Source organism: Arachis ipaensis, chromosome B3, assembly GCF_059453495.1.
Source record: "Arachis ipaensis isolate K30076 ecotype BB chromosome B3, ASM5945349v1, whole genome shotgun sequence".
Lineage (NCBI taxonomy): Eukaryota > Viridiplantae > Streptophyta > Magnoliopsida > Fabales > Fabaceae > Arachis > Arachis ipaensis.
In genome coordinates, this window is record NC_142438.1 from 117,387,940 (window position 1) to 117,459,287 (window position 71,348).

The 71,348-nt window shown below is 36.7% G+C and overlaps 4 protein-coding genes and 1 long non-coding RNA gene across 8 annotated transcripts; 4 read left to right on the plus strand and 1 right to left on the minus strand.

Moving 5' to 3' along the window:
- Positions 1-33,164: 33,164 nt before the first annotated feature.
- LOC107630815 (uncharacterized) lies at positions 33,165-34,309 on the plus strand. The gene has a single exon (XM_016334062.3). The coding sequence runs from the start codon at positions 33,399-33,401 to the stop codon at positions 34,137-34,139; it is 741 nt and encodes a 246-aa protein (XP_016189548.1). The 5' UTR covers positions 33,165-33,398; the 3' UTR covers positions 34,140-34,309.
- A 6,251-nt stretch (positions 34,310-40,560) lies between these two features.
- On the plus strand, positions 40,561-44,255 carry LOC110270273 (uncharacterized). Of its 3 annotated transcripts, XR_002359624.2 has the most exons (16): positions 40,561-40,762; positions 40,832-40,897; positions 40,984-41,049; positions 41,122-41,190; positions 41,273-41,482; positions 41,567-41,656; positions 41,846-41,973; positions 42,055-42,165; positions 42,342-42,408; positions 42,487-42,981; positions 43,070-43,156; positions 43,246-43,374; positions 43,486-43,595; positions 43,729-43,833; positions 43,903-43,996; positions 44,082-44,255. It is a non-coding gene; the product is annotated as an uncharacterized LOC110270273 (long non-coding RNA). The 3 variants fall into 3 exon arrangements; XR_015907609.1 differs by lacking the exon at positions 43,903-43,996; XR_015907608.1 differs by lacking the exon at positions 42,342-42,408.
- A 971-nt stretch (positions 44,256-45,226) lies between these two features.
- Positions 45,227-48,165, minus strand: LOC148572191 (protein FAR-RED IMPAIRED RESPONSE 1-like). Its single transcript, XM_088507400.1, has 5 exons — positions 48,090-48,165; positions 47,615-47,805; positions 46,452-46,533; positions 46,049-46,368; positions 45,227-45,343 (listed from the first exon to the last, which is right to left on the minus strand). Exons 1-5 carry the CDS (start codon positions 48,163-48,165, stop codon positions 45,227-45,229), a joined length of 786 nt encoding a protein of 261 aa, XP_088363526.1.
- A 595-nt stretch (positions 48,166-48,760) lies between these two features.
- Positions 48,761-53,020, plus strand: LOC107630816 (Nucleic acid-binding, OB-fold-like protein). Its single transcript, XM_016334063.3, has 14 exons — positions 48,761-49,204; positions 49,357-50,019; positions 50,097-50,218; positions 50,292-50,409; positions 50,491-50,589; positions 50,684-50,983; positions 51,094-51,201; positions 51,307-51,378; positions 51,513-51,599; positions 51,798-51,869; positions 51,958-52,047; positions 52,194-52,301; positions 52,534-52,602; positions 52,703-53,020. Exons 1-14 carry the CDS (start codon positions 48,947-48,949, stop codon positions 52,775-52,777), a joined length of 2,241 nt encoding a protein of 746 aa, XP_016189549.1. The 5' UTR covers positions 48,761-48,946; the 3' UTR covers positions 52,778-53,020.
- On the plus strand, positions 52,703-56,282 carry LOC107634582 (tetraspanin-10-like). 2 transcript variants are annotated; one of them, XM_016338012.3, is made up of 12 exons: positions 52,703-52,815; positions 53,559-53,729; positions 53,921-54,033; positions 54,143-54,197; positions 54,317-54,372; positions 54,727-54,774; positions 54,865-54,913; positions 54,998-55,081; positions 55,184-55,251; positions 55,345-55,470; positions 55,556-55,631; positions 55,711-56,282. In XM_016338012.3, the coding sequence occupies exons 2-12, from the start codon at positions 53,676-53,678 to the stop codon at positions 55,774-55,776; spliced, it is 795 nt and encodes a 264-aa protein (XP_016193498.1). In that variant the 5' UTR covers positions 52,703-52,815; positions 53,559-53,675; the 3' UTR covers positions 55,777-56,282. The 2 variants fall into 2 exon arrangements, 1 of the variants encoding a protein (XP_016193498.1); XR_001618997.3 differs by lacking the exon at positions 52,703-52,815 and having other exon boundaries at positions 53,550-53,729; positions 55,345-55,484; positions 55,711-55,763.
- Positions 56,283-71,348: the final 15,066 nt, after the last annotated feature.

Consider the following 71,348-nt stretch of genomic DNA (forward strand, 5'->3'; position numbering starts at 1 on the left):
TGAGGAAGACCTCAATGGACGTCCACTGGCCTCCAAGGAGTTCCCTAATGAGGAACCACAGGAATCTGAGGCTCATATAGAGACCATAGAAACTCCACTAAACTTACTGTTGCCATTCATGAGCTCTGATGAGTATTCTTCCTCTGAAGAAGATGAAGATATTATTGAAGAGCAAGTTGCTCAATATCTAGGAGCAATCATGAAGCTGAATGCCAAGCTATTTGGTAATGAGACTTGGGAGGATGAACCTCCACTGCTCATCAAGGAACTGAATGATCTGGTTCAACTGAAATTACCTCAGAAGAAACAGGATCCTGGAAAGTTCTTAATACCTTGTACCATAGGCACCATGGCCTTTAAAAAGGCTCTGTGTGACCTTGGTTCAAGTATAAACCTCATGCCCCTCTCTGTAATAGAGAAACTAGGGATCTTTGAGGTGCAAGCTGCAAGAATTTCACTAGAGATGGCAGACAATTCAAGGAAATAGGCTTATGGACTTGTAGAGGATGTCTTGGTGAAGGTTGAAGGCCTGTGCATCCCTGCTGATTTCATAATCCTAGACACTGGAAAGGAAGAGGATGAATCCATCATTCTAGGAAGATCCTTCCTAGCCACAGCAAGAGCTGTGATTGATGTGGACAGAGGAGAGCTAGTCCTTCAATTGAATAAGGACTACCTTGTGTTTAAGGCTCAAGGATATTCTTTTGTAACCATGGAGAGGAAGCATGAAAAGCTTCTCTTAACAAAGAGTCAAATAGAGCTCCCACACTCAACTTCTAAGTTTGGTGTTGGGAGGCCACCACTAAGCTCTGAATCTCTGTGAAGCTCTCTAAGAGCTTATTGTCAAGCTATTGACATTAAAGAAGCGCTTGTTGGGAGACAACCCAATTTTATTTAATTATATTTATTTATTTTCTATTGCTATTTTATGTTTTCTTTAGGTTGATGATCATGTGAAGTCACAAAAATAACTGAAAAATCAAAAACAACATCAAAAACAGCATCAAAAATAGCACACCCTGGAGGACAGGCTTACTGGCGTTTAAACGCCAGTAAGGATAGCAGAATGGGCGTTTAACGCCCAGCCTGGCAGCATTCTGGGTGTTAAACGCCAGAATGGGCAGCACTCTGGCCGTTTAACGCCAGAAAGGGCTATCTGGCATCTGGTTGGCGTTAAACGCCAGAAATGGGCATCTGGTTGGTGTTTAACGCCAGAAATGGGCAGCAGAGTAGCGTTTAACGCTAGAAATGGGCAGCAGAGTGGCGTTTAATGCCAGGAAAGGTAGCAGAGCTAGCGTTAAACGCCAGATTTGGCACAGAATGGGCGTTTAAACGCTAGAATGGTGCAGGGACTCAGATTCCTTGACACCTTAGGATTTGTGGATCCCACAGGATTCCCACCTACCCCACCTCCTCTTCTCTCCTCTTCACACCTTTCCATAACTCTCTTCCCCATACACCCTTGACCAATCACCTCAATACCTCTTCCCCAAACACCCCTCACTTATCAAATCATACCCTATTCCCCACAACCTCTTCACCACTCACATCCATCCATCATTAAACCCCACCTACCTAACCATTCAAATTCGAACCATTTCCCTCCCAAACCTACCCACACATGGCCAAATACCCTCTCTCCCTTACCCTATAAATACCCCTCCTTACTAGCTTCATTTTCACACAACATACACACTACTACCCCCCTTGGCCGAAACCAACACTACCCTCCATCTCCTCCATTTCTTCTTCTTCTACTCCTTTCTTTCTTCTTTTGCTCGAGGACGAGCAAACCTTTTAAGTTTGGTGTGGGAAAAGCTAAGCTTTTTTATTTTCCATAACCACTAATGGCACCAAAGGCCGGAGAAACCTCTAGAAAGAGGAAAGGGAAGATAATTGCTTCCACCTCCGAGTCATGGGAGATGGAGAGATTCATCTCAAAGGTCCATCAAGACTACTCCTATGAAGTTGTGGCCAAGAAAAAGGTGATCCCTGAAGTCCCTTTAAAGCTCAAAAAGAGTAAATATCCGAAGATCCGACATGAGATTCGAAGAAGAGGTTAGGAAATTCTCACTAACCCTATTCAACAAGTCGGAATCTTAATGGTTCAAGAGTTATATGCTAATGCATGGATCACTAGAAACCATGATCAAAGTATGAACCCGAACCCAAAGAATTGGCTCACAATGGTTTGGGGAAATTAGTTGGATTTCAGTCCGAAAAATGTGAGGTTGGCATTCAACTTGCCAATGATGCAAGGAGATCCTCACCCTTTCACTAGAAGGGTCAACTTTGATCAAAGGTTGGACTAAGTCCTTAGGGACATTTGTGTGGAAGGAGCTCAATGGAAGAGAGACTTAAGAGGCAAGTCGGTTCAATTGAGAAGGCTTGACCTCAAACCCGTGGCTAGGGGATGGCTAGAGTTCATCCAACGCTCTATCATTCCTACTAGCAACCGGTCTGAAGTTACTGTAGACCGGGCTATCATGATCCATAGTATCATGAATGGAGAGGAAGTAGAAGTTCATGAGATCATATCCCTAGAACTCTACAAGGTGGCAGACAAGTCCTTTACTTTGGCAAGGCTAGCCTTCCCTCATCTCATCTATAACCTATGCAATTCAGCTAGAATTGTCATAGAGGAAGACATCCTCATTGAAGAGGACAAGCCCATCACTAAGAAAAGGATGGAGCAAACAAGAGAGCCCACTCATGGACCTCAACAAGAGCATGAGGAAGTTCCTCATCATGAAATCCTTGAGATGCCTCAAGGGATGCACTTTCCTCTACAAAACTATTGGGAGCAAATCAACACCTCCTTAGGAGAATTGAGTTCCAACATAGGACAACTAAGGATGGAGCACCAAGAGCACTCCATCCTCCTCCATGAAATTAGAGAAGACCAAAGAGCCATAAGGGATGAGCAACAAAGGCAAGGAAGAGATATTGAGGAGCTAAAGCACTCCATAAGATCTTCAAGAGGAAGAACTAGCCACCATCACTAAGGTGGATCCGTTCTTTAATTTTCTTGTTCTTTATTTTTCTGTTTTTTGTTCCCTATACTTTATATTTTATCTATGTTTGTGTCTTTATTACATGATCATTAGTGTCTAGTGTTGATGAGCGGATAATTTATACGCTTTTTGGCATTATTTTTAGTATGTTTTTAGTATATTTTAATTAGTTTTTATTATATTTTTATTAGTTTTTAAATAAAAATTACATTTCTGGACTTTACTATGAGTTTGTGTGTTTTTTTGTGATTTCAGGCATTTTCTGGCAGAAATTGAGGGACCTGAGCAAAAATCTGATTCAGAGGCTGAAAAAGGACTGCAGATGCTGTTGGATTCTGACCTCCCTGCACTCGAAGTGGATTTTCTGGAGCTACAGAAGCCTAATTGGTGCGCTCTCAATTGCGTTGGAAAATAGACATCCTGGGCTTTCCAGCAATATATAATAGTCTATACTTTGCTCAAGATTTGATGGCCCAAACCGGCGTTCAAAGTAAGCATAGAAATTCTGGCGTCAAAACACCAGAACTGGCACAAAAGCTGGCGTTTAACTCCAAGAAAAGCCTCTACACTTGAAAGCTTCAATACTCAACCCAAGCACACACCAAGTGGGCCCAGAAGTGAATTCTGCATCATTTACTCATTTCTGTAAACCCTAGGTTACTAGTTTTCTATAAATAGGACCTTTTGCTATTGTATTTTCATCTTTAGATCATCTTTTAATCATGCTTTGATGATTGAACCCTCTTTGGGAGGCTGGCCATTTGGCCATGCCTAGACCTTTTGTTCTTACGTATTTTCAATGGTAGAGTTTCTACACACCATAGATTAAGGTGTGGAGCTCTGCTGTTCTTCACGAATTAATGCAAAGTACTACTGTTTTTCTATTCAATTCACACCTACTTCTTCTCTAAGATATACACTCGTTCTTCAACTTGATGAATGTGATGATCCGTGACACTCATCATCATTCTCACCTATGAACATGTGCCTGACAACCACCTCTGTTCTACTTGCAATAGCTTGAATGTGAATCTCTTGGGTTTCTAATCTAAGATTAAAACCTTCGTGGTATAGGCTAGAATTATTGGTGGCCATTCCTGAGATTCGGAAAGTCTAAATCTTGTCTGTGGTATTCTGAGTAGGATCTGGGAAGGGATGACTGTGACGAGCTTCAAACTCGCGAGTGTTGAGCGTGTGACAGACGCAAAAGGATCAATGGATCCTATTCCAACATGATCGAGAACCAACAGCTGATTAGCCGTGCGGTGACAGCGCATTTGGAAAATTTTCACTGAGAGGACGGGAAGTAGCCATTAACAACGGTGATGCCCAACATAAAGCTTGCCATGGAAAGGAGTATGAATGATTGGAAGAAGGCAATAGGAAAGCAGAGGTTCAGAAGGAACAAAGCATCTTCATACGCTTATCTGAAATTCTCACCAATGAATTACATAAGTATCTCTATCCTATTTTATGTTTTATTTATATTTTACATATCAATTCTCCATAACCATTTGAATCCTCCTGACTGAGATTTACAAGATGACCATAGATTGCTTCAAGCTGACAGTCTCCGTGGGATCGACCCTTACTCACGTAAGGTTTATTACTTGGACGACCTAGTGCACTTGCTGGTTAGTTGTGCGGAGTTGTGATAAAGAGTTGAGATTGCAATTGTGCGTACCAAGTTGTTGGCGCCATTGATGATCACAATTTCGTGCACCAAGTTTTTGGCGCCGTTGCCGGGGATTGTTCGAGTTTGGACAACTGACGGTTCATCTTGTTGCTTAGATTAGGTAATTTTATTTTATGTTTAAGCTTTTTACTTCTTATTTTCGAAAAAAAATTTCAAAAATACAAAAAAAAAATTCTATTATGTTCTTTAGAGTTTTTAAGAATGAATTCTAGAGTTTCATGATGATTTGTTGAAGTCTGGCTGGCTGTGAAGCCATGTCTAATCTTTTGGACCAAGGTTTCAACTTATCATCACAAGAGCTTGATGATTTCTATCAATTTTGCTGTTGAAAGTAATGATCTGCTAAAGCTTGGCTGGCCATTGGCCATGTCTAGTGTTTTGGACCAAAGCTTTCACTGAAAGCTTGGCTGGCTAGTAAGCCATGTCTAATTCCTGGACCGGAGTTTTAGACTAACATTGCAATGATTCCTGGAATTCTTATTAAAAATTTTGAATCCCTTTATTTTCCTTTCCATATAATTTTCGAAAAATCACAAAATTTTTTATAAAATCATAAAAATAAAAAATATTTTATGTATCTTAGTGTCAATTTTTAAGTTTGGTGTCAATTGCATAGTCTTCTTGCATTTTTCGAATATATGCATTATGTTCTTCATTGATCTTCAAGCTGTTCTTGATGATTTCATTGCTCTGATCTTTAATTTCTCTTATTTTGTGTCTTTTGCATTTTCAATTTGTTATAGTCCTTAGTATACAAACTTCTAAGTTTAGTGTCTTGCATGCATTGTTTATTTGATCTTAGTTGCATCCTTTTTATTATTGTGTCTCATCATTAAAATTTCAAAAAAAAAATTTCAAAACTATGTCTTTTCAAGTCAATAACACAGAGAATTGAAGATTCAGAACATTCAGCAGAGGAATTACACAGAAAAAGCTGGGCGTTTAAAACGCCCAGTGCAGAAGGAAAACTGGCGTTTAAACGCCAGCCAGGGTACCTGGCTGGGCGTTAAACGCCCAAAAAGGTAGCATTTTGGGTGTTAAACGCCAGAATGAATGCCATTCTGGGCGTTTAACGCCAGGAGGACACTAGAGGGAAGATTTTGTTTTTAATCCAAATCTTTTTCAAGTTTTCATGATTTTTCAAAATCAAATCTTTTTCAAATCATATATTTTCAATCATATCTTTTCAAAATCAATTTCTTTTCAGTTTTTTTTATTTATTACTATTTTCGAAAATCCTTGCTACAATTAATGATTTAATTCAAAATTTTCTAGTTGTTATTTGCCTATGAAGAAAGGATCATATTTTAAATTCTAGAATCATATCTTTTAATTTCTTGTTAGTCAAGTAATCAACTTTAATTTTAAAACTTTCTCTTTTTAATTTGATTCTCAATCATATCTCCTCAATCATATCTTTTCAATCACATCTTTTTCAAAATTAAGTTTCAATCATATCTTTTTTATTTCTAATTCCAAAATCTTTTTCAAAAATCACTTAATTTCTTTTCCAATCTTAGTTTTCGAAAATCATCAATCGAATTTTCAAAATTTCTCTTAATTATTTCAGAATCTTTTTAATTTATTTTCGAAAATTCTTCCCCTCTTCTCACATCCTTCTATTTAAGGACTAACACCTCTCCATTATCAACAATTCGAACTCTATCCTTCTTGATAAGTTCGAATTCTCTCTTCTCTACCTCATCCTTCTATTTTTATTTTCCTCTGACACCTTAAGGAATCTCTATACTGTGACATAGAGGATTCCATCTTTTCTTCTCCTCCCTTTTCATATGAGCAGGAGCAAGGACAAAGGCATTCTTGTTGAAGCTGATCCTGAACCTGAAAGGACCTTGAAGAGAAAACTAAGAGAAGCTAAAGTACAACTCTCTATAGAGGACCTAACAAAACTTTTCAAACAAGAAGAAGCCATGGCGGCCGAAAACAACAACAATGCCAACTATACAAGGAAGGTGCTTGGTGACTTTACTGCACCTACTCCTGACTGCTATGGGAGAAGCATCTCAATCCCTGCCATTGGAGCAAACAACTTTGAGCTTAAGCCTCAATTAGTTTCTCTAATGCAACAGAATTGCAAGTTTCATGGACTTCCATTAGAAGATCCTTATCAGTTCTTAGCTGAATTCTTGCAAATCTGTGATACTGTCAAGACCAATGGGGTTGATCCCGAGGTCTACAAGCTTATGCTCTTCCCCTTTGCTGTAAGAGACAGAGCTAGGACATGGTTGGATTCACAACCTAAAGAAAACCTGAACTCTTGGGAAAAGCTAGTCAATGCCTTCTTGGCAAAGTTCTTTCCACCTCAAAAATTGAGCAAGCTTAGAGTGGAAGTCCAAACCTTCAGACAGAAGGAAGGTGAATCCCTCTATGAAGCTTGGAAAAGATACAAATAATTGATCAGAAGGTGTCCTTCTGACATGCTTTCAGAATGGAGCATCATAGGTATCTTTGATGAGCGGATAATTTATACGCTTTTTGGCATTATTTTTAGTATGTTTTTAGTAGGATCTAGTTACTTTTAGGGATGTTTTCATTAGTTTTATGTTAAATTCACATTTCTGGACTTTACTATGAGTTTGTGTGTTTTTCTGTGATTTCAGGTATTTTCTGGCTGAAATTGAGGGACTTGAGCAAAAATCATATTCAGAGGTTGAAGAAGGACTGCTGATGCTGTTGGATTCTGACCTCCCTGCACTCAAAATGAATTTTCTGGAGCTACAGAACTCGAAATGGCACGCTTCCAATTGCGTTGGAAAGTAGACATCCAGGACTTTCCATCAATGTATAATAGTCCATACTTTGCTCAAGTTTAGATGACACAAACTGGCGTTCAACGCCAGCTCTCTGCCCAATTCTAGAGTTCAGCGCCAAAAAGGGATCAAAAACCAGAGTTGAACGCCAGAAATGGATCAAAACCTGGCGTTCAACTCCACAAATGGCCTCTGCACGTGGAAACTTAAAGCTCAGCCCAAGCACACACCAAGTGGGCCCCGGAAGTGGATTTATGCATCAATTACTTACTTCTGTAAACCCTAGTGACTAGTTTATTATAAATAGGACTTTTTACTATTGTATTAGTCATCTTTGGACGCCTGGTTCTTAGATCAGAGGGGCTGGCCATTCAGCCATGCCTGGACCTTTCACTTATGTAATTTTAACGGTAGAGTTTCTACACTCCATAGATTAAGGTGTGGAGCTCTGCTGTTCCTCAAAGATTAATGCAAAGTACTACTGTTTTCTATTCAATTCATCTTATTTCGCTTCTAAGATATTCATTCGCACTTCAACCTGAATGTGATGAACGTGACAATCATCATCATTCCCTATGAACGCGTGCCTGACAACCACTTCCGTTCTACATTAGATTGAATGAGAATCTCTTAGATCTCTTAATCGGAATCTTCGTGGTGTAAGCTAGAATGATGGCAGCATTCAAGAGAATCCGGAAGGTCTAAACCTTGTCTGTGGTATTTCGAGTAGGATTCAATGATTGAATGACTGTGACGAGCTTCAAACTCGCGATTTCCAGGCGTAGTGACAAACGCAAAAGGATAGTAAATCCTATTCCAGCAGGATCGAGAACCGACAGATGAATAGCCGTGCCGTGACAGGGTGCGTTGACCATTTTCACTGAGAGGATAAGATGAAACCATTGACAAGGGTGATGCCTCCAGACGATTAGCCGTGCCGTGACAGGGCATTTGGATCATTTTCCCGAGAGAAGACCGAAAGTAACCATTGACAGTGGTGATGTATCACATAAAGCCAGCCATGGAAAGGAGTAAGGCTGATTGGATGAAGATAGCAGGAAAGCAGAGGTTCAGAGGAACGAAAGCATCTCTATTCGCTTATCTAAAATTCTCACCAATGATTTACATAAGTATTTCTATCCCTGTTTTATTAATTGTTTTCGAAAACACCATTATCAATTTATATCTGCCTGACTGAGATTTACAAGGTGACCATAACTTGCTTCATACCAACAATCTCCGTGGGATTTGACCCTTACTCACGTAAGGTATTACTTGGACGACCCAGTGCACTTGCTGGTTAGTTGTGCGAAGTTGTGAACCATGGTATTGGCATCATGTTTTTGGCGCCATTACCATGGAAAGAAAGAGCGATGAATTTTACATAATTAAAGTGTAATCACAATTTTCGCGCACCAAGTTTTTGGCGCCGTTGCCGGGGATTGTTCGAGTTTGGACAACTGACAGTTCATCTTGTTGCTCAGATTAGGTAACTTTCTTTTCGTTTTCTTTTCAAAAAGTTTTCAAAAATTTTTTTAAAAAATCTTTTAAAAATTTTCTCCTTTGTTTTCGAAAAAAAAAATGTTTTCAAAAATCTATTTTTCTTCATAATTTTTAAGAATGAATTCTAGTGTTTCATGAAGCATGGCTGGCTGTAAAGCCATGCTTAATACGACTGTAGGGCATGTTAGACGTGTCATGTCTGAGTTACATACTAAAGCTTGGCTGGCTATTAAGCCAAGCCTGACCCTTTGATTGGAGCTTTAGAGCATAAGATTCCTGGAATTCATATTAAAAATTTTGGAATCCTTATTTTTCTTTTTTTAAAATAATTTTCAAAAAAAATTAAAGGAAAATACAAAAAAATTAGAAAATCATAAAAATCAAAAATATTTTTGTGTTTCTTGTTTGAGTCATGTGTCATGTTATAAGTTTGGTGTCAATTGCATGTGCATCTTGCATTTTTTTCGAAAATTCTCATGCATTCATAGTGTTCTTCCTGATCTTCAAGTTGTTCTTGGTAAGTCTTCTTGTTTGATCTTTGCATTTGCATGTTTTGTGTCTTTTCTTATTTTTCATATGCATTCTTGAATTCTTAGTGCCTAAGCATTAAAGAATTCTAAGTTTGGTGTCTTGCATGTTTTCCTTGCATTAAAAATTTTCAAAAATATGTTCTTGATGTTCATCATGATCATCATAGTGTTCTTGGTGTTCATCTTGACATTCATAGCATTCTTGCATGCATTCATTGTTTTGATCTAAAAATCTTCATGCATTGCATAATTTTCATGTTTTTCTCTCTCATCATAAAAATTCAAAAAATCAAAAAAATATCTTTCCCTTTTTCTCTCATCAAATTCGAAAATTTGGATTGACTTTTTCAAAAATTTTTAAAACCAAGTTGTTTCTTATGAGTCAAATCAAATTTTCAATTTGAAAATCTTATCTTTTTCAAAATCTTTTTCAAAAATCAAATCTTTTTCAAATTTCTTAGTTATTTTCGAAAATTCCAAAAATATTTTTCAAAAATCTTTTTCTTATTTTCATATCAAAATTTTTGAAAATAACAATGACAATTAATGTTTTGATTCAAAAATTTCAAGTTTGTTACTTGCTTGTTAAGAAAGATTCAAACTTTAAGTTCTAGAATCATATCTTGTGACTTCTTGTGAATCAAGTCATTAATTGTGATTTTAAAAATCAAATCTTTTTCAAAAACTAATTTCTATCATATCTTTTAAAAAATATCTTCTTATCTTACCTTTTTCAAAAATTTGATTTCAAAATATCTTTTCTAACTTCCTAACTTCTTATCTTTTCAAAATTGATTTTCAAAAATTGTTTCAACTAACTAACTAACTTTTTGTTTGTTTCTTATCTTTTTCAAAACTACCTAACTAACTCTCTATCTCTCTAATTTTCGAAAAAATATCTCCCCCTCTGTTTTGGCTGAGCTTACGGCAGTGCTCAGCCCTGATCTGAGCTCCCTATCTCCCTCATCTGAAATGATGAATCTCTGTTGTTCATGGTTTTTTTTAAGTAATTTCTTGCTTATCTGTTTTGAGTTTTCTTAGGTTTCTTGCTTATCTGTTTTTAGTTTTCTTAGGTTTTTTTCTTAGTAATGATTTTTTTAGGTTTTTCTGTTATGAGCAATTTAGATTATTTTATTTTACAGTAATTATGGAACTGTTTTTGTTGTTCAGATGTATTTTTATTTAATTGTTCAGTGTTGTGTTTATTGTTGTTGCTGATTGTTGCTGTTTGTTCTTGATGGTTTTGATTGGTGATGTTTGTTCACTGCTATATTTATTCTTATTGTTCTTGATTGTTGCTATTTTTTTCTTGTGCTATTTGTGGTCTGAGTTGCTATTTTTCATGTTTTTGCTATTTTTCATGTTATTTTTTAATGACTATTTGGTTTCTGGTATCTTTGAAGATGTTGATTGCTGGCATCCTGAAATCTTGAAGCAAGAAGTAATGTTTCCAGAACCTGATAGTTATGAGCCAACCATAGAAGGAGCTTTACCAACAAATAATATCTGTTCAATTTTTATTAATGGAACCTGCAGACTTGAGTCTATGGATATCTCTGATTTAGCATAAATCATATCTTTTCTTTTCACATACCAGAACTCTATTGGAAACAACAATAATCATATTGTACCCTTAAAAATTGCTATTACAATCTGTTGATTGCTTACATGAAGTATCTGTCTCTGGTTGCACATTTACTTTGTTCTTAGGTCTTGTTCAAAATACCTCGTGTTCAAGAAATGAGTTCAAACAATTGGTAGCTCAGATGCTAATGGTCATATCTAACTTGGTGAGAGAAAACAATGTTTATTTAATTTAGTGTCATCACTGTCTTGCTAATGCTTATGCTTGGTTCCTGTTTTGAACTTTTGATATGTTGTATAATGTACTGATTTTGTTGTTTTTAGTGTTTAATTTAGTGTCATCACTTCCTTGCTAATGGTCTGGTTAATTTAGTGTCATCACTGCCTTGCTAATTCTAATGCTTGGTTACTGAATGCTCTATTTTAAACCTTTGATATATTGTATAATGTACTGATTTTGCTGTTTTTAGTGTTTAATTTAGTGTCATCACTCATCACTGCCTTAGTAATGCTCTGTTTAATTTAGTGTCATCACTTCCTTGCTAATGCTAATGCTTGGTTACTGAATGCTCTGTTCTAAACTTTTGATATGTAGTATAATGTACTGATTTTGCTGTTTTTAGTTTTTAGTTTAGTGTCATCACTGCCTTGCTGAATGATGTTGCTAATGTACTGGTGTTGCTGTTTTAGTGTTTTGATAATGTACTGGTATTGCTGTTTTAGTGTTTTATAATGTGTTGCTATTTCATTGTTGCTGTTTGATAATATACTGGTGTTGCTGTTTTAGGGTTGCTGATGTATTTTTTGATCTTTTAAGATTTATATTAGACTATAATTATATTTTAGGGTGATTAATTATAATTTATTTATTATTTTATTCTAAAACAGTTTTTTCGGTTGAACCATCGGTTAGACCGGTTAGACCAGTGAACTAGTGAACCAGTGACTAAAGTGGTTCGATGATCGGTCCGGTTCTTAGAACCTTGACTATGAACTCTCACCCCTTTGGCTATAAGTCTGGTTACAATTATGTTGCAGGAAGAAGAAATTACAATGAGAACAGGCATCAAGGTTGGAACAATCAAAGATAGGAGGAGCCACAAAGATTTAATAAACCCTCATGGCAACAACCACCTCCAATGGACTATCAACAACCACCACCATATGCCTATGAACCCTTTCCTCAACATGACTTTGGACCATCATACTCACAAGCCTCTTTCCGCCAATCACCTCCATATGACCCTAACCCGTATCCACCATACCAACCACCTTATGAGCCAAATGAACCATACACAGAACCACCACCTTTCCAACACAACTACTCTCATGAACCACCTTCCTATTATGAACCCTCTCTCCCAACCAATGAATCCTCATATCCACCCCAACCTCCAATGGATGACAGACTTCGTGTTATTCTTCAAGGGCAAGAAAGGATGAATAAGAGTGTGCAAAATTTTGCGGCTGCCTTCGGCGAGTTAGTAAATATAATAGCTTCCCAATATCTGAGTACTCAAAGAACTCCCATGGCTACATGTGGAGAATCAAAAGAAGAGCAAGGCATGAAGGAGACACTAGAAACTTCGATGGACAATGAGGAACATGGCTTTGTATTGGAACAAGTGGAGGAAGCCATAATAGTTGCAGAGGAAGAAGTGGTTGAAGACTTAGGAGATGCTGAACCTCCATGGGAAAGTCAAGACATAGAACCTCCTTCCAAGACGGTTGCATTTGATGTTAAGGAGGGTGTACAACCTCCAGGGCATATCATAGTTGAAGACTTGGAAGAGGTTGGTCAAGAGATGGAGAGTAAAGAAGAAAAAGCACAGCCTCCCATGCCCTTGGTAAGTAATGAAGAAGAGATTGAATTGGAAGAAAGCTACCAAGAGGAAGAGGTTGAAATTGAAGAAGCTTGCAAAGAGGTGGAAGTTGTCAAAGAGCACAAAGGAGTGGAGCTTGAAATTACCTTGCCAATGTTATTGGAGACCCCTCCCCCTAAGTTGCCATCATCCTTCACAACATTCAAGTGGGTAAAATTCATATCCCTTAGCTTTCTAATCCCACTTGAATATGGGCTACTGGAGATGGATGGTCAACTTAGAGCTCTTTGTGGCATTAAGAGTAAGAGGAAGATGGCCAGTGGTAAGAATTATCCTGCAGGGTTCATTATGGTTGGAAGCTTTAAGTTTAAACGCAAATGTTGGTATAGAGCTCAATTGAATGGGTCTAGGAAGTTGTTTGGACGCTTCAGTGAGAATTCTAAAGCTGAATCACCCGGATGGAATCATGATAATCAACTTGAAGACGGGTGCAAAAGCAAGATTTGGGACCCCGGAATTCATTCTGGCAATCAACACTCTTGGGTCCTTGTAACTTGTTTTAACCTACTTGAAGGCTTGCTGCGCCTAGTTTGGGACCCCGGAGGTTACTGGAATCACAAACATTGGTGGAGATTCCTGGATGAGTTCAAGCATAAGCCACCATAACAGGAAGCTCATCCAATGTCCAACTTAAGGACTTTAACTAAAAGTGCTAGGTGGGAGACAACCCACCATGGTATGATCGTTCTTTTTTTCATTTTTATTTAGTTTTATTTGTTTTTTAGTTTCATTTTATTTTATTATATTAAACCTGGATTTTTGCATCACATTCATATTAACACTGCATTCTATATTTTTTTTAGATTATAAAAAAAAGGGGATTTTCGCATGCGACGCGACAGCGTCGCCGACGCATCCGCGTCGTATGTGTGTTGTGAAGAAAAGAAAGTAAACAGAAAGTCACGCGAAAGTGTGGCTGGAGGCGCGCTAATGGAACAAATTGATCCATACGACCGCGTCGCCGATGCGGCCGTGTCATTTGAAAAATAGCTTCCCCACGCGTTCGCGTCACCCACACGAATACGTGGCTCCGTGGAATCGACATAAATGGGTGTATGGCAGAAAGTTGAGTTGGAGTTGGGCTGGACTCGTGCTGGAAGCCCAAGCCTAACCACGCGAACGCGTGCCCCACGCGTCCGCGTCGTTTTCAAAAGATGGCCATTCACGCGGTCGCATGCCCCACGCGATCGCGTCACCCAGATTTTTGGCAAAAGAGTTTCGAACAGAGAGTTGCGCGACCGCGAGGCTGCACTCGCGCCAATCGCACAAAACAGGCCACGTGATCGCGTGACCTACGCGTCCGCGTCACCTGACCTTATCACGCACCACGTGACCGCGTCACTCACGCGTCCGCGTCACAAGCGGCGCACAGAATATCCAGATCAGCCAATTTTCTTATCTTCTCTAATCCTTATTTTTCTTATCTTTTCTTATTTCTTTCTTCTTCCTTTCTTATTTTCTTTCACCTCCATTCTATTTTATTTAATTTATTTACATATTTTCATTCATTGCATTTTAAATTTGTGCATATTTTTATTTTCTTTTCTGAATTTTTTATTTTTCTATTGGTGTTAAAAAAAATTTTTATTCAACTGTTGCATCTTTTCTTGAATTTATTTTGGTAACTTGTTTTACACTGTGGGATGATATTAATTATCTGCCAATGCCAATCTTTTATGATACTTGCACTCCATTTGCATTGACATGAACTTGTATTGATACTTCCATTACCCACAATCCTCCCCTATGTTACAAATTTTATACCACTGGCATGCCATGGCTTCTATTATTTTCTCACGTACATGTTGAAGCTTCCATGTAAATGAGACCATTATCATTTGGCATTAACCCACCCATACTTCATTTATTTTCATATCTTTATTACTAGGTTACTTTTCTTCCCTTTTTCTTTCAGGATTGCCACCCGGAAGGGAACCGAAAGACGTTTACATAGGGAGACAGACAAGTCCATCTGCAAAATCTTGAAGAAAAGCATCAGTTGGAGAAACCCGTCCACCTGCACATCTCAGCATGCACCGAGGACGGTGCAATCTTTAAGTGTGGGGAGGTCGATACCGATCTCCATGGTTTAGTTATTTCCTAACTCGACACCAAAATTTTTATTTTATTTGTTTGTTCATTGTTGCATTTGCATGTTTGATTGCATATTTGTTTAATTTTGTGCATATTTTACTAATTGGTTGAAGTAATATTTTCTTTTTCAAGAAACTTTTTAGAGCATTTCACTAATTTGAATAAAATTTAATGTTACACTTGTTTGAAGAGATATTATACTGGAACATGGTTTAGAGCTCGAACACACAAAACCTGTGAGATTTTTGAGCCTATTTGAATTGGTTGCATTTTACCAACCAATATTTTATTTTTAGTGTGTGTTTTTCTCTCTAAAATTGTGATCTTTGTCTTGCTTAATTCTATATTTCCATTATTTGATGTATGCATACACTTACATGATTGAGGCCTTTGTTTCACTGAGCTTACATACCCATATGACCTTACCTTTCATTATCCTTTGCAAACCAATTTGAGCCTATTTTACCCCTTTGTTCTTTACTTTAGCACATCATTAACTCTAAGCAGAAAATAATATTGTCCTTAATTTGAATCCTTGGTTAGCTTAGACTAGTGAGAGTGCTCATGAATTAAGTGTGGGGAAATTGGGATTGAAAACATTTGGTTTGAAAATTGAGTATGTTAGAATTTTCTGAAAATGTGAAAGAAATGTTTAGGACATAATTCATGCATTCAATAATCTAATCATATGCATTAAAAAAAAGAAAGAAAAAAAAATATATATATATATAATAATAAAAAAAAAGAGAGAAAAAAGAAGAGCAATTAAGCAAAAATGGGACAAAATGCCCCAAAGTAAATGGTGAAAGCAATGCATATGTACTGTACTTGAAATTAGAATGCATGAATATGTGAAAAACATGGTTAATGGATAGTTAGATGTGGTATTATAATTACATGGATTGTCTAAAGTTAGGTGGAAAGTTTAAGTTAATTAAGGATTCAGATTTTAGTCCACTTGACCAAATACAATCCTACCTTGACCCTAACCCCATTACAACCCTTAAAAGACCTCTTGATATGTGTATCTGTGCATTAAATTTATGTTGATTGTTAGATGAAGAGCAAGCCTTAGAAAGCAAGGTTAGTGGAGAATTGAGAGAATCGAATCTAAAACACTTGAGTGATTAGAGTGTATACACTACCAGTGAGGGTTCGATGCTCAATTCCTTGTTCCCTGCTTTCATGAGCTATTTTCTTCTTGCAAGTTTATTTGTACTTCATTTTCATAATTTGAATTAGTGAAATCCAGTTCATATTTCTTCTTGAAGGATTTGTTTACTCTTAACCAAGTAGGTAGAAACATTTTGCATGTAGTTGCATTCATAGGTTGCATTTCATACATTCTATCATTCCTCTTCATTCTTTATAGCTTCTCTTGAGCTTAGCATGAGGACATGCTATTGTTTAAGTGTGGGGAGGTTCATAAACCACTATTTTATGGTTTATCTTGTGCTCAATTGAGTGGATTTTATTAACTCTTTACCCATTTATTCATACTATTTGCATGGTTTTACATTTGCCTTCCTAATTATGTGCATTAATTGAAATCATGCTTCTTTGGCCTTTATATTGCTAATATTAATCCTCTCTTATTACCATTAGATGCCTTGATATGTGTGTTAAGTGATTTTAGAGATTACAGGACAGGAATGGCTCAGAGGATAGAAAGGAAGCATGCAAAAGTGGAAGGAATACAAGAAACTGGAGAAACTGCTAAGCTGTCCAGCCTGACCTCTTCGCACTCAAAAGGCTATAACTTTAGCTACAAAGGTCCAACCGATACGGTTCTAGTTGCGTTGGAAAGCTAACTTCCGGGGCTTCGATTTGATATATAATATGCCATAGTTGCCCTGACGCTAGATGACTCGACCGCGTGCTCCATGCGGCCGCGTCGCAGTGACAAAAAACCAGCGTGGCAGAATTCGCAACCAGCGAATTCTGGGCTGTCTCTGACCCAGTTTGCGGCCCAGAAAATACAGATTAGAGGCTATAAAGTGAGGGAATGCATCCATTCATAAGGAAGCATTCATATTCACAATTTTAGGAGTAGATGTAATTTTTAGAGAGAGAGAGGTTCTCTCCTCTCTCTTAGGATTAGGATTTAGGATTTCTCTTAGTTTTAGGAGTGCCTCTAAATCCCAGGTTCAATGTTCTTTTACTTTATATTTATCTCTTATTTTCAGATACTTTAATGCTTATATTAGTTATGTTGCCTATTTGGCTTATGCTACATTCATGTTATGATTTTCTTTGAAATAATATTATTTGAGGTATTTCAGTTATTATTGCTTTCTTTTTACATGATTATTGCTTTCCATCTGAAGACATTTTTATTCCAGTAGATTTACTTTTTCCCTTTTGGTTTTGCTTAAGAAATCAGTAACTCATGAGTTATCCAATTCAACAGCATAATTGATAATTGTTATCTTGCCAATTGAATTGAACTTCAATAATCCTAATCTTATTCTTAGGAAATAAATAGGATTCGAAGGTCAAACTAATTAATCACTTGACTTTCCTTTGCTTTAGTAAAGTTGACTAAGTGGAATTAAGATTCAACTTTCATTATTGTTGATAAGGATAACTAAATCTGGACTTCCAATTTTTCATACCTTGCCAAGAGATTTTATTATTATTATTTTATTTTACTTGTCATATAACATATTCCCTCCTTACTTCTGAAACCCCAAATTTACAATCTCCATAACCAATAATAAGAACATACTTCCCTGCAATTCCTTGAGAAGATGACCCGAGGTTTAAATACTCGGTTATCAATTTTAAAGGGGTTTGTTACTTGTGACAACCAAAACGTTTGTATGAAAGGACTTTTGAAGGTTTAGAAACTATACTTGCAACGAGGATTTATCCGCAAATTTCTAGACCACGCAAAAGTTCTCTCATCACTCGTCAAAGCCAAGGACGACTTCACTCTTTTGTCCGACATCTCCGAAGTATTCTCCATAATAAGAAATCATAGGATGAGATTAAATCCTTTAAAATAAACCTTCGCAGTGGAGGTTGAAAAATTCTTAGGCTTCACGCTCACCTAACAGGGCATAAAGGTCAACCCAGACAAATGCACAACAATACTAGAGATGAAGAGTATGAATTGTCTTAAAGAAGTCCAACAACTAAATGGAAGGTTGACAGCATTATCTAGGTTTCTAGTAGGATCAGTGATGAGCGGATAATTTATACACTTTTTGCATTGTTATTAGGTAGTTTTTAGTATGTTTTAGTTACTTTTTATTATATTTTTATTAGTTTTTGTGCAAAAATCATATTTCTGGACTTTACTATGAGTTTGTGTGTTTTTCTGTAATTTCAGGTATTTTCTGGCTGAAATTGAGGGACCTGAGCAAAAATCTGATTCAGAGGTTGAGAAAGGACTGCAGATGCTGTTGGATTCTGACCTCCCTACACTCAAACGCGTTTTTCTGGAGCTACAGAAGTCCAATTGGCGCATTCTTAATTGTGCTGGAAAGCTAACATCTTGGGTTTCCAGCAATGTATAATAGTCCATACTTTGTCCGAGATTTGATGGCCCAAACTGGCGTTAAATGCCAGCCAGAGACCCTTTTTTGGCGTAAAACACCGGAACTGGCACCAAAATTGGAGTTGAACGCCCAAACTGGCACCCAAGCTGGCGTTTGACTCCAATAATGGCCTATGCACATAAAAGCTTCAAAGCGCAACCCAAACACTCACCAAGTGGGCCCCGGAAGTGAATTTCTGCACTATCTGCACTTAGTTACTCATTTTCTGTAAATCTAAGTTACAAGTTTAGTATCAAAACTACTTTTAGAGATTCATTTAGGGACGGATGACATTTTATATCTCATATTGTATCTTCTACGACATGAGTCTCTAAACCCCATAGGTGGGGGTGAGGAGCTCTGCTGTGTCTCAATGGATTAATGCAATTACTATTGTTTTCTATTCGATCACGCTTGATTCTGTTCTAAGATACTCACTCATACTTCAATATAAAGAATATGATGATCCGTGACACTCATCATCATTCTCAAATTTATGAATGCGTACTTGACAACCACTCCCGTTCTTTCTGAGCTTAACGTAGTCATTGGGCGACAGCTTTAGTGTGTATATCTTGGGTTTCTAATCCACGAGTTTGACTTGCATCTCCTGACAACAGAGCATTCAAACGAGCTTAACGTAGTCATTGGGCGACAGCTTTAGTGTGTATATCTTGGGTTTCTAATCCACGAGTTTGACTTGCATCTCCTGACAACAGAGCATTCAAACCCATGAGATCAGAACCTTCGTGGTAGAGGCTAGAACCAATTGGCAGCATTCCTGAGATTCGGAAAGTCTAAACCTTGTCTGTGGTATTCTGAGTAGGATCTGGGACGGGATGACTGTGACGAGCTTCAAACTCACGAATGTTGGACGTAGTGATAGTGTGCAAAAGGATAGAGAGATCCTATACCGACACAAGTGAGAACCGACAGATGATTAGCCGTACGGTAGCTGTGCCTGGTATTTTTCATCCGAGACGAGAGATCCGACAGTTGATTAACCGTACAGAAATCGTACCTGCACCATTTTCAGTGAGAGGACGGATGGTAGCCATTGACAACGGTGATCCACCAACATACAGCTGGCCATAGAAGAAGTCATGCGTGTTTGGAGAAGAAGACAGTAGGAAAGCAGAGATTCAGACGATAGAGCATCTCCGAAACCTCAACCTATTCCTCATTACTGAATCACAAGTATCATTCATTTCATGTTATTTACTTTTCATAAACAAAATCATTCATATCATTTGAATCTCCTGACTAAGATTTACAGGATAACCATAGCTTGCTTCAAGCCGGCAATCTCCGTGGGATCGATGATGAGCGGATAATTTATACGCTTTTTGGCATTGTTTTTAGTATGTTTTTAGTATATTTTAGTTAGTTTTTATTATGTTTTTATTAGTTTTTAAATAAAAATCACTCTTCTGGACTTTGCTATGAGTTTGTGTGTTTTTCTATGATTTCAGGTATTTTCTGGCTGAAATTGAGGGACTTGAGCAAAAATCTGATTCAGAGGTTGAAAAAGGACTGCAAATGCTGTTGGATTCTGACCTCCCTGCACTCGAAGTGGATTTTCTATAGCTATAGAAGCCCAATTGGCGCGCTCTCAATTGCGTTGGAAAGTAGACATCCTGGTCTTTCCAGCAATATATAATAGTTTATACTTTGTTCGAGATTTGATGGCCCAAACAGGCGTTCCAAGACAGCTCAAGAATTCTAGCGTTTAACTCCGGAACTGGCACAAAAGCTGGAGTTAAACACCCAAACTGGCACAAAAGCTGGCGTTTAACTCCAAGAAAAGTCTCTACACATGGAAGCTTTAATGCTCAGCCCAAGCACACACCAAGTGGGCCCGGAAGAAGATTTCTGCATTAATTACTGATTTCTGTAAACCCTAGGCTACTAGTTCTCTATAAATAGGACCTTTTACTATTGTATTTTTTCATCTTTGATAAGTCTTATGCTATCTTAGACACATTTGAGAGCGGGCCTCATGGCCATGCCTGAACCTTATTCTTATGTATTTTCAACGGTGGAGTTTCTACACACCATAGATTAAGGTGTGGAGTTCTGCTGTTCTTCATGAATTAATACAAGTACTATCGTTTTTCTATTCAACTCAAGTCTATTTCTTCTCCAAGATATTCATTCGTTCTTCAACTTGATAAATGTGATGATTCGTGACACTCATCATCATTCTCATCTATGAACATGTGCCTGACAACCACCTCTGTTCTACTAGCAATTGCTTGAATGCGTATCTCTTGGGTTTCTAATCTAAGATTGGAACCTTCGTGGTATAGGCTAGAATTATTGGCGGCTATTCCTGAGATCCGAAAAGTCTAAACCTTGTCTGTGGTATTCCGAGTAGGATCTGGGAAGTGATGACTGTGACGAGCTTCAAACTCGCGATTGTGGGGCGTGTGACAGACGCAAAAGGATCAATGGATCCTATTCCGACATGATCGAGAACTGACAGCTGATTAGCCGATGTTGTGACAGAGCATCAGGACCATTTTCACTGAGAGGACGGGATGTAGCCATTGACAACGGTGATGCCCAACATAAAGCTTGCCATGGAAAGGAGTATGAATGATTGGAAGAAGGCAATAGGAAAGCAGAGGTTCAAGGGGAACAAAGTATCTTCATACGCTTATCTGAAATCCACCAATGAATTACATAAGTATCTCTATCTTTATTTTATGTTTATTTTCATCACCTTAAACTCCATAACCATTCGAATCCACCTAACTGAGATTTACAAGATGACCATAGCTTGCTTCAAGCCGACAATCGTCGTGGGATCGACCCTTACTCACGTAAGGTTTATTACTTGGACGACCCAGTGCACTTGCTGGTTAGTTGTGCGGAATTGTGACAAAGTGTGATTCACGTTTGAGAGCTCCAATTCTATTGGCGCCATTGTTGATGATCACAATTTCGTGCACCAATCGACCCTTACTTACGTGAGGTATTACTTGGACGACCCAGTGCACTTGCTGGTTAGTTGTACCGGAGTTGTGAAAAGTGTAATCACAATTCCGTGCACCAAGTTTTTGGCGCCGTTGCTGGGGATTGTTCGAGTTTGGACAACTGACGGTTCATCTTGTTGCTTAAATTAGGAAAAATTTATCTTTTTTTTTTGTTTAGAGTCACTAAATTTGAGTCTTTTATTTTTTTTCAAAAATATTTCAAAAATCTTATTTTTCTTTATTAATCTTTAATTTTTCTGAGTTTTTTTATTATTATTTTTGTTAAAATTTTAAAATCCTTGTTTTCTTTTTCTAGATTTTTTTCGAAAATTTTTAATAAATAGATAAAAACCAATAAACTAATAATTGAGTCTTCTGTTTGAGTTTAGTTTCATGTTTTAAGTTTGGTGTCAATTGCATGTTTTTATTTTTCTTCATACTTTTAATTACATGTTCTTAGTTCTTTCTTGATCTTCAAATTGTTCTTGATAATTTTCTTTATTTAATCTTTAAATTTTCTTGTTTGGTGTCTTTTGTTGTTTATCTTATACATTTTCGAATTATTAGTGTCCAAAGTATAAAAATTTTTAAGTTTGGTATTTTTGTGTCCTTATTTCCTTAAAAATTTTCAAAATTTGTTCTTGGTGTTCATCTTGATCTTCAAAGTGTTCTTGGTGTTCATCTTGACATTCAAAGTTTTCTTGTTTGTTTTCTTTGTTTTGATCTAAAAATTCTAAGTTTGGTGTCAATTTATTGTTTTTCTCTTTCCTCATTAAATTCAAAAAATATCTTTTCCTTTATTTACTCATCATTTTCGAATTTCTTAGGTTGACTTAGTCAAAATTTTTAAAATTTGGTAGTTTCTTGTTAGTCAAGTCAAAATTTCAATTTTAAAAATTTATCTTTTTAAATCTTTTTCAAAACAAATTCTTTTTCAATTTTCTTTTTATATTTTTCGAAAATTTTTTATAAATTTTTTTTAAATCTTTTTTTTATAATTTTCGAATTGCTTGTCCTATTTTATTATTTTGATTGAAAAATTTTAAGTTGGGTGTTTTCTTGTTAAGAAAGTTTCAATCTTTAAAATTTTAAAATCATATCTTTTTCAAATCTTTTCTTTTATTTATTTTCTTACAAGTATTAATTTTCAAGTATCTTTAATTTTAAGACATATCTTTTTCAAAACATGCTAACCACTTTCTCTCTCCTCATTTTTTTTTCGAAAATCCACACAAAATTTTCAAATCTTTTTAATTAATTAATTAATTTATTTTTCTAATTTCTTTTATTTCTTTTTCTTTTTTAATTTCTGAAACTTGCATCAAATTTTTTATTTACTTTATTTTAATTTCTTTAATTTCAAAAAAAAAGAGAAAATTTTTTTAATTTATAATCCACATCATCTCCCTTTCTCCATAATGGACCTGAGTGGAAATGAACAGTCCAGAAGGACTCTAGGGTCATATGCTAACCCCACTACTGCTTCATATGGGAGTAGTATCTGTATACCCCCATCAGAGCCAGCAATTTTGAGTTAAATCCTCAGCTCATTATCATGGTGCAGAAAAATTGCCAGTATTTCGGTCTTCCACTGGAAGAAGCTACTGAGTTTCTGGCACAGTTCTTACAGATTGCTGATACAGTACGTGATAAGGAAGTGGATCAGGATGTCTACAGATTATTGCTATTTTCATTTGCTGTAAAAGACCAAGCTAAGAGGTGGTTAAACAACCAACCCAAAGCCAGCATAAGAACATGAAAACAGTTGTCAGACAAATTCCTGAATCAATATTTCCCTCCAAAAAGGATGACACAGCTAAGGCTGGACATCCAAGACTTTAAACAAGAGGATAATGAATCTCTTTATAATTCCTGGGGGAGGTACAGAGAGATTCTAAGGAAATGCCCCTCTGAAATATTTTCAGAATGGGTGCAGTTAGACATCTTTTACTATGGGCTTACAAAAAAGGTCCAGATGTCTCTAGACTACTCTGCTGGTGGATCTATACATATGAGAAAGACAATTGAAGAGGCTCAAGAGCTCATTGATATAGTTGCCACTAATCATCACCTGTACTCAAGTGGTGAGACCCCCATGAAAGAAGAAGCTGAGGCAGCATCCACTGAACTTAGTCCTCCAGAACAAATTGCTGAACTCAATCAGCAACTATTTTCTGTAACAAAATAGTTAGCAGAATTTAAAGAGATGCTACAAGAAACCAAAGATGCTAACAAGTATATGGAGGAACAATTGAATCAGACAAGGCAGCAGTTATCTAAACAGATAACAGAAGAATACCAAGCTGTTTATTTGAGGAGCGGGAAGACATTGAATGTCTCAACTCAAAGCAGCCGAAAGCCAAAAAAGGAACAACTGACAGAGAATGACCAAACCACTGCCCAAAATCCCTCTGAGAACAGCAAGAGCCCAGAGAGGAATGATTCTGGTATTCAAACGCCAGAAAAAGGGTGAGAAGTTGGCGTTGAACGCCCAGTGGATGGCCAATTCTAGCGTTCAAACACCAGAAAATGGTGGCAATCTGGCGTTGAACGTCCATACAGCACCCAATTCTGGCATTCAAACGCCAACGAGGGATCAGACACCTGCAAGTGCTGATAACAACCCCCTTAAGCAGGCTTTTCCAACCACTTCTGTAGGAAATAAACCTGCAGCAACTAAGGTTGAAGAATATAAAGCCAAGATGCCTTATCCTAAGAAACTCTGCCAAGCAGAATAGGATAAACAATTTGTCTACTTTGCAGACTATCTCAAGACTCTTGAAATAAAAATTCCGTTTGCAAAGGCACTTGAGCAAATACCCTCTTATGCTAAGTTCATGAAAGAGATCTTAAGTCATAAGAAGGATTGGAGGGAGACTGAAAAAGTTTTTCTCACTGAAGAATGCAGTGTAGTCATTTTAAAAAGCTTACCAGAGAAGCTTAAAGATCCCGGAAGCTTTATGATACCATGCACATTAGAGGATGCTTGTACCAAGACAGCTCTATGTGATCTTGGGGCAAGTATCAACCTGATACCTGCATCCACTATCAAAAAGCTTGGTTTGAATGATGAAGTTAAACCAACCTGGATATACCTCCAACTTGCTAATGGCTCCATTAAAATTCCATCAGGCGTAATTGAGGACATGATTGTCAAGGTTGGGCCATTTGCCTTTTCTACTGACTTTGTGGTGCTGTAAATGGAGGAGCACAAGAGTGCAACTCTCATTCTAGGAAGACCTTTCCTAGTGACTGGATGAACCCTCATTGATGTCCAAAAAGGGGAGGTGACCCTGAGAGTCAATGAGGATGATTTTAAGTTGAATGTTGTCAAAGCTATGCAGCATCCAGACACATCAAAAGACTGCATAAGTGTTGATATTATTGACTCCCTAGTGGAAGAGGTCAATATGACTGAGAGTCTCGAATCAGAGCTAGAGGACATTTTTAAAGATGTTCAGCCTGATCTGGAGGAACCAGAGAAAATAGAAGAACCTCTGAAGACTCCTCAGGGAGAAAACAGCATTCACATGTCCATCTGGAGTATTTGCCTACAGAATGATGCCATTTGGTCTGTGCAATGCACCTGCAATCTTTCAGAGGTGCATGCTCTTTATCTTCTCTGATATGGTAGAGAAATTTCTGGAAGTCTTCATGGATGACTTCTCAGTATTTGGAGACTCATTCAGCTCCTGTCTTGACCATCTAGCACTTGTTTTGAAAAGGTGCCAAGAGACTAACCTGGTTTTAAACTGGGAGAAATGTCACCTTATGGTGACTGAAAGAATTGTCCTTGGGCACAGAATTTCGAACAAGGGAATAGAGGTGGATCAAGCTAAGGTAGAGGTAATTGAAAAATTACCACCACCTGCCAATGTTAAGGCAATCAGAAGCTTTCTGGGGCATGCAGGATTCTATAGGAGGTTTATAAAAGATTTTTCAAAAATTGCAAAACCTCTGAGCAATCTGCTAGCCGCTGATACACCATTTGTCTTTGACACAGAGTGTCTGCAGGCCTTTGAGACTCTGAAAGCTAAGCTGGTTACAGCATCAGTCATTTCTACACTAGACTGGACATTACCATTCGAACTAATGTGTGACGCCAGTGACCATGCCATTGGTGCAGTATTGGGACAGAGGCATGACAAGCTTCTGTATGTCATTTATTATGCTAGTCATGTTTTAAATGACGTGCAAAAGAATTACACAACCACAGAAAAGGAGTTGCTTGCAGTGGTTTATGCCATGCATTGACAAGTTCAGATCTTATTTAGTAGGATCAAAAGTGATTGTGTATACTGACCATGCTATTCTAAAATATCTCCTCACAAAGTAGGATTCAAAACCCAGACTCATAAGATGGGTGTTGCTTCTGCAAGAGTTTGATATAGAAATAAGAGACAAAAAAGGGACAGAGAACCAAGTAGCTGATCACCTGTCCCGGATAGAACCAGTAGCAGGCCGGATGAGCAACTATTTGCCATTTAGGAAGTACCGTGGTTTGTAGACATTACAAACTATAAAGTTGTGAGATTCATACCCAAAGAGTACAGTAGACAGCAAACAAAAGAATTAGTTTCTGATGCAAAGTACTACTTGTGGGATGAACCATATCTCTTTAAGAGATGTGCAGACGGAATAATCCGTAGATGTGTGCCTAGAGAAGAGGCACAGAAGATCCTATGGCATTGCCATGGATCACAATTTGGAGGACATTTCGGAGGTGAGCGAACAGCCACAAAGGTTCTCCAATGTGGCTTCTACTGGCCTACTCTCTATAGAGACTCCCGAGAGTTTGTACGTAACTGTGACAGTGGCTAGAGATCTGGTAATCTGCCTCACAGTTATGCCATGCCTCAGAAAGGGATCTTAGAGATTGAGTTGTTTGATGTATGGGGTATTGACTTCATGGGGGCTTTCCCACCATCATATTTAAACACTTATATTCTGGTGGCAGTAGACTATGTATCTAAATGGGTAGAGGCAATTACAACACCCACTAATGATACTAAGACAGTGATGAAGTTCCTCTAGAAGCATATCTTCAGCAGGTTCGATGTCCCTAGGGTACTGATTAGTGATGGATGCACTCATTTCTACAATAAACAGCTTGACTCTGCTCTGATCCGATATAGAATTAACCACAAAGTGGCAACTCCATATCATCCACAAACAAATGGGCAGGCTGAAGTCTCAAATAGAGAACTAAAACGAATTTTAGAATGGACTGTAAGTACCCGTAGAAGGGATTGGGCAAGAAGTCTGGATGATGCTCTGTGGGTATATAGAACCGCATTCAAGACTCCTATAGGGACCTCTCCATACCAGCTTGTGTATGGAAAAGCCTGTCATCTGCTAGTGGAACTGGAACACAAGGCCTACTGGGCAACCAGGTTCCTAAACCTTGATGCTAAGGTAGCTGGAGAGAAACGATTACTCCAGTTGAATGAGCTGGAGGAGTTCAGACTCAATGCTTTCAAAAATGCTAAAATTTACAAGGAGAAAGCAAAAAGGTGGCATGACAGAAAGCTGTCATCTAGAGTCTTTGAGCCAGGACAGAAGGTTCTGCTGTTTAACTCTAGGCTTAGATTGTTCCCTAGGAAATTAAAATCCCAGTGGAAGGGATCATATGTGATTACAAGTGTGTCACCATATGGATATGTAGAGCTTCAGGATATTGACTCTGACAAAAAGTTCATTGTTAATGGACAGAGAGTCAAACATTATCTTGAAGGCAATGTTGAGCAAGAGTGCTCAAAACTGAGACTAAATTAAAAGCTCAGTAAAGTCCAGCTAAAGACAGTAAAGAAGCACTTGCTGGGAGGCAACCTAGCCATTATAAAAAATTAGATGTTTATAACAATTATATGAGTCTATTTAATTTTGTTATTCATGTTCGTTAATGCATTTCAGTGAATAAGTCAGGGAAATGAAGGTTCAGGACATAAAGCAGAGGAATCATAGAGAAAAAGAGCTCACTGGCATCAAAATGCCAGTAAAGGGGTATTTTGGGCGTTAAACGCCAGAATGGCTATCATTCTGGGCGTTTAACACCAGAAACAGCAGCATCCTGGGCGTTCAGAAAAAAAGCCCAGTAACAAAGAAATTCTGGCATTTAACGCCAGCCAGGATATCTGGCTGGGTGTTGAACGCCTAAATTGGCTGCCAGATGGGCGTTAAACGCCAGAACAGCAAAGGGGAGGTAATTTTGTTTCCAATTCGATTTTTTTAAATTTTTCATATTTTAATTCATAATTTTTTTTGCATCAAAAATATTTCAAATGTTCATCTTTCAATTTCTATTTTCAAAAACTAATAATCCTTTCAATTCTTTTTAATTCTTTTTTTAATTCTTGTCCATATCTTTTTCCAAACTTACATATCTTCTCAAATTCTTTCAATCCTTTTAATTTTTTTAACATTAACAAGTTTTTTAAAATTAATTACCTCATTCTTCTTCTACTCCCTTCTATCTTATTTTGCTCGAAGATGAGCAAAGCTTTTAAGTTTGGTGTGGAAAAGTTCTGCTTTTTGCTTTCCATTACCACTTATGGCACCCAAAGTCGGAGAATCCTCTAGAAAGAGAAAAGGGAAGGCAATTGCTTCCGCCTCTGAACCTTGGGAGATGGAGAAATTCATCACCAAAGCCCATCACTAAGAAAGAGGATGGAGCAAACTAGAGGAGCTCAAGCACTCCATTAGACCATTAAGAGGAAGAAGTAGCCGCCATCACTAAGATAGACCCGCTCCTTAATTTTCTTGCTTTTATTGTTATTTGTCTGTTTTTATGTTTATTTTCTGTCTAAGTCTTGTTTTTATTACATGATCATTAGTGTTTAGTGTCTATGTCTTAAAGCTATGAATGTTCCATGAATCTTTCACCTTTCTTAAATGAAAAATATTTTCTGAAAAAGAAAAAGAAGTACATGAATTTCGAATTCTATCTTGAAAATAGTTTAATTATTTTGATGTGGTGGCAATACTTTTTGTTTTCTAAATGAATGCTTGAACAGTGCATATTTTTTATAGTGAAGTTTATGAATGTTAAAATTGTTGGCTCTTGAAAGAATAATGAAAAAAGAGAAATGTTATTGATAATTTTGAAAAATCATAAAATTGATTCTTGAAGCAAGAAAAAACAGTGAAAAACACAAAGCTTGCGAAAAAAATGGTGAAAAATAAAGAAAAAGAAAAAGCAAGCAGAAAAAGCCAATAGCTCTTTAAACCAAAAGGCAAGAGAAAAAAACCAATAACCCTTTAAACTAAAAGGCAAGGGTAAAAAGAATCTAAGGCTTTGAGCATTAATGGATAGGAGGGCCCAAAGGAATAAAATCCTGGCCTAAGTGGCTAAATCAAGCTGTCCCTAATCATGTGCTTGTGTCATGAAGGTCCAAGTGAAAAGCTTGAGACTGAGTGGTTAAAGTCGTGATCCAAAGTAAAACGAGTGTGCTTAAGAACTCTGGGCACCTCTAACTGGAGACTCTAGCAAAGCTGAGTCACAATCTGAAAAGGTTCACCCAGTTATGTGTCCATGGCATTTATGTATCTGGTGGTAATACTGGAAAACAAAATGCTAAGGGTCACGGCCAAGACTCATAAAGTAGCTGTGTTCAAGAATCAACATACTAAACTAGGAGAATCAATAACACTATCTGAATTTTGAGTTCCTATGGATGCCAATCATTCTAAACTTCAAAGGATAAAGTGAGATGCCAAAACTGTTCAAAAGCAAAAAGCTACTAGTCCCGCTCATCTAATTGGAACTAAGCTTCATTGATATTTTGAAATTTATTGTCTTTTCTCTTTTTTTTTTATCTTATTTTGTTTTTGGTTGCTTGGGGACAAGCAACAATTTAAGTTTAGTGTTATGATGAACGGATAATTTATACGCTTTTTGGCATTGTTATTAGGTAGTTTTTAGTATGTTTTAGTTACTTTATATTATATTTTTATTAGTTTTTATGCAAAAATCACATTTCTAGACTGTACTATGAGTTTGTGTGTTTTTTTGTAATTTCAGGTATTTTCTGGCTGAAATTGAGGGACCTAAGCAAAAATCTGATTCAGAGGCTGAAAAAGGACTACAGATGCTGTTGGATTCTGACCTCCCTGCACTCAAACGTGTTTTTCTAGAGCTACAGAAGTCCAATTGGTGCGTTCTCAATTGTGCTAGAAAGCTAACATCTTGGAATTTCCATCAATGTATAATAATCCATACTTTGCCCGAGATTTGATGGCCCAAACTGGTGTTAAACGCTAGCCAGAGACCCTTTTCTAGCGTAAAACGCCGGAACTGGCACCAAAACTGGAGTTGAACGCCCAAACTGGCACCCAAGCTGGCGTTTGACTCCAAGAATGGCCTATGCACGTGAAAGCTTCAAAGCTCAGTCCAAACACTCACCAAGTGGGCCCCGGAAATGGATTTTTGCGCTATCTGCACTTAGTTACTCATTTTTTGTAAACCTAAGTTACTAGTTTAGTATAAAAACTACTTTTAGAGATTCATTTAGGGACGGATGACATTTTACATCTCATATTGTATCTTCTACGGCATGAGTCTCTAAACCCCATAGGTGGGGGTGAGGAGCTCTGCTGTGTCTCAATGGATTAATGCAATTACTATTGTTTTCTATTCGATCACGCTTGATTCTGTTCTAAGATACTCACTCGTACTTCAATATAAAGAATATGATGATCTGTGACACTCATCATCATTCTCAAATTTATGAACGCGTGCTTGACAACCACTCCCGTTCTATCTGAGCTCAATGTAGTCATTGGGCGACAGCTTGAGTGCGTATCTCTTGGGTTTCTAAACCACGAGTTTAACTTGCATCTCCTGACAACGGAGCATTCAAACCCATGAGATTAGAACCTTCGTGATAGAGGCTAGAACCAATTGGCAGCATTCCTGAGATCCAAAAAGTCTAAACCTTGTATGTGGTATTCCGAGTAGGATCTGGGACGGAATGACTGTGACGAGCTTCAAACTCACAAATGTTGGGCGCAGTGACAGTGTGCAAAAGGATAGAGAGATCCTATTCTGACACAAGTGAGAACCGACAGATGATTAGCCGTGCGATAGCTGTGCCTGGTATTTTTCATCCGAGACGAGAGATCCGATAGTTGATTAACCGTACAAAAACCGTACCTGGACCATTTTCACTGAGAGGACGGATGGTAGCCATTGACAACGGTGATCCACCAACATACAGCTGGCCATAGAAGAAGCCATGCGTGTTTGGAGAAGAAGACAGTAAGAAAGCAGAGATTCAGACGACAGAGCATCTCCAGAACCTCAACCTGTTCCTCATTATTGAATCACAAGTATCATTCATTTCATGTTATTTACTTTTCATAAACAAAATCATTCATATCATTTGAATCTCCTGACTAAGATTTACAAGATAACCATAGCTTGCTTCAAGCCGGCAATCTCCGTGGGGTCGACCCTTACTCACGTGAGGTATTACTTGGACGACCCAGTGCACTTGCTGGTTAGTTGTACCGGAGTTGTAAAAAATGTGATCACAATTCCGTGCACCAATCAGCATTGAAGTCTCTACCTTTGTACTCGATACTTAGAAAAGGGAGAAAATTCGAATGCACCCAAGAATGCGAGCAAGCCTTTCAGAATTTTAAAGCATTTTTCGGCTGACCTCCGATACTTACCCGACCTAGTCCAGGAGAAGAGCTCGTCCTCTACTTAGCAGTGTCATGTCGGGCTGTAGCCTTAGCCTTGGTCCGAGAAGATGAGAACGGAGAGTAGCCCATCTACTTCGTGAGAAAATCTCTACAAGGAGCAGAACTAAACTATCAAAAGATAGAAAAGTTCGTATATGCTCTTATCTTCACCTCCAGAAGGCTCCAACTTTACTTTTAGGCTCACATTATAAAAGTCCGAACTAATAAACCCATAAAGCACATTCTGCAAGAGGCAAACATTGCGGGGAGGATGCTACAATGGATTGTGCAGCTGTCCGAGTTCAACCTAAGATACGAAGCTTGGACAGTAATTAAGTCCCAGTATCTGACCGATTTTGTGGCCAAATACACCGAAGGGCAATGAAGTCTAACGACTTAGAATCTATATGTAAATGGATAATCTAACAAAGTCGGAAGCAGACACAAAGAATTACTTATTTAATACCTTCTCATCTTGTAGGACCAACTCCAAGCTAAAGACCTCATTCTCATTCCACTGGCTTGGAAACTCATATAAACGGGCAACCTCTACAACTAAAGACCAAGAGAGCTTGGTAGGATTGATATCTCTGACAAAATCTTTCTTTCCAGCCATTTTTCGAAACACAATACAGTTGCAAGCACAAGCTTTATCTAAATAAAATAACAATGTGTTTCTATATTTTTTTTAAATAATGTACCATCCTAATATTTATAGACATTTAACCTCGTGTCCTTCAATATGTGCGGGAACGTATTCTTCTTGCAAATATATTTCAAATTTGAAAGGACCTCAATCCAAAAAATTCGTACGAATATCAACTTTGTTGCAGGAAATATTGTAGCAACCTTATTTACTGGAGAGCCACAGGGCCGAACTTTTTTAGGAGGGAAGACTGTAGCAACCTCGTTGACTGGGATGCTATATCCACTAGAAGCCCCCTTCCCTTGCGCCAATTTCTGTTTCGATGGGAACACTATCCTTAGAGGATTGCACGAGGCTGCTTATATGGAGTTTGTGAGATTAGTTTAAATTTTATATTAGGTAGGTATCGACTATGAGGTTGCCACACATTTTCATGTCTATGGAGGGAACCTGTTATTGAATCGCGAGATGTCATCACCAACAATGATGGGTACTGAGCTATTTCTAGAGGAAATACTATGTGAATTTTGGGATTACTCATTAGTTTATTTCTCTCCTAAGTATGCCTAGGTGTCGTCAATTTGAGGAAATAGTTATTAGCTATTGTTGGAGGAAACACTATACCTTTCTAGAGATGTGTCATTATGCAAAAAGGTTGGTTTTGGAAGAAACACTATTCCTGTGCTTTGGGAACTGAACTGCATAACTATTATATATTAAATAGATTTAAAAAAACGAAAAAATTCTACATCAGCTATGGCTCCACGAGAATTCTCTGTCTTATAGACTTGTAGATAGATAGATAGATTAATTAGGAGAGGTTATAGGAGAGGAAGGGGTATTGTTTCTCTATTTGAATTTGTGGAATTTTTGTTGGGTCGGGTCAGGGTTATCTGGCACTGCTCAAGTAAAAAAAAAAAAAGATAAATAGATCTTTGACTTTTTGGTCTGCAGACATTTATATTTTTGAGTATTTAAAAATATGTTTAAATCACTAACTTTTTTAAAATTTGGACATATCAATTCTTAAATCTAATTTGTTTCATTTTAAAAAATTTTCTACGTGTGCATCCATATATCAGCTAGGCTAATACAACTAAAGTTATGTTTAATTTTTTTGTTAAATTTTAAACAAAAAAATCAATGCGTCTAGATTTTAAAAAGATCAAAAAGTTAATTGTATTTTCAAATGGTTGAAGATGTAAATGTTTGACAATCAAAATGTTCTTTTCTTAAAAAAAAAAAAAAAAACTACCGTAATTAATATCATCCAAGGCTATGACCAAAACGGGTGAGATTTTAGAAAAGAAAATGGTTACCGAACCGACAAAGGCTCCCCATTAACGCTGTATAGTACTGAGTTCTGACGCTCACTCTCATCGTTTCCTCTCTCAGCCAGCAAACAAAGCAACCCAAAAAACACTGCATATCCAATTCTCAAAACCCTAATTTCACCCCCCAAATTCCAATCCAATGGCTAAAGAGTTCAAGGTTCCGCCGGTGGCCTTCCCACAAGCCGGAAACCCCACCGCCGGAGGTCCAAACATCCAGCAGCGACGCATGGCTGCGCCGCCCTTCCAGCCAAACTCCGGCATCCCCTTCATGTCCTTTGACATAGGCTCCGCCGCTGCGTCCACCTCATCTGGCCCAATCTACTCTGGACCGGGCACCGTGGGCGGCTCCGCCAACTTCGACGACGAGGAACCACTCCTCGAGGAGCTCGGGATCCACCCTGAACAAATCTGGAGCAAGATCCGATCCGTTCTGAACCCGTTCCGCGTGAACCACACCATCCACAAGGATTCCGATCTATCCGGACCGATCCTTCTCTACATGTCGTTTTGCCTCTTCCAGTTACTTGCCGGAAAAATCCAATTCGGCGTGATTCTTGGCTGGATCGTGGTCTCTTCGATCTTCTTGTACGTGGTTTTTAACATGCTTGCCGGTCGAGCCGGTAACTTGGACCTTCACACGTGCACCAGCGTGGTTGGTTACTGCATGTTGCCGGTGGTGATCTACTCGGCCATGTCGCTATTCCTGCCTCAGGGAGGGATCGTGGCGATTGTTGCCGCTTCGGTTTTCGTGCTGTGGGCGACCAGGGCTTCGACGGGTCTCATCGTTTTGCTTGCGGATGGCGGCGACGAGCACCGTGGCTTGATAGCGTATGCGTGTTTCTTGATCTACACTCTGTTTTCGTTGCTTGTTGTGTTCTAGGGGTGGATGTGGATTTGTTTGGGCGCGGAGGATTTTTCTTGTTTTTCAGATTTAGAGAACGGTTCTTTTTTTTGGGGTTAGCATTGCATATTCACGCTATGGTATAGTCATAATTTGATGTAGAAAAGTGGAGATTATTGCCCTTATATTGAAAAAGATTTTGTTTAAAATGTTATCTCTAGGTTACTTGTGTTTGTGTGTGTTGCAGAAGTATATATGGTCGTTTCTTTTTTCCATCCTAAGAATTTTTGTTTAATAGTTGTTCAGTAAATATAACTCATTTGGCATAGTGAGTTATGTTTTTTATATGTCTGCATTCTGGAACTGTGTGGAATGCTTGATTGATCCTAAAACTTTTAGCAATGTGGCTTTGGTAATGGGTTTCGACACAGAAACAGGATGCCAAGCTCAATTTTGCATGCCAGAGTTACGTCTTCCATATTTGGTTATGAATTATGAAAAAGTATATTACATGCAAAGGTTATATCTTTAAAAGATATAGTCTGCTGTTCTTAGGTTTCATAATTTTGAAGTCTTCCAAGTGCAAACTGACTTTTATGAATGAATTCTTAGTTCATTTGCCTCCTTGAGAAAACACAGGGTTGAAACTCTCTGCTCTGTCTTAGTCCACTGTCATTCTTTTTATTTTTAAGTATGTATCTGATCTAAAACATGATCCTGTGCTTTGGATTTAATAAATGTCAGACAATGATTTGTTTGGTTTAAGATGAACAATTGACCATAATTATCTGGACGTACTTAGGAGTAAGAATTTCCTGATTATGTGTTGGTTTGAATTAGCTTATTTGAGTTAAAAAAGTACTTTTTTATAAAAAAATAAAGTACTTTAAGTTTTAAACACATTTTGATACATCTTTTAAGAAAAGTATATTTATTAAAAAAGCAAATTATTTGCTTTTTTCTAAAAGCCAGTAATACCTTGCTTTAAAAAAAAAAACAGAAGGAAAAGACGTTTTTAATATTTGAAAACTCTTTTTAAAAAGTCTATCCAAATGTAAAATAACTTTTATCTATAAAAAATGATTTTCTTAAAAAAGATAAAAGAATAAATACTTTTTTTCAAAAGCCAATTCAAACTAGTCCTATGATGATTTCTTTGCAGGTCAATTGTATGATTTAGTTGTTGCTTATTATTGTAGTCTCTCTATATGTAAGATGACATTTCTTGAGGTTTGTAGGTGAACATGAACCATTGATCTGATATTATGCCACTGCTTTCTTATAAAATTGTTTTATGGGATATCATCATAGGCAGACAATCCATAAGAACCCAGAAAAGCTACTTAGGAATATTGTAATTTTGATGCTAATAAGCTTGCAGCTTATTACCTCTTATAGAAGTGACACATTTTTCTTATTATCATGGTAGAAGAGATTTTGGGTTCATTCATATAATTGCATTTTATATTTGCTATTTCATGTACCTTCCCTTTAGTGAAATTCTTGCAACCTTACAACCAAAGGTTATTCCTTCTACTTGTACAGTTTCTGATAAGCTGCCTAACTTTTATGCTGCTATATGTTTTGTGGGTATTGTTGATTCATATTACTTACCATTCAAGGGCAGCAAAGTTAATTAAGACATAGTTGAAAATCTAAGGTAGATAATGTACTGTTGACGAATTTGATAATAACATTTAGTGCACAAAGAATGTTTTCTCAATTAGGTACTTTGTATTGGATTCAATCTATGTTCTTATTAGCAACTAAGTATTAACATTGTACAATATTAAGCAGACAAACAATCAGTGCTATAATTATTGTCTTTTGATTTTACAATTTCTCATTTTTTCCCCAAGATGCCAGTCTTATTCAAGTACTATTACTTTACCAGCTAAGGCTCTCCTCTAGTTAGTGTTTTCATTTCTTGTTATATGTTATGAACAAAGAGAAAAGAGAAAAATAAGAAACTGATTACTTATTTTCATTGTTTTCTTCACAAAATCCTAAAAGCAAGAAATAGGTGGAAAATAAGGCTACACTTTTGTAATTAGAACAGAGCATGCCCTAATAGTTAGCGTTTTTGCTTGTAGAAAGAAATAATTTAATTTTCACAGGAATTGTACTTCTATATCACTAGTGTAAGTGCTGATACATCATTCTGTAAAGATCTTTCTAGTTCAAAATTTTGCACGAGTTATAGTTTATATAATTTCTAAGGATTATGTACTAGATGAATTAGATTCTGATTTAGATGGTTTTTTCTATGCATCACTTTCGTGGATTGCATTTTTCTTTTTTTTGAGATGGTATATACTTTAACTTATTTATCTCACATTTAGAATGTTAGTAACTCGAGGCTTGACGAATAAGTATTCTTCGTCTTAGGCCTTACCTCTGATTATGGATGTATTTGTGTGAATCTATTACAATTTTTCTTCCCAGTTACTTCTTTAGTTCTTTCCTTTAGCCCTGAAAATTTCTGTTCCACCATGTAGCCTAAGCCTTTTGACTTGTACGAGTGAACAGAGGATTGTGTGCTGTCATATATTCCCCTCCTATAACATTATTTTTTAGATAGTTAAAGTTATCTCGTTTCATTATTGTTTCTGCCATTTTGGAGAGACCCTGCCTAGAATATTTGGAAATCAGGTGATGATTTAGGGTTGTTTTGCGTCCAGTTTCATACAAATTTTGTTGTTGTTGGAATTTATTTTTTTAAATAATTCTAACAAATTATAACTGCGAATTTATACTATTACAAATGCTAAGGTGTGCTGAATCCCGATCATGAAAGCTGGAGAAGTATCCTAACCTATTGATTCTGCATTCCAATGTTTCGAAGCAAATCTAAAATAATAGAAAGAGAAATCTAATTTCTACTACACGGTGAAAAAAAGAAATCTAAACCCAAAGTCTACAATAATAGAAAGAGATATATTGCAAGTCTACAATAATAGAAAGAGATATTGCTGCTGAGGTTTTGGCACAAATGGAGGATTTGTACACTTCTCATTAAGCTGCATCAGAGTTCAAATTCCATGAGTGTAATATATAGAATTCTTTCTAGTGTTTATGAGTGTGTGAGTTGTGTGAGACCAAGGGAAAAAAAAGAAGAGGAGATATAGTTGTTGCAGGGTAATGCTATTTAAGAGATATATTAGGAGGCCATTAAAATTTGTTTGTTTCAGGATAATGCTGCCGACCACCTTCCGAGTAGGTTGTGTTCTTCCATCTAGAGAAAGGCAAACTCTTTGGTGCCTATAAATTTAGTACCGAATTTGCGGAATTTATCTTTTATGGTAAGTTTTTAATATTTAAAAATTATTTATTTTTATATTTTTAAATTAAATATTAATTTTTATTTTTTTAATAAATTAAATAATTATATGTAGGCATCATAATAAACACCTTAAAATAATTCGTTCAAAAACCATCAATGTATTTTTTTTATACCAATATTCAATTATAATTTTATATAAGGAAAAACAAAACTTTTAGATAATAAGTATAACAATTAATTATTTTTATTTGTAAAATAGATCTAAAATTTAATTAAATATAAAAGTATGTGTATTAATTTTAAAAAAATAATGTTAAAATTGATTATTAATAAAAAATTAAATTCTTAATACATTAAAAATGTCAATAAGATTTTTATAAAAGATATAACTAAAAGTTTATCCTTTAATTTTTTTTTTATCTACGAATTGTTTTGGTTTCATGATAGAATTAAACTAATGTTGTCTTAATATTATTTAAGAATGTTTGCAATGCGGTTTGGATCAGTTTGAAGAAAAAAATTTATCTGATTTGAATATTAATTTTACTTGCGGTCCGATTTTGGTTGGATAATGTTTTTTTAGACAATCCAATCTAATTTGATCCAATTTCAAGCAATCTGGATTGAATTGAATTTACGATTTTGTAAATGAAAAAAATTAAATATACATAACAAATCTTAATATCAACTCTTAAATAACCAACAATGACATAAACAAATCTATACGTATCTTGAAAAACTAATAACATAATATAACAACAACAACAATAAAGCCTTGTTCCACTAGTTGAGGTAAATAAGCAATCTGTTGTGGAGATGTGGGGAAATAACATAATAATAGAAAATAAATTATAGATGAGTTAAAATAAATAAATAAATAAATCTCAATTTAAATTTTTAAAATATTCACTAAATAAATAATACATAAATAAGATAAAAATGTATAATAAATTGAACATATTGCAAGTAAAATTTTAAATATAATAATAATAGGCCTGCTACACATACAAGCCTTTTTGGCCTACAAGTTATACAAGTTGGCCCAAACCCAACAAAAAGCACGCGCACTACAGTCTTCTACAATTGAGCGTAAACACACGCGCCTTACTCAACCGTTTCGTTTTTCCAAAGCGCGCTCATTATGAAAGACTCTTCCTCTTCTTCCTCAATCAATACCCAAACCGTCGAGATTTAAGCCACATTCGAAACCAATTGCAATTTTGAAGAAACCTTCCAACTCCTTGCGAAAAGTAGAAGAAATCAAGAAGAAAACATACAAAGCTCCATCGAAAAACACCAAAAAGAACAAACAAACATTATTCAAGGTACTCTTTTACTGTTCTTCTAGGTTTTTCACATTTCTGTTTCTAATTTCGAAATCGAAGCACTATATCGTCCGTATTTCTCTCTATGTTTCACTGTTCTTGGTTTAGATCTCATATTACTCTTCAGATGAAACTATTCTTCGTTTACGCTATTTTACGTACTTCTAGTGAATGCTTTAACGTGTGTTTTGATCTGTTTTGGTACATGTTTTGTGCATGTTTACATTTTTTTAAGTAGGTTTGTATACTCTGTATTGTGCATGTTTACATGAAAGACTCTTCCTCTTCTAAATGATTTTTGGGTGTATATGTCGAACTTGGAATGCGACTGTTGCTTCTAGTGGCATTTTGAACTTAAATATCTTTCTGAACTCATATAATGTCATGTAATCCAAAAAAATGTAGAGGTGTATGGGACTGATATATATATATATATATATATATATATATATATATATATAGGATTATTGAAGTCTAACTGGTACTGTTCTAATTGTGCTTGACCTTGTAGTGTCATTTTATACATGTTTGTTTGAGTTGAATATGATTTTGAACTCATTTAATTTCATTTAATTGAAAAAACAAAATGTTTATAGGACTAGATTTGGGTATATATGACTGATATTTGGGTGTATCTGACTGATATTTGGGTGTATATCTCTGATATTTGGGTGTATTTTTTATCTATTGACAGTATCTCTTTTTCATTGCAGTAAAAATGGCAACCAAGAACCAAGGTGGAAAAAAAATACAATGTAAGCACAAATATGTCTTAAAACAAGTCAATTTTTCCTAATACAAATATATGTTATTTAAAGAACTCTAATTTTACTTTTTTTTTTAAACCAAAGACTTGAAGTGTGCCACCAGATTATTGAGTGAAGAATTTGAAAATATGAGCAAGGCAAAGAAAGCAATTGTTCGGGAATTAGGTTTTGGTAGACTCGTATACATCCCGCCAATGAGGGTGCATCACAAACTATTAAAGGAGTTGGCTAACTCCTTTAAATTGGGCAAAAACACACTCAAAATAAGCTATGGTTCCTTTAAAGTTAAACCCAGCACAATAGGGGCTGCCCTTGGCCTCAATGCATCAGGTAACTGATTACAGAAAACCTCTATACTTCCATTCTTCGTAATATCTTATTCTGATATCATGTAATCAAGAAATAATATAGGTGTATATGAGTGATATTTGGGTGTATATGAGTGATATTTGGATGTATTTCAAGTGATTTGGAGTGTAAATTATTTTCTTTTTTGTAGGAGATCTATTTCCTGATAAAGTGAGTTATAAGAAACTTTCTGAGGAGAACAAACTAATTTTTAGAAGGTTCCAGGGGAAGACTCTAAAGAATCTGACCGATGAGATGATGAGTATTGGTGTTGAAAACGAACAAGATCGCCTGATGTTCAAGAGGATTTTCATCCTTTATATTCAGATGGCGTTCTTGTTGCCAACAACAATAAACAAAATCTCTCATGTGCACCTAGCTCCAATTTTTAAGATGGACAAAATAACGGAGGACAACTGGGGAGCCCATGTGCTGAATTTCATCATCAAAGGCATAACTAATTACCGTCTGAAAAAGAAAAAATCAATCGACGACTGCCTCTTTGCCTTGATGATAATCTATTTCCATCTGACAAAAAACAAAGACAAGAAAGGAGAAGAAAATCCTGGACTGCCCTGGGTTAGCAACTAGAATAGAGAGCAGTTGGTTGTAAGAATGAGAGCAGAAATAGATGGACATATGGTAAGTGAACAGAATACCTTCTCTAATTTGGGTATATTTTATTTATGTAGATGTTGTAAACTAACATTTCTACTATTTCAGGACATCGTAAAGAAGGCATAAACAAAAAAGAAATTGAAACAAATGAAGAAAAAGAAAAGAAAGTAAAAAACAAAAAAACAAAAAAAAAAACAAGGCAAGTTCATCATCATCTGAGAGTGATACATCTGAAACTGAAGTTGATTCTTCCTCGGAGTCTGAGTCTGAAGAAGACTCAGAGGAATCAAAAAGGAAACAACCCACCAGAACGGCCAAAAAGTAAGTAATATTTTTGGTGTATTTTGTCACTTTTAGGGTATTTTTTACTAATGATTGTTTGCCTTCCAGAATGAAATCCAAAAAAAGGAAGCAGATTCTGGAGGATTCCAATTCATAAAATGAATTGAATGATGAGTAAGATTCTGAAATTATCGTCGCTTTCTTTTCTGTTTATTTTCAAAATTTGATATATTAACAGAGTGTTTCTCATTAACTTTCAGAAGTGAAGAATCATCACCAATAAAAAAACAAAAAACAAAGAAAAAAATTCAGACTTCACCCAAAAAGTAAGCACTGCTTTGGATAGTATTTTATCATCAATTTTATTTTGTTTTTCTAATTCATACTTTTTTTTCCAGGTCACAATCCAAAAAGAGAAAGCACATTGTTAAGGATTCGTCTCCTGAACAAACTCAATCCTATGATGGGTAAGATACTTTGTAAAGCTATATTACAGTTTATCATCAAAATTATATTTGTTAACATGTTCTTTTATGCATGTACTGTCAGATCTGAACTTGGAACTGAAGTATTACAAGAATTCTTAAGGGAATCAAAAAAGAAGAAAACCAATGAAAAACTGCTGCACAGGAGTTTGTTATATTTTGGTGTATATTACCGATTTTAAGGTGTTTTAGTTGCTGATAATTGTTTTTGGTTTTCCAGGAAGAAGGGAGCTCCGCTGCGATCGACAAAAGGTCACTATGACTCATTCGAAATGTAAGAACCTTTATTTGATAAAATCTTGTTATCCTGATTTAACTGTATGGTATTTTTACTGAATGATGTTTATTCTATGCTTAGAATGCTGGAGGTGAACTTAGGAAGTGAGAATGATCCTTTGTCTCAAGGACAAACGGATCAAAGTAGCATAAACAAACCAGCGGATAGCATGTAATTTTTGTTTCTAATACCGGTTGCTTTTATCTTTTTTTACCTTCTACTTCTAATTCTGTATATATTTTTTTTGAAAAAAAAATTCTTTAATATTTTATTCAAGAAAAAAAGATAGAAAAAAAAGCAAAAACTGCAACTACGTAAGTTCTCAAAAAATAAAGTATGTGTTTCTTTTCAATGCTTCAGGTGTATTTTGAATTTATTTGGGTGTATTTCAAGTTGAGTCTGGTAGAAGAATCAGCCAATGACCCAGCTCAACAGAACATGATGGTTGTGCGGATGGAGACACATTCACAACTTGAAGCGCTTTCAATGTAAGTTTTACAACTAAATTTCAACCTTATAATCATGAATTTTAACGAGCTTTCTTAATTTTTTATTTTTGTCTTGTTTAGACTTTCGATTCAAGTTTATGTCCCTCTGTCCCAGACAACCCCTATGCCAGCAATTGAACCATCCCCTGCAAAGTCTCCGAGAGAGAAAATTAGTGAAGAAAGAACAAAAAGGTAAGGAATAATATTCGGGTGTATTTGGTTATTATTTGGGTGTATATTGTCCTTATTTGTGTATATTTTTCTTATTTCGTGTTTGGGTGTATTTGATTATTATTTGGGTGTATATCTTCACAATTGATCTGTAACTGATATTTTTATAATATGATTCGTTTTATCTAACCCTGCAGCACTCCACAACCCCCGAAACCTGATGAAAGCACACCCACGGTTCCACCAGCTCCATCTAAAATATAAGTTCAGCACAATAAAATTTGGTTTTCAATACCATTTGTCTATTCTTATTCTTATAGTACGTTATATGTCAACATGCAGTAATCCAGCCCCAGAAGACGCTGCTGCACTGATAATAATGGTCCGGACAACATCCTACATACCTAAAGAAGGTCCGATGCCATCATTCAGCCTTGGCTTGACTGATTCAACTCAAGAAGAAGCACTGACGCAAGAGGGGTAGAAGGCAAAAAGTCCTGAAATACCAAAACTAATCGAACAATTAGAAGAACTGGTGGAAAAAATTGCAAATAGTGGGGTGAAGATAGCATTGGATTATGCAGAGGGTAAAAGTCCATCGATTGAAAAGCAGTGTGCCGAAGAAATTTTTGAAAAGTTTGAAACTCCTGTGAAGAGCAAGGAGATATCGGCTTAAATGAAAGAGAAATGCTACGTTTGGGCCACACGTGTGAAGACATATAGAGATGGAAGCACTAATGAGATGACCCGGTGTGCACCCTCAAAGCCCAAGATCGATTCATTTTGTCAAAAGTCCACTTTGCATCTCTGAAAGCTGCTACACATAAAGAAGCTGAGGTAATATTAGAATAACATTAATGATTTTGTCATGAAATGTAACTGCTATGTTGATTGATGTAAATTGATTTGGGTTTTTTTTTTCTAGATTGTCACTGCCATGTGCCTAATCCTGAACCAACAAAACATTAAAAGATTTCAAGAAGAAATATACTGTCTCCCCCCTGATATTGTGGTAAGGTGTACTTCAATGAAATTTAGGTATATTTTTGTAATCTTTTGGGTGTATTATATATTTCATTTGGTGTTTCACAAATGTTGCAGAACATGGCCATTGGAAATCATCCAGATGGAGAATTCTTACAGCCTAAAACCAAAAAGCCATTTAAGGTCGAAGACTACCCAATGTTTATACCCTTTTTGGACCTCAAAAAATTAGCATCACATCGATATGTAAGTTTTCGTTTCTAAAACTTATCACAATTCTTTGGTTATGTGCCAATTAAACTAAAATACTGTTCAATGTGGACATGCTTTAAATTTTTGCACCTGTTTGCTATTCAGAGCATTGGTGAATATGGGTGGCTGACGTAAGAAAGAAAAAATTTTATATACTTGACCCGTATCATAAGGAGTGTCCCTCCAAAGCCAGAATGAAGCTAAATACATTTGTTGTAAGTTATTTTTGTGTTTTGTGTTTTAATATTTGGGTATATTTCTGTTCAAAATAAGGTGTAGTTTGTGATCCTTTGGGTGTATTCCTTTATTAAATTTATTCTTATATTTTGCTTTGTTTTTTGTTTTTAGGGATATGTAATTTCGAGAATGAGGGTATATGCTGGGGGAACCTCTCAGGAAAAAGGATCATGAAATTGAACCACCATACATTAACATCTCTGGCCAAAAAATAAGGTATAAATCTTTTACTCTGAAAATTAATCTTTCCTATATTAATTTGCTAATTTATTTTTTGTTTTTCAGTTATGATTGTGCTATTTATGTAATGAAATGGCTTGAAATAATTCAACTTGAAAACATTAAAAGAGGGAAGTATGAGTGGGTCAATTGGACTCAGGTAATTATGTTTAAAACTATATAACTCTCTATTACTTTACTAAATTAACATAGTTGATTAAAAAGAATATTCTTTTAAACTGTAGGAGGAGGTGGACCACTTTAGAGTAGAATTTGCTTCCCGGATTCTATTTCATAAAATGAATCAAGACAGAGCTGAAGCCATTAGGGGAAGTGAAGCAGTAAGATTGTCCAAGCTATCGTCACTGTTGTTGAGTCCATATTGTCAGATAGATTCATATGATATTGACAGTGATTAATCTAAGTGTTGTGTATTTTTGGAATAGTTTAAACACTTGTTGTAAAATTTTGCGAATATAATCCAATTTTATTATAAATTTTTTTCCATAATTAAACTGTCTCTTCTGTATTCAAAAGCTCTAAATTACAGGTTCTAAAAAAATGAAGGAAAACAACACCAAACCTACTATACATCCAAAAAATTGAATTTTACATCCAAATAATTTTAATATACACCCAAAATTCTATCCCTTGATGCTGGATCCCTAAAACCCTAAACCCCTAAACACTAAAACCCTAAACCCTAAAACCCTAAAACCTTAAACCCTAAACCCTAAAATCCTAAACCCCTAAACCCTAAAACCTTAAACTCTAAAACCCTAAACCCTAAAAACATAAGCCCTAAAAACCTAAAACCTAAACCCTTAAACCTTAAACCCTAAACCCTAAAACCCTAAATCTTAAACCATAAAAACTAAACAAAACAATAATTTCTAACATAAACAGCAGCATCTTAAAAATATAAAAAAGTTGAATTTTACACCAAAAAAATTGAATTTTACACTCAAATAATTTCAATATACACCCAAAATTCTATCCCCTGATGCTGGATCCCTAAAACCCTAAACCCCTAAACCCCTAAACACTAAAACCCTAGACTCTAAACCCTAAACCCTAAAACTCTAAAATCCTAAACCCCTAAAACCCTAAAACCCTAAACCCTAAAACCTTAAACCCTAAAAACTTAAATCTTAAACCCTAAACCCTAAAACCCTAAACCCTAAAAACCTAAATCCTAAACCCCTATACCATAAACCCTAAATCCTAAACCCTAAACCCTAAAACCCTAAACCTTAAACCATAAAAACTAAACAAAACAATAATTTCTAACATAAACAGCAACATCTGAAAAATATAAATGTAAAATGTCAAACACAAGAAAATTCAAAAATACACCCAAAAAACTGAGCGTTACACCAATATCCTGTAACTATACACCCAAAAAACTATCTTCTGCTGCTGGTTCCCTAAACTGATAATTCATAACATGTTCATGATATTGGTTGGAATTTGGTTGCACCACTGATGTAGCATAAAAAAGGTTTAACTAGAAATAATAAACTCACATATTAGTAAAACTATTAACAAGAAAATTAAACTCAATCACCACCTATTTGAAGAACATCACTTTTACCTCGTTTAGATCTTTCGTTTTCTTCTTTTTTGAGGCATTTACAATCTGTTTGTCCAACTTTGAACCTAGCCTATTTTTTGGAGGTCCTCTTGTTCAAACCCTTGGAGGGCTTTGAAGCTCGTTAACGAATTCCAAGTTGGCATCTTCGTGACATAATGAACATGTTCCCTTCTTTTTGGCTTTCAGTTCTTCCATCTCAACCATGACATTATCGTAGGCACGGTGCAGAATGGCAATTAGCTCCTCGGATTCTAATGCAAATTCGCAAATATTTTGCGAATGAAACACCAATTCGTCAAACCTCTTGCTTCTTGGCTCCAACAGTGGCTCGTCGTGGCTGCTCTTGATGTGTATGTGTCACCTCTTTACCTTCTTGCTCCATCATTCCAATATATATCTCGGTGACACTTGGGTTACTCGTTCAAAGCTTAACACGCTTAGGGCGTGACGGCACAATATCCCTCTTGACTCGAATAATAAGCACTGACATTTCACTTGGGCTGCTACTGAGTCGTAAGTAACCACAAACTTGTTGAATATTGAGCTGGAAACTTGTTCTCCAACTTTGTATACTGAATAGCCTAGAGCGGAGTTCGTTAATCTTGTGATGCAATTCACCTTCCCTCTGAATTGTGCTTGGACTTTCCTAAACTTTTGGTGAGTGTACACATGTTGAAACTGAGCTTCTATGGAGGATTTTGTTGCACACGGTATGACGGTGTGAAAATCTGCAGCATCGGATTCTCTCTCTTTTTGCTCCCTACTTCCGAGGCAATTATCGTATTGTTTGACAAATTGGATAAGTGAGCTGTTCCGAGTAATGAACTTGTTAAAAAATGAATGCATGCTCTCGCTCCTTTTTGTGCTTCTCATTTCGGCCCATAAGTGGTGATCCAGATAAATTGGAACCCATATATGACGGTCTTCATAAAGATCTGTATAATACACCCAAATCAGACTATATTACACCCAAAAACATGCAATTTACACCTCTGTTGCAGAATTTAAATATCATTATCTGAAAGCCACTTGTTGTCTACAAGACCATACTTCAGCAAAAAATCATTCCAATTCCTATTAAATGAGTCTTTGGTATGAGAGTTACAAACAACTTGGCTCATTTCTTATTCAATTTCTGTGTGTCCCTTGTAGCCGTTTAATTTGCTTGGAATCTTCTTCGTGATGTGTGTTGTAGGCATACAAGCCTATATAGCCCTTTTCATTGACGCGCATTGATTGGTGAGAATCCCTTTCGGAGCATTTCCTCCCATGCAACGAAGCCAACATTGAAATAACCATTTGAATGATTCAATATCTTTGTTTTTTATCAAAGCGCATCCAAGAAGTGTTGACTGACCGTGGTGATTCACCCCGACAAAAGAACCACAAACCAAAATATACCTGAAACAAATTACGAGAAAACAGAATTAAAATCATTACATACACCCAAATAATGATTTTATACACCCAAAAATATCAAATATACACCTCTGCAGTAGATTCATGAAACAACACACAAAACAGAATTAAAATCATTACATACACCCAAATAATGATTGTATACACCCAAAAACATCCAATATACACCTCTGCAACAGATTCATAAAACAACATTAATTTAGCATCACAAACAAGAACAGCATATTACCTGTTTGTATTGTAGGTGGTGTCGAATGAAATAACATCTCCGAAATACTCAAAGGCAGCTCTGCTCCTTGCATCGGCCCAAAAAGCCAGTTTAATCGACTGATCGTCCTCGAGTTCGAACTCAAAAAAGAAATTCTGATTCTTCTCTTTCATTCTTAATAAGTATTTTCCGAATTCTTTTGCATCTTCTTTTTCCGAAACATTCCGCACTTCTCTCGTGATGTAATTCCTCACGTCTTTTTCGATAAAATTTAACTCGAGGTGGCCCCTGGCTGCCGCAACGAATGATTAGTAAGTTTTGCTTGGTCTAATACCGGCTTCCTCGTCATTCTCTATTGTACGACGAATGGACATGCTTAGTTCCCTGTGCTATTTGAGCATCTCTACTTGAGTTGGACAGCAATGATGTGAATGATGCAACACGACTTTCGAAATGATCCAAGCACCAACATCCTTCAATGTGTGTATATAAATTCTTGCAGGACAATTTAAACTAGCTGTGGGATTTGTCTTCTCGGTCGGAGATATTTTAGATTTCCATTTTTCCTCTCTGCTATATGTAATCAATTGATTCTTAATTTCATTTTTCTTCTTCTTTGTGCTCCGAACTCTTGTAGAAAAATCTGTGGCCTTTGCATAGCCCTTGTAAAATTTTGCAGCATCTTCAAGGGTGTTAATAGTCATTCCAACCTTGGAAACAAACTGGTCATCAACAACACAGAGGGGCTGCAAAATGCACCATGTTAAAAACAAGGATATACTATAGAGTTTTTGCACGTCATAAAAAAATAACAATGCAACTAAAATACACCCAAATAGTTCTGATCTACACCCGAACGTCTAGTATAAAATACACAAAATTAATCAAAACTTGTACATTAGATTCAATTCACAATCAATGTTCACGCATTAATTTCACAGTCAATGTTCACGCATTATTCAGCTAGACAATCATAAACGACTAACTGCATCAAATTCAGATTTAATAATTAACTGAAACTAAATCACAACTCAGGAACTTCATTCGATTCAAATTCAAAATCCACTTCGCCCTGATTCAGCTGACAATCTAAAGTTGAATCATCCATTATCTTCAAAAAGATTTCAAAACTTGATTTCAGAAACCATGAAAATCGAGAAAAATGAAGCAAGAAAACAGAGAGAGAAACGAACGTAAATGACGAAGGAGAAACCAGTGAGAAACGCACGTAAACGAATGAAAATGCAAAGAGAAACGCACGAACGAGATCGAACAAAGAAGGCAAGAAATTCGAAAAAGGAAACGAAATCCTTTGAAAAAAGGAAGTTATATATTCGCGCGGTAATTGATTTAAAAGTCTGTTAAGGAGGCGCGTGAAACACACATGCCACAAAAGGCGCGTTTGAGGGTAAAGGACTTGTAACACTTGTAAGTGTTAATCACTTGTATGCTGAGATTATTCCTAATAATAAAACAATAATATTATATCACATTGTGCGATTTAGATTAAATTGGATCAATTTTGAGAAGTAAATTTAAAATTCGATCTAATCCATGTGATTTGTCATAATTAGAATCCAATCAAATCTAAATTAGTACAATTTTAATTTGTTTTTAATTTGAATTGAATTTGATGATTTTTTTAATTTAGATATATTTGGATTTGAAAATTTCTAATATTAGTAGTAAATGGAAAAAAAAATAAGTTCTAAAGCCACGCCACAATGCTTAGGATAACACTTTGTTCTCCTGTTCTCTCTGCTCGATAGCTGTTTTATCCAAAGCCAAATTCTCGGATTCTCAAATTCGCAAAGTATGTAACGCTAAAACCCTTCAATAAGAAGAATAATCATAACATTCAGAACTTGCAAATTCAAACTTTGAGGAAAATGGGTTTCCATGCTCTTGCCAATAGCAAATCCTTCTTCACCAGCGAAACCCACCTTCCTTACCTTCCTTCATTTTCATCTGATAGAAGAAGACCAACACCAACACCACTGACAAGAACACTTCATTTGAATCAAAGACCCAATTCACTAAGGGTCTTTGCCTCGCAGGAAGAGCCCCCGAAGCTCAATAGCCAGGACTTGATGGAACTCAAGTTTGGACGCTTACTTGGAGAGGACCCTAAGCTTACTCTCGCCAAGGTTCCTTTCTTTTTCTTCTCAATTTTCCTTATTCATTCACCCTTTTGCCTATTTATTTCTATTTGTTTGTTAGGGTCCTTAAAGGAATAACTTGAATTTTGCTGTGTGTATATGCCTGTTGATTATATTCATTGTGGTACTTGTTGTTTCAGATAATGGGAAGAAAAGCTAACCCTGATGCTACTTTTCTTGATATTGAGAAATCGTATTATAAGAAGGGGAAACACGTTGAGGTGGAGGAAGTTCCATTTGAAGGTTCTAAGGAAAGGAAGTCATCGAGTAAATTGGATGGTTTGGGTTTGGTGCGGCCTGTTCCGGCTAAAGGGGCAAGCTTCCAATCCAGTGATAACAAAGTTCCATTGGAGATTAAGAAACCGAGCCAACAGCAGAGTAATGCAGGGAATGTCAATAAAAGTATTCTGAAAAAGCCACTGCAGAGTAATGCAGGGAGTCTTAATATAAGTAGTGCTCCTAATGTTATTCTGAGAAAGCCAACCGTGTATAAAGAGGATGACGAAGACGTGTTGTCGAGGTTGAGAGTAAGACCAAATTTGTATCAGCACATGCGGGATGGACAAGTGAAGGAGAAGTTTAGTGATATGTCGCTTTTGAGGAAGCCTGAACCACCAATTGCCAAGGATGAAGATACAAACCAAGAGTCTTCTACTCGTGCGGACAATGAAAATGATTTGAAGATCAGTGTAGAAGATTCAAGAGGTAAAGCTGGTAACTGGACATTATTAGAACAGCCTCATAGACCGGAGAGCAACAATGATGAACAGTCTGCTGATTCAAATGTTATGCTTAAAAATGATGTAGGTGCTAATATTCATTGGAATATAGAATCATGTATGCGACTTGTCCTTTATTAATTTCATGCTTGATTGATTAGGAATTGGAGCAGCATTATGAGTTCCAACAGGAGCTGTCTGATTCAAGTCAACTGTCAAATTTAAATTCAGTTGATAAAGTGGACTTGTCTGTGCAAGTTCCGCTACAGGGAAAGCCGCAAAGGTATGTGAAATTACCATTATAATTGTATATTTCAGTTTATGATTGCAATAACTTTAAGGCATTTTCAATATAGATTAGACCAACATGTGAAGCAAACCTCAGATGTTGTTGAAGAGAATGCTTTTATGAATACCGGAGGTTACAAAAACAATGATGAACTAGGGAATCTTGTCGATGTTTCAGATTTTCAGGTCAGATTATATGGAGTATATAAGTTATTTATCAGATGCTGATGCTTTTGAATAGAACCTTTATGCTATTTGTTAATGTAGGAGGGTGAAGATGCTGATTGGACCAGGGCGGAAGATTTGATTAGGAATGGAGATAGGGCAGATGTGGAAATATTAAGTTGTAGTAGCAAAGGCTTCATTGTAAGTACTTAATATCTTCATTTCTAATATTTCTTAGTATTGGATGCATTTCTCTTTGTATATAGTCTCTGAACTTGATTACACGATTTTACAGGTATCATTTGGTTCTTTGGTAGGATTCCTGCCGTACCGTAACCTTGTTTCCAAGTGGAAGTTCTTAGCTTTTGAGTCATGGTTAAGAAAGAAGGGATTGGATCCATCCATGTACAAGCAGAGTTTAGACACTATTACAAGCTATGATGCTGAAAAAAATAAAATTTCTCCCAATTCTCCCCTATATCAGGAGAATGATACTAATGTTGAAGAGAAATTTTCTCCAGATATCAAAATGGAAGATCTGTTAAGGATTTATGACCAAGAGAAAATTGAGTTTTTGTCCTCTTTTATTGGGCAGGTTTGGTGCTTAAAATACAAGAACTCTTTACAGATATTTTCCCAAAATTTATTTTCAAATGTGAGGTTTGAATATCATCATTCTTTTTAATAATACTCAATTATATGCAGAAAGTTAGAGCAAATCTATTATCCGTAGAAAGAAAATCTAGAAAGCTCATATTTTCATTAAAACCAAAAGAGAAGGAAGACCTACTTGAGAAGAAGAGAAATCTCATGGTAACTACTTAAGTTATGATAACTGCTCTTGAATTAGCATGAGGCATGTGTTGTTGAGTGGATGCAACATCAAGTGATCTTTCGATATCTCCTTTCTTATGGCAGGCTAGACTTCAGGTTGGGGATATAGTAAAATGTTGCATCCAGAAGATAACTTACTTTGGGATTTTTGTAGAGGTATGTAAGGCATTTTATATTTAATATATGGGTCGTTCATTTTGACAATCTTATTTCGTTGTCTTATTAAAGCAACGAGAAGTGGAAGTACCTTGTTTAACCTTTTCTTTTTTGGTGTGTGTGCATGCGTGTAGCTTGAAGGGGAGTCTGCACTAATTCATCAATCAGAATTATCATGGGATGCCACCTTGAACCCAGCATCATACTTCAAGATTGGTCAGGTATTTTCCTCCATGACAGTGTGACAATTAGGAAAGTGGAGAATTATTTTTGGATGCAAGCTATAAATGATCTATTTCTATGGAATTAGCCAAATATTTTCCATTCTAAGTATAGGAGGCATTAATTGCGTAGCCCAGATGTGCATAGTCTTTCTACGCTACTTTGTGTTTTACTTTGAGTCCTACTTCTTGCTCCAGGTTATAGAGGCAAAAGTTCTGCAATTAGACTTTGCTCTTGGGCGCATATCTTTATCGTTAAAGGGAGTCACGGTAATATATCTACATGAATATTTAATCTTTGAACATTTTCTTTATTTTAAAACTTGGAGATTTTACAAAGCACACCTTCCTTTGGCAGCCCGATCCATTAATGGATTCCTTGGAGTCTGTAGTTGGGGAGCATGGACACTTAGATGGGAGACTGGAAGAAGCTCAAACAGATGAGGAGGTAATGACCTTCAATCTTTATCTGGGAATATAGAAGTTACTTTAAATACTTTGAAAAGTAGTGTAATCAACTACACTTCTCTTTATTTTCTGGTTGGTTTTATGGTATGACATGGCTAATTATAATATCATGCTTGTTTTTGACAGTGGCCTGAAGTTGAATCTCTCATCAAAGAATTACAAAAGATTGAGGGGATCGAGTCTGTTTCAAAAGGCCGGTTCTTCAGAAGCCCTGGTTTGGCACCAACTTTCCAGGTATAAAACACATTTGAACCTCTGCATGTGGATATGCATTTAATTGTTTGCTTTTAATCCGCCAGAACTTGCCATCAAGTTAGCATTATGCATCATGCAATTTGGGTTCTGCACATGGTTGAGGAAGATTGATCAACTCTCATGTGGAGGAGTTATTGTCTTGTAATTTTGTAGTTGAAAAATAATGTTGCTGGTGAAAAATGTGATTGTTTCTTGGTTTATTTGCTTGCAGGTTTACATGGCATCGATCTTCGACAATCAGTACAAGTTGCTGGCTCGATTTGGAAACAAAATACAAGAGGTAATGCTTTTTGGTGGTCTACTTTGTTTATATGCAGGTGATAGTTGAAAGGATGATTGATGTTAACCCCTCTAATCTGCATATGAATCATGTTGGGCAGGTGATAGTTGAAACGTGTATAGATAAAGAAAGGATGAAGTCGGTGATAATGACATGTACCAATAGAGTGGAATAGTGGCTGCAAAGTGCAAAAACTGCATATTCTTTTGCTGAGTGCAGGCTGCAAACCTCCAACCGAAGTTGATTAACACCCACTTGGGCAAGAGCATAGTTGTACAATTTCATTATAAAGTTTTGTCCTTTTTTGAGGGGTGGGATTGGGTGGCCTTCATTGTAGTGAAAGAAAGGAAACATGTAGATTGTAGAGGAATCTTGAAATGGTTTGATTTGCGTCTTAATGTATATAATTCCTAGTAAATACATGTTTTTAAAATTTGCATTAAAATCTGAAAGTTGGAAAACAATTATGACAATATAGATGTCCACAAGATATGTTTAAATTTGGTAAAAGATTAATTGAATTATAGAGTTTGTCTCATACAAAAAATTGGAATATAGTAGCATGAGTTTGCATAAGACACAAGATTAAATATTGCTTTGAAAATAATTAAGCCATTAAATTTTAAGCCATTCATTTAAGATTATCATTAGTAAAAAAAAAGTATTTTTTAATAATAAATTAAAAACTTAATTTTTTTTTTTCCAATTAGTATTTTAACAAGTGCCTATCATTCGTTAGAAAAATTTTTAAATTATTTTTAGTACATTTAAAATATAAAAAATTTAAATTTTCGGAAAAAAAGAAACAGAGAAAAGGAAATATATTGTGCCGAAGCATAGGATGGGGTTAACGTTGTAATTGACCAGAGTTTGACTGAAGTTTGAATATCTCTGAGAATAAAGACATAGGTAGATTACTGTGTAAAAGCTAAAAGGTTTGTGTTTCGTTCATGGAGTGTCGTGTCGTACCGTAGCGTGTTCCATTTCGTGGCGTGCAGCGTGCGGCGCATATTCATCGACCCATCAAATTTCAAGACTCACTTCCTCACTTCTCCTTCCTTTCACAACAAACAATGGGTGTCGGAACTAGCACCTTCGTTACCAGATGGATCAACTTCCTCACCATGGTAACTTCTTCACCATCTTTGAATACCCATTTCCTACATTTCCTCTCATAATTTCAAAATTCAAATATAAAGATTAAATCTTTTGGGTTTGCTGCATTTTTCACTTAATGTGCTTTCTGCTGTTTACTCTTGCATACCCCAGGCTACGGTTTTTAGCAGCTAACTTCACTTCTGATGGACTCCTTTTGCAGGTTTTAGCCATCGTTGTCATAGTATTTGGGGCGTGGATGAGCATGCATCATGATGGGTGCAGAAAGTCTCTCACTTTACCTGTGTTAGCCCTTGGAGCAGTTATTTTCTTAATGTCAGCTTTCTAGCATTCCTCATGATTTTGGTGCTTTATTTTTTTTTTTATCTTGCAATATTTTTCTGCTAGTTTGTAATCCTTGTATCACGTTTTTTATGTTGTACAGATCCATAGTCGGTTTTTTGGGCGCCCTGAAAAATAACTCCATACTGTTGTGGATTGTATCCTTATCATGCATTCTTAGGATGCTCGTATAAGTGCATAATGCCTTCTTTCGTTTTTCTATTCTAATCCAAAACCTAGAAATATTCAGTTAGCCTCCTTAACATTGCACCTGCAGTATCTGATCTTGCTGTTCTTTGTCTTGGTGGGAATCTTGGTGTTCACTGTATTGGTGTAAGTATGCAAATTCATTGACAAAGTTATTAACATCTCTTAACATAATTGTATTCACATTGCTGAGCTATGTTGGTATGTTCATCATTTAATCCAATTTAGGAGGGTACATGACTGCTCTGTTTGTAAATTCTCAGGAGCAGGTAGTTAATGTTTTAGAATTTATTACATATCAAAAACTAGCAAAAAGTGGAAACATGTGAAGCTCAAAAAATTGCTTATATATTTTAATTTTAATGTGGTGTAAACAGATGTGTGTTACGTATTCTGGATCTCTTATCAATCAGCTAATCAAGCTGAATGAATTATACTACTCTTGCTCAGATCTTATATAATCTTCTACCATTGTGTCAGGTTCATTGTGACTAATGATGGATCAGGTCATAGTGTGACTGGATTGAGGTAGGGACTCGAGCAATATCCTTCTATGTTGACATAATTATACTCCTTCATGATAGCAAACCATGAATGACATCCTTCTTGTCTGGTTAGGTACAAGGAGTATCAACTTCAAGATTATAGCTCTTGGTTTCTCAAAGAGGTAAGGTTATTATCAACATAGAGAATTGATAATGCACAATAACATTTCAAGAGGAACTTTCTTGATATGTTCTTTTTATTTCAGTTGAACAATTCTCACAACTGGGAGCGACTTAGGGTTTGTCTTGTTAAATCTGATGACTGCAATAAACTATCCAAAAAATATAAGGTCTGGGCGCTGCAGTATTTCACTGAAATTAGTTATATGCTAGTTGTTCTATCCTCTACCCAAAGAATTCTGATTTATCCCATTTCCAATTTCATGCTACAGACTCTCAAAGAATATAAACTAGCTAAGTTGAGCCCTGTCGAGGCTGGTTGCTGCCGACCACCTTCCCAGTAAGTTGTGTTCTTCAGTTCAGAATGCATTTCCGTTGTTTATAGCAGTCGCCAAAGTACATTTCAATAGTTATGTTCATGTTATGTCCTTAGATGTGGGTTTCCCGCTGTAAATTCCTCCTACTATGACTTGACATTTCATCCGGCTAGTGCTAACAAAGATTGCAAGCGATACAAAAATTCCGGAGCTATCAAATGTTATGACTGTGATTCTTGCAAGTAAGCATGTCCAGGTAGCCCATGATTCATGTTCTTGTTCTCTGCATGTCGATGGTCACACTGTCATGATTGCGTAATTTTGCAGGGCTGGAGTGGCACAATACATGAAAATTGAGTGGAGAGTTGTAGCAATATTCAATGTTGTGCTATTTGTTGTGTTGGTAAGACATTGCTGACGAAAATCAACGAACCCTTCAATAATAATTAATCTTTCATGACATGGTTTTGTTGAAATGGCAGTGTATTGTATACTTTGTGGGATGCTGTGCAAGACGAAATGCTGCCAGGGGCCATTCTAAAGCTTAAAGACTTGAATATTATCATATTATGTTGTTGATATCTCCAATATTATTCTTTGAGAAAAGGACAAATAGCTCATTGACCTTTTAATCCGCAGACATTTAAATTCTTGAAGATTTGAAAATATATTTAAATCCCTGACCTTTTCAAAACCTAGATATATTGATCCCTTATGTTCACTTGGGTCTGTCAGACTCAACGGAAAAATCAAACGTGACTCTCGTTGTACTGACCTGGTTGATATGGATGCGCACGTGAGAGAGTTTTTAAAATTGAACAAATTAGAGTAAGGGATTGATATGTCTAAATTTTGAAGAGGTCACTGAATTAAATGTATTTTTAAATCTTTAGAGATTTAAATGTCTGAAGACCAAAAAGTTAGGAATTGAATTATCTTTTTCTCTTTTTCTTTTATTTGATGTGCATAGAAAATTCAAAATTAGAGTGCAAAATGTAACACTATTAATCATTACATATACTTAGTGGGTTTGTTTGGATGAGCTTTTATAAAATATCTTTGTTTAAGTGATTTTTTTTAAAAAATCTTTTAAAAAAATAAAAGTAATTTTATGTTTAGATATTTTATATAAAAATATTTTTTAATTTAATAATATTTGGATATAATAATATAAAAATATTTTTTTCTTTATTTATATTGTTAAAAATATCTTTTTTAAGTAAAAAATATCTTTAAAAAAATGTAAATTATAGTTTTTTTAAAAAAAAATTTATTTAGTAATTTTATTTTTACTATTAAAATTTTGTTAAATATACTATATATAAAAAAAAAAAATTCAAGGTTCCAACTTGGCAACTCCAATCTTCTTACTTGGTGCCTTGGTGGTTAATATGGAAGTCCTTAACCCATTGGTCGTGTTGTTTTGAAGAGGGACAACTCCTTTCTGATGTTTTGGAGATTTTAACTAAGGAGTCAAATTTTTTTATCAATATTAATTAATTTTTAAATAATTTTTTATTTTAAATCTTCTAAAAAGTAAAAATTTTAAATGAGAAAAATTATATAATATTAATTGATTTATATATGTATTCTTTTCGGTTGTATATATATTCTCACTATCATTTACAAGTCACATTTTTTAACAAGTCATATTTTCTAACAAGTCACATGGAGAATAGTTGGTGGATATTTCAATAATAATATCTTTTCATATCCTGTCTTAGAAACATAGTTAGACCTAAAATGAATAGTTCCAATTAAGAGATTCAATAACCTAATCTACACTTATTCGACTTCATAGAGATCGGCAACAAGAGTTCGGCTCCACTTATCTAAGTAAGTAACCGACTTTTAAGATATCTTTCACTCATTTACAAAGGAGATCTCAACAACTTCCTTAAAAAAAGGGAACGGTCATCTACTATAAAAGGTGGAGTTACTCGATTATCTATTATATTATAAATACACTGACCATAGTTGTAAGCACCGAACCGATTAGGCTACTGATTCACTAGTTTATCGGTTAAACCGATGAACCACTGGTTGAACCGGTTATATGTAAATAAAAAATATAAAATAGCCAAAAACCTAAAATTAAAACTTAAAATACATATCTTCACTAATATTTTAAAAACGATTAAGTTTCAACAAATTATAATCAACAAGTTATAATCCGATTATTATTAAATATAAAATTCTAGTATTTTTTCATGATATAGATTTTTTAATTTTATTTTTATATTAAAGTGTTTTTATATTTTTATATTTAACTCCGCCTATGTTACACTTGCAGTACATAGCCGGTCCCAAACCCGGATAAAGGAGGAGGGCTGTGTTAGGTCTTCGATAACCAACATAAAAATATAGTCGAACCCCATGACATGAATCAAAGACATTATTGCGCCAAAGCTAGGTCGTTGCCGGAAGCAATGCGCTATATGGCTCGAGTATGGTGTCAAATGAGCAAGAGCCGCTGCATCGGTGCTCGGATGTAGTGTTAAATGAGCAAGAGTTTCCGCGTTTTCGTGAACGAACGAGGGTAAATAAGCTAGTTCACAAAGTAAAAGGTAAAGGTCGGAGCGATAGAAGGTTGAGATTTGGGACATGGAACATAGGCACTCTAACAGGAAAGTCCATGGAGGTGGTGGACACCATGACAAGGAAGAAGATTAACATTATGTGCCTACAAGAAACAAAATGGGTTGGTGCGAAGGCTAGGGAGTTGGATACTTCTGGTTTCAAACTTTGGTATACAGGAAAGGTGAAGAATGGGAATGGGGTTGGTATTATTGTGGATAAGCAGTGGAAGAAGGATGTAGTGGATGTCAAGAGGGTGGGAGATCGGATCATCTCTATCAAACTTGTGGTGGAGAGAGGTGCTTTTCATATGATTAGCGCTTATGCACCGCAAGTGGGTTCGGACGAACAACACAAGATAAGGTTTTGGGAGGATCTAGAGAGTTTGGTCCAAGGCATACCTTCGTCAGATAAGATTTTCTTAGGAGGAGATTTAAATGGCCATGTTGGAAGAGAAGTGACTGGGTATGGAAGTATTCACGAAGGCCATGGTTTCGGGGTGATCAATGCTGAGGGTAAAACTATTTTGGACTTTTCCTCAACCTTTGACATTCTCATCGCAAATACATGTTTTAAAAAGAGAGACGAACATCTTATAACCTATAAGAGTGGCATGACAAGCTCTCAAATCGACTTCTTCTTGTTGAGGAGAATCGACCGGAAATTTTGCATTAATTGTAAAATTATCCCGGGAGAGAGTTTGACAACACAACATAAGGTGGTCGTCATGGATTTTTGTGTTGAGTAAAAGTTGAGGAAAAGACATCATACGAAGAACTCAAGGACGAGGTGGTGGCGGATGAAAAGTGAGGAACAAAGAAGCTTCCTAAGATGGGTAGGAGAAGAGGCAAAGTGGGATGGGAAAGGAAGCGCGGAAGAGATGTGGAGGGAGATGGCAGAAGCTATTAGAAGAACAGGAAAAGAAAGCTTTGGCGAATCTAAAGGAATAGGACCAAGAGACAAGAAGTCTTGGTGGTGGAATGCGAGTGTACATGAAAAGATAAAGATAAAAAGGGAGTACTTTAAAGAGTGGTCTTTATGTCGCAATGCAGATAATTGGAAAAAGTATAAAGCGGCTAAGAAAGAGACAAAAGTGGCTGTAAGTGAGGCAAGAATAAGAGCATATGAGGGTCTCTACCAGTCTTTGGGCACGAAAGAAGGAAAAAAAGTATATATAGAATCGCAAAGAGCCGTGAAAGAAGAACGAGAGATTTGGATCAGGTTAAGTGCATAAAGGATAAGGATGGAGAGGTGCTGGCTCAAGAGGAGAAGATTAATGAAAGGTGGAAGAGCTACTTCTACGAGTTATTTAATGAAGGACAGAAGACTCTTCCGAGCCTTGGTCGGTTATGCACAAGAGAAGAAGATCAAAACTTTGACTACTATCGAAGGATTCGAGACTTCGAGGTAAAATAGGCTCTAAAGCAGATGAAAAATAGCAGGGAAGTAGGACCTGATAATATCCCGATTGAGGTTTGGAATGGCCTTGGAGGGAAAGGCATCAACTGGTTAACCAAGCTTTTTAATGAGATTTTAAGGTCAAAGAAGATGCCTGATGAGTGGAGAAGAAACACCTTGGTACATATCTACAGGAATAAGGGGATATACAAAGTTGCGAAAACTATAGAGGGATCAAGCTCATGAGCCATACCATGAAGTTATGGGAAAGGGTGATAGAACGGAGGTTGAGAAAAGAGACACAAGTAACAGAGAACCAATTTAGATTTATGCCAGGCAGATCCACAACCGAAGCAATATACCTGTTAAGAAGGATGATGGAGAGATATTGTAGTAATAAAAGGGATCTACATATGGTGTTTATTGATTTGGAAAAAACATACGATAGGGTGCCAAGGGAGGTCTTATGGAAGGTTTTAGAAAAGAGGAGAGTAAGGATCGCATATATTCGTGCAATTAAAGACATGTATGATGGGGCCACAACTAGTGTGAAGACTCAAGGTGGTGTGACAAAGGAATTTCCTATTGTTATAGGATTACACCAGGGATCATCCTTAAGCGCATATCTTTTCACATTAGTCTTGGAAGTACTCACAGAGCACATCTAAGAGCCTGTGCCATGGTGCATGCTTTTTGCTGATGATATCGTCCTTATGGGAGAGTCAAGGGAAGACCTAAATAAGAAGTTGGAGTTATGGAGAGGAGCTATAGAAGTGTATGGTCTGCGCATAAGCCGTAGCAAGACGGAATATATGGAATGTAAGTTCAGTCTGAGAAGGGAAAACTCTAATATAGAGGTGAAGATTGGAAAAAACATCCTACCAAAAGTTAAAAGTTTTAAGTATCTTGGGTGCATCATACAGGATAATGGAGAGATTGAACAAGACATAAATCATAGGATCCAAGCAGGTTGGTCAAAATGGCGGAGTGCATCTGGTTTTATATGCGACAAAAAAGTGCCTTTAAAACTTAAAGGTGAATTCTATCACATTGCTATAAGACCGGCTATGCTTTATGGTACGGAGTGTTGGACGGCCAAAAGGGAGCACGAACATAAGCTGAGTGTGGCAGAGACGAAGATGTTGAGATGGATGAGTGGTCATACGCGATTGGATAAAATAAGGAACGAAGATATAAGGGAGAGAGTTAGAGTAGCACCCATTGTGGAAAAGATGGTTGAATCGCGTCTCAGGTGGTTTGAACATGTGAGAAGAAGACCGACAGAACACCCAGTCAGGAGGGTGGATGAGATAGAAGATGGACAAGGGATGAAAGGCAGAGGAAGACCTAAGAAGACTATCCATGAGGTGGACAAGCGAGATCTACATGTAAACGGTCTCTCTGTAGACATGATACATGACAGAGCACAATGGTGTCATTTGATTCATGTAGCCGACCCCACCTAGTGGGACAAGGCTTTGTTGTTGTTGTTGTTATTGTTGTTGTTGTTGTTGTTGTTGAAAGTATTTTTATATTTATTATATTCTTATATACTATATGTATTTATTGAAAAATAATATTAATAAATATAGTATAATCATAAAAAATTTATATTATAATTAATAAAAATATTTTATATTTATTATTTATACATATTTAATAATATTTATATTAATAATTATGAAAAATAAAAAATATAATTAATTTATACATAAGTGAATATAAAATTAAAATAATATCTAAATAAATTATTGTGCGATTTTACTATATAATTACTAATTAGCATATGAAATAATAAGGAATAACATAGCTTAGTGGCAAAGGAAGCATGTAGTACAAGGAGGATCCAAATTTAAACTACATCTTCATCAATTTTGGAATTTTCTCTTGAGCAGTTTGGTTTGACCGATTTTTCACCAGTTTTTACCTGCTTAACTGATTCTTACCTGTTCTTAACCATAAACGGTCTTTGGACTGGACCGGACCGATTGGGGGGTCCGATTCACCGATTTTTGGGTCAAACTGGCTAGTTCGGTATAGTTTTTACAACTATGACATTGACACCCTGAGGTATATTCAGAACCCAATCTACTAAAAATCTACTAAAACCTTTGCTAAATTAAGCATCGGAGACCCTTGCAAGCACCACCCCCACCTCCTCACGAGGAACTCGAACAGCGGCACTTCGAGACCAATAGAAGTCGGACGCTACCCAAAAAGAGTCTGGACCTCATGTTCAGGCTCAAAAGCAACCCAGTTTCAGGTAACCCTCGGAACATTGGTGTTGTTGTCGGGGACCTAGAAGTCTACACCCCACCATGGCGGACAATTAGTTCAAAGACGGACACACGATATCTGAATCAGAACCAGAACCTCACAACGATGATCGAGCATTTATGATACCTCCACAACATGATAGAGCAAGTGGCCATAGTGTGGAGGGGATGTCAGGAAACCATCAACCAAGGAGAATCAATTCAGAAATACATCCACTAGAGAATGAGGAACCCCTGCACCCAACAGAAATCATGGGACTCATACACGAGCATCACAGCCGATTAAAGCAACTCGAGCAGGAAATAGAGCGACAAAGAGAAGCTAAAAAATACTTGCAATGGGAGGTGCGACAACGAAGAGAATTGGGAGAAAAACTGCAAAAATTAGAAGTCGAGTTTCAAAATTGGAGCAACCATGCAGATCAAGAGGAAAGTCCCTTTGGAGGAAGAGATCGGTTCATATAAGAGATCATGCGGGTTAGGGTTCCCAGGAACTTTAAAATCCCCGACATAGACCTCTACGATGGAACGACCGACCCGAGACACCATCTCAGTAACTTTAAAGTCAGATGCATTTGGCTGATGCGTCCGATGCGGCCGTTGCAAAGCTTTCCTGTTGACGCTAACCAAAGCGGTGATGAAGTGGTTTGATAGCTTACCATCTAGGTCGATGACCTATTTCGACGACCTTGCAAGAAAGTTTCTTACCCGATTTTCAATTCAGAAAGATAAAGACAAGCACGCTCCTAGTCTCCTAAGGGCAAGCAAGAGGTCGGAAAAACTCTCCGAACTTATATGGAAATATTCAACAAAGCTTTCTTGGAAATTTAAAATCTACCTACAGAAGCAGTAATAATGGGGCTAGTGAATGGTCTCAAAGAAGAATCATTTTCTCAATCCATATCAAAGCGACACCCGACCTCCTTGTATGAGGTACAAGAACGAGCAGAGAAGTATATTAACATGGAGGAGAATTTCCGACTCAGAGAACCAGCTCCAAGACAAAACCCCCTTATCAAGCTCAGGATAAGGAGAAGGAGACAAAGAAAAAAGATGAATATAGCTCGAACAAGCCTCAAAGATATCAAAACTATACTCCTTTGCGAGTTTTCCTTGTTGACATATACAAGGAAATCTGTCATACCGAGAAACTTTCACCTCCTCGCCCTATTCAGAACAAGAAAGGTGGAAGTCGGACAAAATATTACGAGTATCACAAGCTATATGGGCATTCAACCAATGAGTGCCACGACTTAAAAATGTGATAAAGAAACTGGCCAGAAAAGATCCGTTAGAAAGATACGTTGCAGAAAGGTCTGATGATCTGAGAAAAAGGAAGAGAGGCGATGAAGACAGGGGTCGACGAGTTCGGCCACCACAAACCCCCGATAGACATATCCATATGATAGCTGGAGGATTCGCAAGAGGCATGGTAACTAAGTCTTCTCGTAAAAGATATTTGAAAGAAGTCTATTAAGTCAAAGAAGAATTTGAAGTTCCCGACTTACCCACAATCTCATTCACCAAAGAGGATGCTCAAGCAGTGACCCCCGGTTATGACGATCCCGTCGTGATTACAATGATACTCGCCAATGCAAACCTCCACAGAACTCTGGTAGATTAAGGAAGCTCGGCCGATATATTATTCAAACATGCCTTCGACAAGCTCGGGTTAGAAGAGAAAGAGCTGAGAGCATATCCCGACACCCTTTTTGGGTTAAGAGACACACCCATCCAACCTCTTGATTTCATTCCGTTACACACCACTTTTGGTAAAGGTGTGAAGTCCAGAACTTTAAGTATAGACTACATCGTGGTTGATGTAGGATCAACCTACAATGCACTGATAGGTCGGACAATCTTGAACCGACTCACCGCGGTCATTTCAACTCTTCAGCTCTGCATGAAATTTCGGACTTCAGAGGAAACTGCTACCATAAAAGGAGATCAGAGGTTGTCATGAAAATGCTACAATGAAAGCCTGAACCTACGGGGAGGTATTAAAGGAAAATAAGTCAACATCATTGAGCTCGGTGGCATCCGAGCACGAGAAGAACTAAGGCCACAACCTGATGAAAAAACTAAGAGGTTTAAATCGGAGATCAAGTCAGAAAGACAACAAGCATAGGAGCAAACCTGGACAAGGGATTGAAAATAGATCTCATTAAACTCCTACAAGAAAATTCTAACCTATTCGCATGGAAGGTCTCTGATATGCTTGGAATACACCCCGACCTCATGAGTCATAAGCTCGCTGTCTACCTGGGCTCACGACCTGTTCAACAAAAATGACAAAATCTTGGTCTTGAAAGAGCGCAAGTCGTTGAATAGCAAGCCCAAGCTTTACTAGAGTAAATCCCTCAAAGTGCACATTCGCAGTAGAGACCGAGAAGTTCTTAGGCTTCATGCTCACCCAAAGGGGCATCAAATCCAACCCGGACAAATGCAAAGCAATACTTGAGATGAAAAGGCCCGAACTACCTAAAAGAAGTCCAATAATTAAATGGAAGGTTAGCAGCCTTGTCCAGGTTCTTGGCAGGATCGGCTCTGAAGTCTCTACCCCTATTTTCAATACTTAGGAAAGGATGTCAATTCGAATGGACTCGGGAATGTGAGAAAGCTTTTCAAGACTTCAAAAACTTCCTGAGTCAGCCACCAATCCTCACCCAACCTGTTTAGTGGGAAGAGCTCATATTGTACATGGCAATTATAAGTAAGGCCATAGCCTTTGCTCTTATCCAAGAAGATGAGAATGGACAGTAGCCGATTTACTTTGTTAGCAAGGCCCTACAAGGGGGAAGAACTAAACTATCAAAAGATAGAAAAGTTTGAATATGCCCTTGTCCTCACCTTCAGAAGGCTCCGACCTTACTTCTAGGATCATACAATAAAGGTCCGAACTAATCAACCTATGAAGCACATCCTCCAGAAGACGGATATCGTAGGCCGGATGCTACGATGGCCAATAAAGCTATCCGAGTTCGACTTAAAGTATGAAACTTGAACGGCAATCAAATTTCAATACCTGGTTGACTTCTTGAAAGAATACACTGAAGCACAAGGAAACCCTACGACCTGGAACTTATATGTAGATGGATCATCCAACAAAGTTAGAAGTGGGGCAGGAATCATTCTGGAGAATGAAGAAGGAACTCGGATAAAACTTTCATTAAAATTCGAGTTTTTAGCCTCAAACAATCAAGCAGAGTACAAGGCCATGCTTGTTGGCTTAAGGTTAGCCAAAGAAGTCGGGACAACAAAATTAATTGTGTTCAGTGTCTCTCAAGTAATAACTTCTCAAGTAACTGGGGCTTACCAAGCTAAAGATCCAAGAATGAAAAAGTACTTGGAAGAAACACGGGAATAATTAACTCAATTCCAAGAAGCAGAAGTCTGACATATAATTCGGGAATCCAATACCTGAGTTGATGCCCTCTCCAAACTGGCCAACACCAAGCCAGGGGGCAACAACAGGAGCTTCATCCAGGAAACTCTCCACACACAATCAGTAACCAAGGAAGTCAACAAGTCGGGCACATTGGCTTTCTCCAATCTAAGCTTAGGTTGGATAGCCCCTATTATCGAATATCTCAAATTTGATATTGTTACTAAGCAAGAAAGGGAAGCAAGGAGGCATTTCAAGAGAAGCAGAAAACTACACCCTAGTTCACAATGTCCTCTATAGAAGGGGAATATCTATACCCTTACTAAAGTATGTCCCAACCTACAAGACTAATGAGGTCCTAGAGAAAGTCAACAACGGCATTTGCAGAAATCACCCAGGAGCACACTCACTAGGTAAAAAAGTGATCTGGGATAGTTTCTTTTGGCGGACCTTACAAAAAGAGGCACCCGACTTCATCAAAAAAATGTCTGCCTTGCCAAAAGAACGCTAACTTCCACATGGCACCTCCAGAAGAACTCATTAGCGTCACTGTACCATGGCCATTTGCAAATGGGGGATGGATCTACTCGGACCGTTCCTTCTAGCACCCTGGCAGGTAAAACACCTAATAGTTGGGATCGACTACTATCACAGTCCAAAGAAGTCAGAAAATTTTCTATAAGAACATTGTTACCTAGTTTGGAGTTCCACATTCCATCACTACGAATAATGGAACTCAATTTACTGACTCCGCATTCAAAAGCTTGGTAGCAAGCCCCAAAATCAAGCACAAGTTCATATCAGTAGATCATCCCCAAGCCAACGGACAAGCAAAAGTTACTAATAAAGTCATATTGGCTTAGATCAAGCACCGAGTACAAGACGCAAAGGGTGCATGAGCCGAGGAGCTTCCTCAACTGTTGTGGGCATACTGGAAACCCCCCACTCAACAACTGGAGAATCCCTCTTCTGAGTTGCCTATGGCATAGAAGTCATGATTCCCATAGAGGTCAACAAAGAATCCCCAAGGGTTAGATTCTATGATGATGTGGGAAACGTCCGAGCTCAAAGGGCAAAACTCGATCTCCTTCCAGAAGTCTGAGAACAAGCTCGGATAAAGGAGGAAGCATTGAAACAAAGAATGGCCTTAAGGTACAACAAAAAAGTCATCAGAAGAAACTTTTCCTCAAACGACTTTATACTAATCTAAAATGACATCAGAGTACAGAAGTTGGGTGGAGAAAAGTTGGCTACAAACTGGAAAGGACCTTACAAGATCATTGACATCTTGGAAAAGGGATACTTTAAAGTGTCTGATCTACAGGAAAACGAGCTTCCAAGGTTGTGGCACGCATGTAACTTGAAAAGATACTACAGCTAGAAACACCTCGCTTCCTGGCGTACTCTTTTTTTCGACTTTATGGTTTTTTCCCAAAAAATCTAAAGGGAGTTTTAATGAGGCAACATAGCAAGGGATAGGAGTTAACATTAGAAAACTCTTAGTAGCAGGATAGCTTATGTACACCATTTTTTCTTTAATGATAATCAAATTATTTCATTGATTGTTCTACTAACACCCACTAATTTACGCTCAAAAAAGCGCAAAAATCATTGCCTAACCTAAATGGTCGGCTAGATGAAGCGACGAAGTCCAAATTAGTGTAAGAAGTTACATAAGCAGATCGTGGCTTGACCTTGTTAAAAGACACTTAAAAGTCAATAAAAGAGGCAAGCATAAAACGAATTGCAGACGTAACTTGATAAAACCGAATCTTAAAAATCAGTATGTAATTTAAAGAGTTTCCCAAATAAGGGAAACACTGTCTCGACCTAGTAAAAGAAAGGTCCAATAGAGTGTCTGACCTATATCAGCCGACATCTAAAAAACATATTATCAGACCTCGTAAAATGACTCAACCAAGTCGGGTTAGAAAGAGAGTCATCCAGTAACTTTGCAAAATTTTTACTTAGTTACAAAGCTACTGCAACACAAAAGTAGCTACGCCAACTAATGCAATCCCAGAAAGGATGTTAAGAAGACATTTATTAATTCATATAAATGTTTCCACAAAGTAAAATTGTGGAAAAAAATTTTAAAGTAGCACCACAAAATAAGAAAGTGTTCAACTACAGTTATTATAAAATGAAATTATTCTCAAAGACCCACAAGTCAGGCCATCAAATATTACACACTGAAATTAAGGATGGGAATTTTTGTCGCCAAAAGCCATGTTGAAAGCTTTTTCAGATTGAATCGAGGAAGTCAAGAGGGTCTCTTCAGGTTAAGTTGGAGAGGAGAAATATTCATCCATCCGAGTTGGGATGGGGGAACGATCTTATGACCATGTTGAGATCAATAAGGAAAAGTTCCACCTCGGATGTAATAACCCGGAATTGAGCTTTTAAATTTTTGGCTATTTCATCCATACGCTAGGCAACCGACTCCTCCAGATTCACATATTTTCCCCTTTACTTGGCCACCTCGTCCACTAAGTCCAGCTTCTCCCGAAAAACTCGGGTGTAACTTTCCTCAACTTTCTTCTTTAAACCTTCTACGATGGCATAGGCGGCTTCAGATTGCTTCACCTTCTCTCGAGATTTGGTAAGGTCAGAAACAAACACCTCCTTCTCGTTCTCCCATTCCTGCTTAGACTCTAGTAAATATGTCACCTTAGCTTGTAGGTCTATCAAAGTTCATTGAGTGTCACTAAGAGGGGTCTTCTCCAACTCTCTCAGCAAAGCAAAACACACGCCGACTGTCTGAATTCTACCTCGGGCCAATACTTGGAGATAGTTTTTTTATAGAAATATCATCCATAATAATAAAACTATGTGGCAGGATGTATTCCTCACAAAAGTTCACACTATCAAATCCCAGCTCATATACGCTTCCGAATTCAGACATTTTTTGCTTTTTGGGTTTTGGTTCAGGAAAAGGAGGTACTGGGAAATAGTTTGAGGGCCACAGCCAGCAGGAGAAGTAAAAGGAGGAGGATTGGGATGAGGAAGGATCTTAACTGTTGAAGAAGGGCCCGAGTCCAACTTGGAAGAGGAAGAGAGGTCGTCCGACTTCCCAGTCTCTTTCAACTGGATAACTCGGGCAGCAGCAGCATTTTTCTTAGCTTGGAGGAGAGTTTTCAGAGCGTCCGACCCACCAGTCATCTCTTCTGCAAAATCCAATTAATCAACGTTACGCAACAAAATCTAAAACACCAACAAAGGCAACTACAAGATATAAAGAAACACTACCTAGCTGGGCCCAAACGAAGCTCGGCTTTCCTATCAAAAATTTTTTGGTATCAAGGTTAGGAGCTCAGCCCCAACACTCTTAGAACAAGGCAACCATACATTCCTCTACTTGATATAAGTCGTCAAGATTGTATTTTATAATAACGTGGTGTTCTTCCCAATACAAGCTAAATAGGGGTTCATCTCTTTCATTTAGAAAAAAAGCTCGGATACTGATGAGTCCATATTTGATGGTATATTTTGACTCAATTTGGATGGATTCTAGCACATGAACTCACACTTAAGCACCAAAATAGCATACTTTTGTGTTTGATCCCTAATTTGATTCTAAATGTGAAAACATACGTTTTAATGCTTAGATTAGTAATTTTTAATTCCACTTTTATGTCATTCGATGCCGTGATATGGTTTGTGAGTGATTTCAGGCCTTGAAGGCAAGAATGAATGGTCAAAAGTGGAAGGAAGCATGCACAAGAGAGAAAACATGAAGAAAATAAGGGAAAAGTATACACAGCGAAGTGTGCGTGTGCACAGCCCTACGTGCGTGCGCACAAGCAAGAATTTCCATGTGTGTGGTCATACAAGCAACTGTGCGTAGGCACAGGTCAATTTTCAGCCGAGTGTGCGGACGCACACGTCTGTGCATCCGCACAGGTCCCTGCACGTGATTGTATTAATAAAACACGTGCTGCGCAAATTTGGAGGCCCTTGGCTCATTTTTTGAAGGCTGAAATGCTGTTTTGGAGTGCTATATAAAGAAGACTTCAACACTTATCAAGGGGAGGAATTGAAGCATAAATTTTTACATAGTTTTTCATAATATTAGGAGTAGGAGTAGTGTAGAGTAGAGAGCTCTCCTAGGGTTTATCATTTCCATTGTAGCATTTTATAGCAAGCTTTGATTTTGGATTTTTACTTCTTTAATTGTAAGTACTCTCAATTTCCTCTTTAATTACATTGTCTTTACTTGCATTTCTTTTTGGTTCAAGTTACTTGTTCATATTTGCAATTTTGTGTTACTTGAAGTTTTGATTAATGAATTTTATGTTCCATGCTTCCTTTATGTTTGATTGCTTGTTTATGTTTAGTTTTGTTGGTAGTTGGTTATAATTTTCCATTTTACTTTGCAATTTTCCATGTTTTACTTTCATGCACACAAGGTGTTTGTGAAACTGCCAACTCTAGATTTTGAGTATATTTTCATACATTGGCTTATGGTTTGAGTTCCTAGGATACTAGAGTCATAATGTCCGACATTTAGTGGTAATTCTTGGGTAGTTGGTTTACTCTTGTTTCCATTGACGCTAGCTTTTTATCAACTAGTTTGGTAAGTTAGCTAGGACTTATGGATTAAGGTCAATTATGCTTTCTTGACTTACTCCTCGATAGTTAGAGTTAACTAGGCGAGATTGACTCATCATAATTACCATAGTTGTGGTTATGGCGATGATAGGATTCCTTGGATCCTCATTCCCAAGTCAAGGCTCTTTATTGCATTTATAGAATTTTCACTAGTTTTGATTTTATTCCTTGTTGCTTGCATTACTTTCAATTTTGATCATTGCTTAGTTCTTTTATTTCTTAAGTTCCTTTAATCTTTTGTTCTTTAATTCAAAACCCTTTTGTCCTCTTAACAACCAAACGCGTAACATTTCATTTGCATCCTAGGGAGAACGACCTGAGGTTTGAAAGACTCTCAGTTTAGATTAGAAATTGTAAACTTTGATCGAACATTACTTATTGGTTGAGAACTATACTTGCAACGAGGTTATTTCTCCTTTACCGAGAAGGAATTCTTAACCGACGAATTTGCTCGCATCAGATACCCTCAACAGATTGGACTTTGAATAAATAATTTTTGAAATCATGAAAAGAATCATCAAAAATGGAAAAGACCTTCCTTCCCTGAATAGCCCAGAAGGAGATCCAACCTTGTTTTTCAAAACTAAAGGGTTTTGTCAGTTGGAAAAGGTAGAAGAAGACCTTGGAAGACAAAGGCAAGTCGAGTTCCTAACATATTAGTTGATAAATTTTAGAAAATTCCAGGAATTAGGATGGAGTTGAGAAGGAAAAACTTTACAAAGGCCCAAAATTTCAGACTCAAAATCGGTAAAAGGGAGGCTCACTCCTAACTTAGTGAAAAAGCATTCATACACGTAGATAAAATGACATTCCGACTTGTTAAGTCAGGAGAAATAGATTCTCTCCTCAGGATTAGAAACTATAACCTCATACTTATTCTCATCCTCCCGTTCTCTACATATCCTATGTTGTCTACAAAAAGTATCATACTCATTATCGATTACAGGGACAACAGAAAGTACAGTAATATTTGCCCAATCTAAGTCGGATAGGACTTTAGACAACATGATGAGAACTACTAATCAAGACATAAAGCTATACCTACAATACAACAAAAGAAAAATCGTCACTACAAGTCGGCAGGCTAGGCAAAACAATATTACTGGTCAAGACAAAGTCGTAAGAGGTCGAGTCGTCTTCAACAACAAAGAAGAACTTTACAGTTCCCAAAACTTCTTGCGTAAACAAAAAATACATTACCAAAGGTAAAAATAGCGCCATCTTCGATATATAAAATGGCATCATTTGGGGGCATCACAAAGCAAAACCCCACATTCAAATTTACAACAAAAGAACAGACTTCTCAAAACAAAGGAAGAGAATATCGAATAATCAGACAAAGAGCATCAAAATATTATTTTTTCAACAAAAAAAACTAAAGAAGCGGTACCAGAAGCACACCAAACAAATGCAAAAAATAAAAGAAAAAGAAATAGGGACCAACCTTGGTTGAGGGCGAAATTAAGAGAGCGCCAACAAACTACAAAACACGAACGTTCCCTTCCAAAAAAGCACAAGCAATGCCTCCGAAATCTCAAGATAAAGAAATATTAAAAAAGTGGAAACGAACACAACAAAGAAGATGAAAAGCTTTTTTGAGAGAAAAATGAAGAAAAATGTTCTGAAGAGGAATAAAAAAAGAGAAAGAGAAAGATGGGTTGAGTATTCATAAGGCTCTAAGGATAAAGAGTATTTTACCTAACCTCATTAATAACGTGCACGGTTATCAAGATAACAGTAGAGAAGCATGTAATTGACTACGAAAAGACGTGATGCTACAAGTTCGCGAAAACACGTCGAGTATCCGACCTAACCCATAGGAAGGTGGCGTGCTCGACGTGATGCACTAACACATAAGAACTTGGCCTAAGCT

Coding starts and splice junctions, on each gene's coding strand:
- LOC107630815 (XM_016334062.3), top strand. CDS start 33,399: ATGGCTAAAGAGTTCAAGGTTCCGCCGGTGGCCTTCCCACAAGCCGGA.
- LOC148572191 (XM_088507400.1), bottom strand. CDS start 48,165: ATGGATGATTCAACTTTAGATTGTCAGCTGAATCAGGGCGAAGTGGAT. Junction 46,534..47,614: donor ATAGCAGAGAGGAAAAATGG/AAATCTAAAATA, acceptor CAAGTTGTTTGT/AACTCTCATACCAAAGACTC. Junction 45,344..46,048: donor AAGCACAATTCAGAGGGAAG/GTGAATTGCATC, acceptor TATTATTTCTAG/TTAAACCTTTTTTATGCTAC.
- LOC107630816 (XM_016334063.3), top strand. CDS start 48,947: ATGGGTTTCCATGCTCTTGCCAATAGCAAATCCTTCTTCACCAGCGAA. Junction 50,219..50,291: donor CTACAGGGAAAGCCGCAAAG/GTATGTGAAATT, acceptor TTTTCAATATAG/ATTAGACCAACATGTGAAGC. Junction 51,202..51,306: donor AGAAGAAGAGAAATCTCATG/GTAACTACTTAA, acceptor TTCTTATGGCAG/GCTAGACTTCAGGTTGGGGA.
- LOC107634582 (XM_016338012.3), top strand. CDS start 53,676: ATGGGTGTCGGAACTAGCACCTTCGTTACCAGATGGATCAACTTCCTC. Junction 54,914..54,997: donor GCTCTTGGTTTCTCAAAGAG/GTAAGGTTATTA, acceptor TTTTTATTTCAG/TTGAACAATTCTCACAACTG. Junction 55,082..55,183: donor AACTATCCAAAAAATATAAG/GTCTGGGCGCTG, acceptor TTCATGCTACAG/ACTCTCAAAGAATATAAACT.